This window comes from Lithobates pipiens, unplaced genomic scaffold (genome assembly GCF_037356315.1).
Source record: "Lithobates pipiens isolate NorthernLeopardFrog02 unplaced genomic scaffold, aLitPip1_a1.2 Scaffold_23, whole genome shotgun sequence".
NCBI lineage: Eukaryota > Metazoa > Chordata > Amphibia > Anura > Ranidae > Lithobates > Lithobates pipiens.
In genome coordinates this window covers 75,501,916-75,574,004 of record NW_027507785.1, presented here as the reverse complement: position 1 = coordinate 75,574,004, position 72,089 = coordinate 75,501,916, and positions in this window count along the sequence as shown.

Below are 72,089 nucleotides of genomic sequence, written 5' to 3'. Positions count from 1 at the left end.
ATTCCAGATGAGGTCTTACTAATGATCTGTACAGGGCAAAATGATATCTCTCTCTCTCTCTCTCTCTGGCAGTCCATATCTCTCTTGATGCAAGAAATGACTTTTCTCACTTTGGAAACTGCGGCTTGGCATTGCATGCTTTTATTGAGCTTATGATCTACCAAAACCCCAAGATCCTTCTCCACTATGGATTCCCCCAGTTTTACCCCCCCCCCCCCCCGTTATGTATGATGCATACATATACTTAGCCAAGAAGTACATGACTTTACATTTATCACCATTAAACCTCATTTGCCACTTAGTTTTCCAATTAGACAAGGCATTGAGGTTGGCTTGTAAATTGAAGACATCCTGTAAGGACTTTAATTCACTGCATAGCTTGGGGTCAACTGCAAAGACAGAAATGGTACTTTTAATCCCAGACCCAATATCATTTAAGAGTTAGTGGAGACAATGCAAGCACAATTGTGCAGTGAGCTGACCTGCAATTGAGACTTTCCCAATTATGTCAGTATGGTACTGACTGTGTTACTATGGCATGGTCCTGATTGTGTCAGTATGGTACTGATTGTGTTACTAATGCATGTTCCCGATTGTGTCAGTATGGTATCAGTTGTGTTACTACAGCATGTTTACCCATATTAGTGTATGATCTGTGTACTTACCAACACTTCCCAGGATCTTTTTCACCGCTATTGATAATATCTTCCATAACATCTTTGTCTTGTTAATCTGAAGCTCTGCTGTGCAGCTGATCAAAGAATGTATCTTCGGAGAGCTGTGTTGAAGAATAGTGCCTGGACCTATAGTAATCAAAAAAATGAATGGGATGAGATATGTTCCTTCTATAACACTTTGGAGCATATTTTGTAAAGCAGTGAAATGAATTTCACTAAACATTCACATCTAGTGAATCAATGACTTGTATTTAAAACACATGTACCAGGAAGATTCATCTGCAACAAAAGTTTGGTGAACATCAGACTCATTGTCCCCATCAGCGTGCCCCCATAGAGCAGGTCTGCCCAACCTTAAATTTCAGTTGTAAACCAACGGGACTGGAAGCTTGAGGAAGCGTACTGCAGGGGGCAAGAGCTGGGTGGAAAAGCTTGCTAAAGAGAGTGGATTGTTAGCATACCTGTGATCCTAGCAACCTATGATGGTAGTGCAGTTGGGATCCAAAGCTGCAGACTTGTTTACGGTCAGTACATGAGCATTACTCAGTCTGGGTCCAGACCGCAGTTCGCCATTTAAAGAAGGCTATGGTAGATCATAATCTTAGTCACACTATACAATACCCTTATGTTCCAAAAATACTTACTTAATAGTGTCAAGCTGCATTTTCTAAAGAAAGCAAAATACTTTCCTGTATTAATAAGTATAGACCCCAGACAGATAGAGACATAATTATACCCCTGTACAAAGCATTAGTAAAGCCTCACCTGAAATATGCACTCTTGTTTTGGGCAACAGTGGACAAAAGTATATTTGAGAACTGGAGAGGGTGTAGAGAAGGACAAACAAATAAAAAAAAAGCCTGGAGGATCTAAGCTATGAGAAAAGATTAGCTGACCTGAATGTATTCTCCCTTGAGAGAGGCATTTATGGGGATATGGTCACTTTGAATACCTGTAAATACATACATGGTCCATATAGTGAACATTTGGATGTCAATATACTAGCTAAAATGCTGTCCAGTGTCCACCAGACCGTTTAGCATACTTGTGACTACAATATACACACTTATATTAGGCTTCATGCATGATAAATTGACTGCCATTAACAATAAGAGTCTTCCTCAACCTTCAGCTCCCCATGGAGGAACCTACAGGTCAGGCTCTTTTATCATTAGATGCAGTCAATGCTTTTGGCAACATCACATGGCCATAGCTGTGTGAGGCTTTGAGTAGATTAATCTTCTGTTCCAGATTCATGAAATGGATACACATCATTTTTTTTTTTAAACCAGAATAAGGATCAATTATCACTGCCATACATTGCATAGGAGTGTAGAGCAGGGGGTCCTCATCCTCGATTGATTGTTCTTTATTGCAATTGCAGTGGAACAAATCCAGGGCTTCAGCATGGGGACCCACATGGAAACCCACTCTGAGAAAATTGCACTCTATATGGACAATGAACTAATTTATGTGGACTTCACTCAGATATTCTTGATGATGATAATGTCTAATGAGCGGGACCCTCTGATACCTCCTGTATCGAATTGTAATGTAACTGTACGGTTTGCTCTAACATTGTAAAGCGCTGCGCAAACTGTTGCTGTCCTGTATAATAATAATAATAATAATGTCTGTCATTACTGCTTTTGGTGGATTCTCCAGTCTACTAATTAACTGGGGCAGTTGGTATTGTTACCAAATGATTCCATGCAATTCTCAAGTCTCCAGTCCCAAACTGGAACCCTTCAAAAAACTAATATTGCCACCGCTCTTAGAATGTGCAGCTATTTTTTTTTCTTTTGATTATATGTGAGTGGGAGTGGGATGTTGAAGTTGGTGTTTGTGCTTTTGTATGCTTTTGTATACATAGTTGAAAAAAAAAGATAAAGTATTGATTGAATACAAAGGCAAGTCACATTGACAAGTGTTAAAGATTGCTGAAGATTAAAAAAAAATCATGACTCCACTTCATCTTTACTATTTTATGAGTTGTCAACAGAGAATAACCGGTAAACTAATTATGGAAAATAAAGGGGCTTGCAGTGCTTAAATAGTTATTTAGCTTTTAGTATTAAAAAAAAAAGCCCAGTAACAATCGCCTACCGAAGAAGTATTTTATACGTATTTTATTTATTTTTTATATGTGATACAGTACTGTGTTAGAGTGTTAGAATTTCTTTCATCAATCTTGCCAAAAAATCTAAAGCATGGGTCAACTTTATATTCAACATGGACAATCCTTTTAAGAAAAATCTATTTTTTATAATTATATACTTTTTATACTTATACTTTTTACCTAATCATATCATTTAATACCTAATCATTTTTTTATACTACAGCCATAAATACTAAAAACTTTAATATATTTTGGAAACTTCATTTTTCTTACATTATATGTTTTTCTATCCTGTTACAAGCTCCCTATGATATTAACATAATAACCTGTAATGCCATGTACACACGACCGGACTTTCTGGCAGAAAAGGTCAGACGGTCTTCCCGACGGACTTTTGACGGAGTTACAATGGACTTCTGAACAAACGGACTTGCCCACACATGAACGGACTAAAATCTGTTCGAAAGTCTGTTCGTTTTGAACATGATGATGTACGATGGGACTAGAAAAGGAAGTTCAATAGCCAGTAGCCAATAGCTGCCCTTGAATAGTATTCGGTCTGTCGGACCAGCATACAGACTAACAGTTTTCCCGATAGGAATTGAGTCTGTTGGACAGATGTTCTATTTCTAGGTCCGTCAGAATTTTTTTAAGAGAAACGATCAGACTATCTCACACAGGATTGGACTATCCGATGGAATGATTCCGTCAGACCTATTCTGCCGGAAAGTCCGGTTGTGTGTACGCGGCATTACAATCACTTAAACATGAAATGTCTGATATATATATATTTTTTTGTATATATATATATATATTATTATACATATTAGACTTTTTTTTTTCTTTCTTACCAGTAGGTCTACAGCATGGGTCAACTTTTCATTCAACACGGAGAATTCCTTTAAGAAAAATAGCAAGTAGTAAATAGTTTTATATAAACCACTTGCTTATCGGGCACTTAAACCCCCCTCCTGCCCAGACCAGTTTTCAGTTTTCAGCGCTGACGCACTTTGAGTAACAATTTCGCGGTCATACAACACTGTACCCAAAATTACATTTTTATCATTTTTTTCACACAAATAGAGCTTTCTTTTGGTGGTATTTAATCACAGCTGGGATTTTTATTTTTTGCTAAACAAACAAAAAAAATGGAAAATTGCAAAAAAAAAAAAAAAATCATGTTTCATAGTTTGTTATAAAATTTTACAAACAAGTAATTTTTCTCCTTCATTGATATGCGCTGATGATGCACTGATGGGCACTGATAGGCTGCACTAGTGGGAACTGATAGGCTGCACTGATGGGCACTGTTGTGGACAGATAAGGCGGCACTGATGTGGACAGATAAGGCAGCACTGATGTGGACAGATAAGGCAGCACTGATGGGCACAGATAAGGCAGAACTGATGGCCACTGATAAAATGGCACTGGTGGGCCCTGATGGGTGGCACTGATGGGCACTGAAGGGCACTGATTGGTGTTACTGATAGGTACCACTGATAGATGGCACTGATGAGCACTGGTAGGTGACACTGATGGCCACTTGTAGGTAACACTGATGGGCACTGGTAGGTGACACTGATGGGCAGCATTGTTTATGAGGCACTGATTGGTGACACTGATGGGTGGCACTGTGGGCACTGATGGGTGGCACTGTGGGCACTGGTAAGTGGTGCTTGTGGGCACTGGTAGGCGGCACTGTTTTGCAATGGTAGGTGGCACAGGTGGGCACAGATGAGCTGGCAGGAGCTCTCCTTGATGGGGACTGATGTCCCTCTAAGAGTCGCCGGTGATCAGCTTTTTTTTTAAATAGTTGATTACCACTTCTGTTTATGTCACATGATCAGCTGTCATTGGCTGACAGCTGATCACATGGTAAAGGGTCAGGATCGACCTCTTATTCCGATCGGTGATCAGTCGAGTCTCACATACTCGCTGATCATAGAGAATGCCATGCACCCTACAGGGGGCGCACAGGCCGCTCGGGCACGGGAGGATATCTATTGACTTACTCCTGGCAAAGTAGGTCCACGCTGTAGCCGTTATTCGGCTAGCGCGTATCTGAAGCAGTTAAAAATATAATTTTCAGCCCAAACATATTAAAAATGTTAAAATATATGAGGAAATTCATTTTTATTGCATTGTATGTTTTACTACCCTGATAATAGCTCCTTATCAACACGGTAAAATGCTTGTGATACAATGAAGGACCTTATCATTGTTACAGGGGATTATCTTCTGCTTAGATACCTGACAATAATCATACCTACCCGATGCAGATTATTGATCGTGCAGCTCTACAATATTTTATTCAGTTTCTCTACATATCGATTTGGCCTTCTATTTTTCTAACTGTTCATTGTATCTTATGATAAATGTCCAATTTCCTTATAATACATATTGATAATTCCATTAAACCCACATGGCTTGCATGGTGATTTACATGCATAATTTTGAAAATGCCATGGAAGCCATTAGATTAAAATTTATGATGGATGAAGCATCGTTGAAAAAAAATTAAGCTGATGTTTTCAAAATTGGTATATAAACAGTTAAGACCACAATATTGCGTGAGCCAATGTTCCTTGAATCATGAACAAATTACATTTTTAACATACTTACTTGTTTTCACCTTTGTTTGCATTTGTGTTGCTGATATCAGTGTGTATCATAAAAAATATATATATATTTTCTAATAAAAATACTTTTAGTATTTATTTTTTTTCTTCTTTTTGCACTCAGAGCAGCTAATCTTTTTCAACCATTTCTCATCTATGTGCATTCACAGCAGCATTGGACTGTGGACCATATCTGCTTAATGTGTATCACTGCACCCTCTGGGAGTGTCCATCAGGAATGCATGTGATGGAATGACAATGCAGGAGCACAAATGGGGGAACGTTATCACCCTATAAGGGCTCTCACGGTGGAGTGTGGTGCTTCCTTAAGAGCAATTCACATTTACAATGCTTTTCAGAGGACATTTGACAGGCAATGAGGAGCATATCGCCTTCTCAACACTTGATTTAACCCTATAATGCTGCATTTGTGTACAATGAACATGGTTTCCGGTGCTGCCCTACTGAACGCAATAGGCGAGTTTGACAAGTGGTGGCGCTTGTCAAACTCAGCACCCCAATTTAAAAATGCAACGAACACAAAGCAAAGTGTTTTTACTGTCCCCCGACTACCCCTCTGAAAGAGACCTAACAGGAAGTGTAGTAACAAGGACCTTCATGGCAGGGTGTCCAGTTTTTCTTTTACTTAAGATAAAGAAGTATAGTTTAAAAAATGTAAACCAACTGTTGAATTTAATTTTAGTGCTTTATCTATTTTAACCCCTTCCTGCCACTGCCTCCTGGCCCTTTAAGTGCACTTTCACACTGGGGCGGTGCCGGCGTTAGCGGTAAAGTGTCGCTAGTTTTGGCGGCGCTTTACCGCTGTTATAGTGGGGATTTTCGCCCACTATCGGGACACTTTTAATCCCCGGCCGAGGAAAAGGTTAAAAGCACTCTTGATGCTTCGGCTATCTTGCCCATTCATTTTAATGGACAGGGGCGGTGTATACAGCGCTGTTTGCAAGACTTTCTTTCCTGTCCTGCAAGTGCACTGGTCCAGTGTGAAAGCACTCGGGCTTTCACACTGGGGGAGGCATGAGAAGCATTTTCAGGCACTTTACAGGTGCTATTTTTAGCGCTAAAATGCCTGAAAAGCACCCCAGTGTGAAAGGGGTCTAAATCCGCAAAGACATTTACAATAATACAAAGGCTTTGGTGATTGAGCAGGTGAAGGGGAGAGGCGGGCATAGCGCCTGCACTGACTGTTAAAGATGCTTAGACCTTAACCCCTTCATGCCTAAGCCTTTTTCTGACAAAAAATCTTTTTTTTTTGCTAGAACATTACTTAGAACCCCCAAAAATTATATATATTTTTTTTTAGCAGAGACCCTAGAAAATAAAATGGCTATTTTATGTCACACTGTATTTGCGCAGCACTATTTCAAATGCAATTTTGTTTGAAGAAATACACTTTCATATATTTAAAAAAAGAAAACAGTAAGGCTACTTTCACACTGGTGCAGAGGTACATTGGCAGTAAAGCGCTGCCGTTTTTAGCCGTGCTTTACCATTGTCTTAGCTGCACTTTTCGGGCCACTAGCAGAGCACTTTTAACCCCCGCTAGCAGCCAAAGAAAGGGTTAAAAAGTGCCTGTGTTGCGGCACTGCCCTTTTATTTCAACGGGCAGGGCGTTTTGGGAGTGGTGTATACACCGCATTGCCCCAAGGATGCTACTTACAGGACTTTTTTTCTTGTCCCAAAAGCGCACCACCCCAGCGTAAAAGCCCTCAGGCTGTTCAAGCGCTTTTCAATTGCTTTACAGGCTCTTTACAGGTGCTATTTTTAGCGCTAAAATGCCTGAAAGGCACCCCAGTGTGAAAGGGGTCTAAAGTTTGCCAAAATTTTGGTATTGAAAGATAATGTTAATCTGAGTAGATACCTAACATGTCATGCTTTAAAATTGTGCAAGCTCGTGGAATGGCAACAAACTATGACAGATAAAAATCTCCATAGGCGGAGCTTTAAGTATTTTTAACGATTACTAGTTTAGAGTTACAGAGGAGTTCCTGTGCTATAATTATTGCTCTCACTCTAATGATCATGGCAATATCTCACATGTGTAGTTTGAACACTGTTTACATTTGCTGAGGTGCTTTCAATTTATTTTTTCTTAGTTAAAAAAAAAAATGTGATCACTTTTATTGCTGTCACAAGGAATGTAAACATGCCTTTTGACAGTAATAGTCAGTGACAGGTACTCTATATGGAGGTATCTGGGTTCTGTAAGGCCGCGTACACACGCGCGGACTGTTCGCCCAACTTTGTCCGTCCAACAGTTTCGGCAAACAGTCCGCTCAAAATTAGCATGGACGGACATGCCCACACACGACGAACGAACAGTTTGCTGAAACCGTGCGCGATGACGTGAACGGCACGTACGACGGGACGAAAAATACGACGTCCTATACACTGCATTATAGCTTTCGGCGTGAAAATCCTTTCTGAGCATACGCGCAACTTTGTTTGACGAACAAGCCTACACGCGAGCGGACTGTTCGCTGAAACAAGGTTTCAGCGGACAGTTTTTCGGAAATTCCGAAAAACCTTGTCCGTCAAACTGTCCGCTGAAAGCCCACACACGAGCGGACTGTCCGCCCAAACACTGTTCAGCGGACAAAGTTGGGCGAACAGTCCGCCCGTGTGTACGCGGCCTAAGACAACAAATCCCTCCTTTGTACTAAAAAGCATTCAAAACGCCAAGTTTGGCTGTTTTCAATACTGTAATGTTTTTTAATTTGGCGCCTTTAAGTCTTTAGTAAACCAGAAGTTATGTTATGACATCGCTTCCGGGTTACTAGATCCGATCAAAACCAATTGTTAGAGTCTCTGGTCAGCCGGCAGACATGCCGGCTGGTCGCACGGGCCTCCCGGTGGAAAGGCGGCAGGAGAGGGGGGGTCATCTCCTCCAACTTCTTGTGATAATGATTGAGCGGCTGCTAAGCTGCATCAATTGTTATCATAAGAAAGCCAACCGTTGGCTCTAAAGAACAGTACCGGGGTGATGCCGTCATCACCCCGATGCAACCTCTTGAAGCCAAAGACGAAGGCCACATATTTGCATTATATCAGCGTGAAAGGATTGAGCATCAATGTTGGGCTCCCGGAAATATAATGATAGGCATCTTTAGGGAGTGCTAGAAATTTTGTCAGATGTAAATAATAGAGATAAGCCCAGGAGATGTCATGCAGCTCCTTGGACTTAACTCATAGTGTGCCTTCACTTTTTACAAAGGAGTTGAATTCAGCTTTAAGGTATCTTTTAATTGTGCATCCAGCATGTGCCATAAAAGGTAATCGAAGGGAGGCCAGTAAAGTAGCTGCTAGCATGACAATCTATACTTTGTTACCCTGCAAAAACAAGCAGATATAGTTTTTTATTCATTGTAAATGCAAATCAGAAATATTTTTTTAAGCCATGAAATTTGTCTACATCCCACACATCTGGCCTGTTACCCTCGTACACCTCTACAATTAGTGATAGCCCTGGTGCCTTTTTCCTGGAAAAAAATTTGCGTTGTTAATTTTATTTGTTGAACAGAACATGCTTTTTTACGTGGAAGACTAGTAAAGTTATTAACTTATAATCTTTACAACCTTGAGTGCTTGACCTTATCTCTCCTACACAATTTCTTCCATAACATTTAATGTAATTAGCTAAGAAACAGGCAGCTAAGAAAGAGTCCGTATTGCAAAGTGCTAATCCTTAAAAATCTATTTGTACTGGTCAACTTTCCACAGAGTAATTACCGATTGGTTGATTTGGACCATTTAGAAATGTCAACCTTGGGACCTACAATAAAAAGGAAGGTGTAAGTAAGTTGTTTTAAGAGCAAGGCTTATTCAAGATGTTTTTTTTTTTTTGTGCAGTTAACTTACAAGCTGAATAAGTACACATGCCAAGAATCACTTTTGAGACACAAGAAAACTGTTAAATGTCTAATATACCAGTGCAAACTCATTATCTTCCTGCACAATAGTTCTAGGCAGAGCACCACACTCCGTAATCTATTACCTTATGTTGTATCCAACAATGGTTACATGCTACTATACCCAGTGTTAATTTTCCTACTGAAAAGCATATTTGATGGTCAACATACTCTACTATTGTCCTGGACGGGTTGTTACAGTTACAATAACATAGTTAGGTGTAAGTATTTGATCTCAAGTCTTTTTATCTCCTCCCCATTGTAGAACATTATAGAAATTTCTTAAACTGTAATTGTGTGGCGCTGTAGCTTCATTTACAGAAGATGTCTGCATGGCTTTTATCTTCACTGCTTTGGTATTAGTGGATGTTACATTTGTAATCATTATTTGCCAACTACTTTCATTTATCAACAAAAAGTACTTGCTTTTCTGAAAGTCACAGCATGGAACTATTTTTATGAAAAAAATAAAAGGTAGTTTCAAAAAAGGAGAACATAGAAGAATAATTGCAGAAAAAAGACCCAGTGATCTATCGGGTCTGCCCCATAATTTTGTGTGTATATATATATATATATATATATATATATATATATATATATATATTATACACACACACACACACTGGGGAAAATAATTTTTTGATCCACTGCAGATTTTGTATGTTTGCCCACTTACAAAGAAATGGTCTGTACGTAATGTCGCTTTGCCCTGTGGCTACTAGTGGGCGCCCCCTGCTCACCCACAGAGCCGATGCGAGTGCCCGGAAGTCGCGATCCCTGCCGGGCTCCCACGATCGCTCAGGGCACACGGAGAACCGGAATCTGTGTCCACAGTTTCTGGTTCTCTGAGGGGAGAACAGACAGATAGTCTGTTCATACAGAGTATGAACAGTGATCTGTCAGCTCCCCTGCACAGTCGCATCCCCCCTTCAGTTAGAACACACAACTAGGGAACACATTAACCCCTTGATTGCCCCCTAGTGGTTAACCCCTTTCTCTACCAGTGAAATTTTTACAGTAATCAATGCATTTTCATAGCACTGAAAATGACAATGGTCCCAAAAATGTGTCCAAATTGTCTGACGTGTCCGCCATAATGTTGAAGTCCCGATAAAAATCGCAGATCGACACCATTACTAGTAAAAAAATAATAATAATAAAAATGCTACAACTATTTTGTAGACACTATAACTTTTGTGCACACCAATCAATATACGCTTATTGCGACTTTTGTTTACCAAAAATATGTAGAAGAATACATATCGGCCTAAACTGAGGAAAAAAATGTTTTTTATATATATTTTTGGGGATATTTATTATAGCCAAAAAGTAAAAAATATTGTGATTATTTCAAAATTGTTGCTTTTTTTTGTTTATAGCGCAAAAAAAAATGCAGAGGTGATCAAATACCGCCAAAAGAAATCTCTATTTGTGGGGGAAAAAAAACGTCAATTTTGTTTGGGTGCAACCTAGCACCACCGCGCAACTGTCAGTTAAAACGTCGCAATGCTGAATCGCAAAAAGTGCACTTGTCAGGAAGGGGGTAAAATCTTCCAGGGCCGAAGCGGTTAAATGACAGAATATCAACCAAAAATTCAGACAAAACACAATACAAATGCTATAAATTTAGGTTCAGTGAGTAAAATAAGTTTTTGATCCACAAGCAAAACATGACTTGGTGTAGAAACTCTTGTTGGCAAGCACAGAGGTAAGACTTTTCTTGTAGTTAGTGACCAGGTTTGAACACATCTAAGGAGGGATTTTGGTCCACTCTTCATAGCAGATCTTCTCTAAATCATTAAGGTTTCTTGGCTGTCGCTTGGCAACTCGAAGTTTCAGCTCCCTCCATAAATTTTCTATACGATTCCAGAGACTGGCTAGCACACTTCATGACCTTAATGTGCTTCTTCTTGAGCCACTCCTTTGTTGCCTTGGCGGTATGTTTTGGGTCATGGTCATGCTGGAAGACCCATCCATGACCCATCTTCAGTGTTCTGGCTCATCTAAGAAGATTTTTATCCAAGATTTTACAATACATGGCCCATCCATTGGCCCCTCAATGCGGCAAAGTCGGTCTGTATGTTTAGCAGAAAAACAGACCCAAAGCATCGTGTTTCCACCTCCGTGCTTAACTGTAGGAATGGTGTTCTTGGGGTCAAAGTCAGAATTGTTCTTCCTCTAAACACAGCGAGTCCCCCTCCTCAAGAAGGCATATGTACAGTCATGCCAATGAACATCTAAATGATTCAGAGAAGGATTGGGAAGTGCTGTGGTCAGATGAGCCAAAAATTTCCCTCATTTTCCAGCATGCACGTCTGACTGGCTTCTGTTGGACCGGCTGCCAGATAAACGGGCCAAATGTCAGCTAGTTTTTATTGAACCAGTCGACATCGGCCCATGTGTACTAGGCTTTAGTCTTTAAGCTTTCCTGATAGGTTAACAGGTACATAACATTCAAAGAAAGTTTCTTATTTTTGCTGTTTGATTTCTATGCTGACGACACACAAATCTATTTCTCTACTCCTCACCTCACTCCTTCAGTCTCCTCTCGCATTGCTAACTTACTAACTGACATATCAACATGGATGTCACACCATCTCCTCAAACCCAATCTATCTAAAACTGAGTTCATATTTTTTTCCTCCAGCCCATGCCCCCCCCCCCCCCCAACTTCTCAATCAAGATCAATGATACAACCATCAGTTCCTCCCCTCATGCCAAGGTATTTGGTGTAATCCTAGACTCTGACCTGTGCTTTCAGCCCCAAATCCAATCACTATCCAAATCGTCCAGACTTCACCTCCGAAACATCTCCACAATACATCCCTATCTAACCGTTGACACCACTAAGCAACTTATTCACTCCCTTGTTATCTCTCACCTTGACTGTTGTAACTCCCTTCTCATTGGCCTACCTCTACGCAAGCTGTCCTCTCTTCAGTCTATCACGAATGCCACTGCCAGGCTCATCCACCTTAACAACCGTTCAGTGTCCGCCACTCCTCTCTGCCAATCCATCCACTGGTTTCCCATTGCCCAACTAATAAAATTCAAAACACTAACAATAACGTACAAAGCCATTCACAATTCTACCTGAGCTACATCACCGATCTTATCTCTAAATATCATCCAAACTATCCTCTCCACTCCTCCCAAGACCTTCTGCCCTCGAGCTCCCTTGTCTCCTCCTCCCATGCTCATTTCCAGGAATTCTCCAGAGCCTCTCTCATCCTCTGGAACTCACTACCCCAATGTATCTGGTTATCTCCTACTCTGTCCACTTTTAGGCTATCCCTGAAAATTCATTTCTTCAGGGAGGCCTATCCTGCCTTCAGCTAACAACCAAATCTTCTACTCCCAACATCAGCCCCTACATTTTGTTTCATCAGCCCCTCCCTCTTAGATTGTAAGCTCGCAGGAGCAGGGCTCCTCTAACCCTCTTGTTTGGAATTGTACTGATGGTGTAGTGCCTCCTTTTACATTGTAAAGTGGTGAGCAAACTGTTGGCGCTAAATAAATCCTGTATAATAATAATATTAATATTCTCTAATTAGCTTCAAAATGGACTGTGCTTTCTCTATTGCTTCTGTCTGCCTACTCGACTTGGAACAATAAAGACATAAACGTATTCTCATTTTATCCTTTGTGTAGGACTAAATCTTGTATTTGTTGTTTACATAACAGAGCTGGAATGAACAAATCTCAGAGGCTATACACCACCCTCACACCTCAAGGTCTTAGCGCAACAATGCAATGTTATCTCCTGGCTTTTGTCTGCCTTATTGCTATACAATTCCTTTATGCCAATAACATCAGCTACATAATGGCTGCATTCAAAGCAAGACTTGCATCTTATTCATTGGAGACTTTTAGCAACTTTTATTTCTATAGAAAACCAATTGCACGGGAATAATAACTAAAAGGAGAATTTGCAACAACAATATTTCTTAAGCCGTTTCTGGCATAAAGTAAATTGGGCAGAGATAGCATCAAACTTCAGTGTCTACTTATAAAACTTAGAAAATGTGAAGTTTTTTATTTTATTTTTTTATTTCGACCTACTTGTTGTGGAGATGCAAAATGGCCACACTATAAATACTGTATATATATATATATATATATATATATATATATATATATGTGTGTACTGTATATATAAATGTATCCATTGTTTCTATTCTTTTTAGAAATGTGCAGTTTGTTTCATTGCGAATAAAAATTCGGACAAATTTTTTGTTATTTGGAGATTTGGCTAATACCCAAAGTTTACCGAATCCTCCGAATAAAGAAACAAAATTCGTCCCCATTTCCAAAATTCAAATTGAAATTCAAATTGAATTTTATATTGAATTGCATTCGAATTCGAATTGTAAACATATTTCTGAAAACAAAGACTGTGGGTGTTATTTACTAAAGGAAAATCCACTTTGCAATGCAAGTGCACTTGAAAGTAAAGTTGTTGTAAATCCGAGGGGACATGCAAGGAAAATGAAAAAAACTGCTTTTTAGCTTGCACATGATTGGATGATAAAATCAGCAGAGCTTCCACTCATTTCAAATCTACCCCTAAGATTTAGAGTGACTGCACTTTCAAGTGCACTTGCAGTGCAAAGTGGATTTGCCTTTCGTAAATAACCCTCTGTGTGTTATTAGAGTACTACTTCAAAATAATGCTGTTTTAGTTAAGCCAAAGTGATTCAAAGAGTCATTAAAGTGGTAGTATGATCATTTTTTTAATTTTTACCTACAGGAAAGCCTATAATAAGGCTTACCTGTAGGTAAAAAAAATATCTCCTAAACCTGTACGGTTTAGGAGATATTCCCCTCGGTATGCGCCGCTGACTGCAGCGGCGCATGCGCACAAGGGGGTTCTCTCCGTGAAAATCCGGCAGCGCTCGTGCGGCCGGACTGAAATCTCCCGCGCGCATGCGCGGGAGTGACGATATCGCGGCTCCGGCCACTCACAGCGCCGGAGCCGCGATACCCGGAAGAGACGCCGAGGGAGCATGTCGGCTCCCTCGGCGTGGATCAGGCCAGATGTCGGGGCCTCGTTCTAAGGTAAGTATTTCATAATGAGCTAGTATGCGGTGCATACTAGCTCATTATGCCTTTTGCTTTGCAGGTTTAAAAAAAAAAAAAAAAAACATTGCGGGTTTACTACCGCTTTAAGTAATCAAAATGCACTTTTAAATTGTAAACATTTTGGCTGCTGGATTCGATTTGAAAAAAATCTAAATTTATTTTAAAATGAATTTGAAATTTATCGATTCGAGTGCTTAGAATAAAAAAATAATACGAATTCCAAATTTGAACCCCGAATAAGAATTGAAACTATCAACCAAATTTAACAAAACGAATAACTGGATTAACAAATCTAAACGAAACTAAATACATTTTTTTGTCATGCTCATGTCTAATCCTTTTTTTTATGTCCTTTCCCACAGTCAATCTGATGCTCTTATCATTGCATGTATTTGACTGGGGCTGTGTTTCCTTCACTCATACAGCACAGCACATTTTTATGCCACTCTGTCTTGGTGGATATGTAGTAAAATGGCTGTAAATCTGTAAGGTAAGGGTAGGGCTTGGCTCCCCCTCCTTTAGTCCAAGCAGAGCGGTTTTACATTTTGCTTATTCCTTCCGTTTGCATGTGAGTACCTATTTTTTATGAAATAAAGTGAAGTTTTTAACCACTCAACCTCCGGACGATTTACCCCCCAGGCCATTTTTTTGCGACTTTAACTGACAATTGTGCGGTAGTGCGATGGTCTACCCAAATAAAATGTATGTCCTTTTTTTTCACAAATAGAGCTTTCTTTTGGTGGTATTTAAGCACCTCTGCGTTTTAAATTTTTTGTGCTATAAATAAAATAAAAACTATTTTGAAAAAAAAAAACAATAGTTTTTACTTTCTGCTATAAAACATATACAATAAAAAATAAAAAAATAAAAAAAAGTCTTCATAAATTTAGGCCAATATGTATTCTGCTACATATTTGTGGTGAAATATGATAATATAATATAATATTGATTGGTTTATGCAAACATTATAGCGTTTACAAATTATGGGATATTTTATTGTTATTGTTCAGGATTTATATAGCGCCAACAGTTTATGCAGCGCTTTACAATGTATAGGGGGGACAACACAATTACAGTACAGGAGGTACAGGAGAGCCCTGCTTGTAGAACTTACATTCTAAAGGGAGGGGGTGGTGGTACAAAAGGTAATAGCTGCAGGGAATGATTTGATGGGGGTGGAGATTTGTATTTATTTATTTTTTTACTAGTGATGTCAGTGATCAGCGACTTATCAGAGGACGGCGATATTATGGCAGACAAATTGGACATTAACTGACACCTTTAACACTTTTTGGGAGCCAGTGACACTAATACAGTAATTAGTGCTAAAAAATGCACTATCACTGTACTAATGACTGGGGAGGGGTTAACAATCAGGCGATTAAAGGGTTAACTCTGTACCTAACCAGTGTTTTACTACAATGTGGGAGGTGCTTTTACAAGGGGAACACATGGATCCTAGTCCCTGCTTTGCAGAGACACAGGATCCATGCCTTCCCTCCTGTCAAAACGATGATCTGCCTTGTTTATATAAGCAGACCGCCATCCTGTTTTTCTGCAGGCTGATCGTTGTGTGCTGGCAGACATTGAGTCTGCAAGTACCCGCCGATAGGCTCCTGCTGTGTGTAATCACAGCGGGCGCAAGTCACCACCAGTGCACATGCTCAAATTCTACCCGAAAATGTCAGATCATGTATATATAAGTGATCCAGCGCAGAGGTGCCACCCTGTTGCAGTGAAACTGCGATAGGGTGGACCTTTAAGCGGCTGTATACCCCTTTTTTACATTTTTACCTACAGGTAAGCCTATGATTAGGCTTTGGTAAAGGCTTTTATAGTGTCGCCTATGAAGATTTTTAGGTAACGTAGTTTGATACCATTCCACAAGAGTGTGCAATTTTATAGCATTGCATTTTAGGTATCAATTTACTGGTTGTAATATCATATTTTATACTTTACAATTAGTTTGGGTATTTTATTGTGTTTTGTGCACTAAAATGCACTAAAATTAATTTTTGTCCTCAAAAAATTGCATTTGAAAAATTGCTGCACCATTTCAGTGTGACATAAAATAATACAACACCCACCCTTTTATTCTCTAGAGCCTCTGCTAAAAAAATATATATAATGTTTTGGGGATCTAAGTAATTTTTTATAAAAAAAAAAAGGTTTTTATATATATACGTGAGAAGTGTCCGAATTGGCCCAGGAGTCAAGTGGTTAATGCAGAGAATGCATTATGGTAAAAAAACCTTTTAGCTTTTACAACCAATTTAATGATAATATACTATGTAGTCCATCTTTGTCCTCCTCATTCTTTGGCCTGTACTTCATGGCTGAGATCACTGTGGTCTCCTTTGAGATCAGCTTTAAAGGGATAGGTGATATTCAAGAGGCACTGTCATTATTTATAAAGCACTAAGGATATAGAAGGTCATATCCATTTGGTAAGCAGCTAGTATGCAATATGGCAGTGGAGCACTTAAGTACACATAACCTATTGGGTGAAGTGGCATTACGCTTTTTCACTGGAAATGTGAACTTACTTATACTCTTTGAAAGTTTGGTTTTAACCGAATCCCGACCACCTCACGCAGATATATTGCGGCAGAAGGGCATGTACAGGCAGAATCCCGTACCTGTATGTTGCCCTATAAGAAGCAGGTTACGGGCACGCGCGCGCCCGCGGGGAGCTTCGCGAGCGAGATGCGGGTCCCGCGGACTCGATGTCCGTGAGGATACCCGCGATCGTGTCACGGAGAGGACGAACGGGGAAATGCTAATGTTAACAAGCATTTCCCCATTCTGCCTAGTGACACTGTCACTGATCACCGCTCCCTGTAATCGGGAGCAGTGATCAGTGTTGGGTCACACACAGCCCCTCCCCTCACAGTTAGAATCACTCCCTAGGACACACTTAACCCCTACAGTGTCACCTAGTGGTTAACTCCTTCAATGCCAGTCACATTTACACAGTAATCGATGCATTTTTAATTGCACTGATTGCTGTATAAATGTGAATGGTCCTAAAATCGCACCAAAAGTGTCCGATCTGTCAGCCATAATGTCGCAGTCATGATAAAAATCGTTGATCGCCACCATTACTCATAAAAAAATTAATTAAAATGCCATGAAACTATCCTCTATTTTGTAAAAGCTATAACTTTTGCACAAACCAATCAATGAATGCTTATTGCGTTTTTTTGTTTTTTTTAACCAAAAATATATAGAAGAATACACATCGGCCTAAACTGAGGAAAAAAAAGTTTTTATATATATATATTTTTGGGGGATATTTATTATAGCAAAATGTAAAAAATGTGTTTTTTTAAAAATGATCGCTTTGTTTTGTTTATAGCGCAAAAAATAAAAACCGCAAAGGTGATTAAATACCACCAAAAGAAAGCTCTATTTGTGGAAAAAAAAGGATGTCAATTTTGTTTAGGAGCCACGTCGCACGACCGCAGTGCCGAATTGCCGAAAGCGCTCTGGTCTTTGGCCAGCCAAATGGTCCAGGGGCTTAAGTGGTTAAATGTACGCTGCTGGATATTTATCATATTTATCATCTTGATTGCACGTTTTATCTTTTATAAACTCTTATTTTCACTGATTCATAGAGACAGCACATTTTTTCCTTTAGTTCAGTATATGTTTTGTATTTAAATATTTTTGAGTGCAGCTTTTGACTTGTGTTGAGTGACTTTATCCTATGTTTAATTTTCTGTACATACTAAGCCCAGGGTATTTATATATTTTAAAATCTGTAAGGTAAGCAGCAATTACTTAATTACAATAAAGCTAAAAAAAAATCTAAATGAGAAAGATGCAGTTTGATAGTAACGGATAGTATAGGGGGATTCCTGTAGTCCAGCAGGCAGGGCTAACAATACACCAGCAAAGGCATTATGTTGTCAGTCCAAAGCAGGAATTGAAGAGTAGGGGAATCCCCCTGAGGAAGCCATGTGTCCCTGTGGCGTAACGCACATGGGAGGAGCAATAGGACGGCATGGTGCCTGTACCCTGTAGGAGAACTTATGTTTTAAAGCAGCATATGCGGTGTCACAGATACACAACAAATAAGGCTTTTTGAGCGGTATAAGTGGGGTGGACATACCCAAAAATTGTTGTTATCGTATTGGATTTAAATAAACTTTACTTGGTTTTACGATATAAACACTATTGGCGATTATTTCTTTTATACATGATTGAAGATGAGATTATCATGATGTGAGGCAGCGATATCAAGGAGGAGGAACTAGGAGATAAGGATATCCTACACTTTAGTCCAGATAGGAGTAGAATGCATTTTCACTTTTCATTTGCACTTTCATTCAGGTGAGAGTACATATATATATTCTCCACACAGCTATCTATTGGCACATTTACCTCCGTAACATCTCTAAAATTTGCCCCTCATTCACTCCCTTATCTCTCACCTTGACTATTACAACTCCCTTCTCATTGGCCTGCCTCTCCATAGGCTATCCCCTCTTCAGTCTATTATGAATGCTGCTGCCAGACTTATCCACCTTACCAACCGCTCATTGTCTGCCAACCCTCTCTTTCCAATCCCCACACTGGCTCCCAATCATCCAGCGAATTAAATTCAAAATACTAACCACAACATACAAAGCCATTCACAACTCTGCCCCGAGCTACATCACCAACCTTGTCTCCAGATATTACCCAAATCGTCCTCTCCGCTCTTCTCAAGACCTCCTACTCTCAAGCTCTCTCGTCTCCTCCTCCCATGTTCATCTTCAGGATTTCTCCAGAGCCTCTCCCATCCTCTGGAACTCACTACCTCCACTGGTCCGGCTATCCCCTACTCTCGCTACCTTCAGGCGATTCCTAAAAACTCACCTACCATGTCTCCAACTTCCATCAGCTCATTCCCCACAGTTACAACCTTTTGTACCACCTGCCTCGTCCTATTAGATTGTAAACTCGCCTGAGCAGGGCCCTCTTAATCCTCTTTTATTTTATTGTATTGTAACTGTATTGTCTCCTTTTATATTGTAAAGTGCTGCGTAAATTTATTTTTCGATTTTAGTTACATATATGTGATTACTCTCGAAAATTAATTTTGGGATTGTTATTAAATGTCAGCTTTGTTTTGGCTTGGATTAGTCTATTCACATTCAGCATTTGACAAACGTAGCTCAGCACATTGATTTCTTTGATTTTACTAAGCACATTGTTTGGGAATGTGAGAAGTGCTTGTAGCTGTCACTGTAGACTTGTATAATATAGGGTTGCTCGCAAGGTTTTTGATTGATTTAAGGAATTTAAGATCCCACTGGATTTCTGTCAGATTAACCTGTTTTTGGTACTTGCAGCAGGTTTTAGAGATGAACCACAGAGAAATATATTGTATTGGAGAAATGTACTTATTGGTAGCTTTGTTTGATTTTTTAATTTTGTCCTGAAATAATAATAATACCCTTAATGTTTGTAATATGTTTGAAATGTCAGTTTTTATTTGTCGCTTTTTGCAGGGAGTAACAGGCAGTAACATTCAACCAGAAAAGTTGAAGAACATTTGACCAATAGAGAAAATAGCCTAAGGCAGGCCATACGCGGTTCAAATCTCAGCCGGTTCAGCAGGAACCAGACAAGATTCAAACAGTTTATGGGCAGGCTGAAACCAGACCTTTCATCTTTCCATATATTAAATCTTCTGCCCTTGTTTTAACTTTGGATAGTAAAACATTTTTTTTCTGCCAGTAAATACCTGGTAAAAGCCTAGGTTTATGGCACCATGCACAGCTCTCTCTCATATTCTCATGAGAATTTGGCAGGAAGGAAGGAAGGAAGGAAGGAAGGAAGGAAGGGGGGAATGAGTCATAAGAGGCCCAATGAGAGCTGCAGGGCTACAACATCTCCCTCTACTGAGTCTGGCTGCAACCATTTCCAGGAAGTGAACAAGCAGTAGCTTCAGCTGCCAACAGTTAAAATGACTGCAGACAGACTCAGTGGAGGGAGATTTCTGCAGCATGTTTGGCAGGTGCAGAATCACAGTATATATAAAATAATATGAAAAGTGGTTGGAGGGAAGCTTGAGAATGGCAAAGATGTTTTTATTACAAATCATGAGAGCAGATTGCAGTTCTTCTTGAATGTACCACACTATGTACCACCCTTCTCCCACCATATTGCCCCAAGAGAAGACAATGGCCTGGCAGGAGGGAATCCCACCTCAACACCGTCTGTGTTGATGGGGGAATTGAGTGATTTTCTATCCTGCAACCCATAATTGCAGGAAAGACATTTGCTCCGTATATGGCCGGCTCAACATTATAGGCAAAATTATAGGCACATTCAACCAGAAGGAGGAGTATTATGCGGTAAACCACTACACTGCATACAAAGTGTATGGAGACTTCAGAGTAAATAGTCAGCTACTACTTTGAGTGAATTGCTATACAACATGGAAACTATGTTTCAAAGATCAAACTTCACAGTTTGACAAGTTTAAAGAAGAGTTACCCCCCCCCCCCCCCACCAAAAAATAGAATGGCAAAGTCAGCAGCTACAAATACTGTGGCTGCTGAATTTTAATATTAGAACACTTACAGTACCTGTCCAGAGATCCCACAATGTCGGCACCCCAGCCGATTTTACGATTCACACAGAACGCACAGCTGGCGGAGAGGTAAACCACAGTATTTCTTCTCCGCCAGCTGTCCATTCCAGCTGCAATAGGGAGTGGCATGTCTGCATTGCAGTGTTAATAGGACTGACAGAAAACAATTATTTTCTGTGTCTGTGCCATGACTGGTATTTTACAATGCAGTAAAATGCAGTAGACTGAAACCTTTGGCACACGAGCAACAGATTATCTACAGAGTTCCATCTCTGTATCATTGTATCAATTCTGCCACCCCTCCACCCAAAACTTAACATACAGTCAGAGGGTCCGTTTACATGCTGTGGCTGTGCACCAAACATTTGCTGTGTGGTCAGGGCCATCTTTAGCGCAGGGCAAACGGGGCACCTGCCCTGGGCCCAATGTTTGTAGGGGGGCCCGCACTGCTACCCGCGAATTGGGGCCCCGATGAAGGTTTTGCAGAGTGCGCAAAGGACACGGGATGGGAGGCTGTATTCCCGTGCTAGCCAGCTGAGAGGGGGCGGGGCCGGGAGCTCCACTGATGCTCTGACCCCGCCCCCGTACAGCCTGTATGCTCAGAACAGAGCTGCTGTAGTTAGAGCAGTGATCGGAGTGGCAGTGTCAGTGGAGCTCCCGGCCCCGCCCCTGGACCTCTGTATTCCCCAGCCAGTATAGAGGGGGTGGCTCCACTGACGCTCCCACTCCGATCACTGGCTCTCACTACAGCCGCTCTGTTCCGAGCATACAGGCTGCACGGGGCGGGTCAGAGCGTCAGTGGAGCTCCCGGCCCTGCCCCCTCTCAGCTGGCTAGCGCGGGAATATAGCCTCCCGTGTCCTCTGTGCACTCTGAAACACCTTCATTTGGGAGTAACGGGGCCCCCCTACAAAGCATCAGTGGAGCTCCCGGCTGTTGTAGTGAGATCTGAGAATGGAAGCCCCGCCCACATACCTCTAAATGTATGTAGTGTGTTTGGCTGCCCAGGTATGTCCTTGCACCCATAAAATGCCTGACTGCTTAAACCCTGTGCTGTGTTATTCAACTGTCAAGCTGTGCGTTGCTAAAGGTTCTCTGACCACCACCTGTAGCATGTACGCAGTCTCTGATTGTCTTCTGCAGTATGTCCGCAGTCTCTTATTGTCTCCTGCAGTATGTACGCAGTCTCTGATTGTCTCCTGCAGTATGTCTGCAGTCTCTGATTGTCTCCTGCAGTATGTCCGCAGTCTTTGATTGTCTCCTGCAGTATGTCCACAGTGTCTGATTGTCTCCTGCAGTATGTCCGCAGTGTCTGATTGTCTCCTGCAGTATGTCCGCAGTCTCTGAACCTCTCCTGTAGTATGTCCGCAGTCTCTGATTGTCCCCTGCAGTATGTCTGCAGTCTCTGAACCTCTCCTGTAGTATGTCTGCACTCTCTGACACTCTCCTGTAATATGTGTATTAATGTGCCCATTTACTTGCTCAATTATTTAGGATTGCTCCACTGCTCAGTGAGAGGTAATGATGTGTATTAGCCTGTAGCGACCAATCAGCAAACAGTAGTGATCTGCTTTAATCTCTAGCAGCCAATCAGTAAGTGGTAATGATGTGCATTAACCTTTAGCAACCAATCGGCAAGAAGAAATTATGTGTTGTAACCTCTAGCAACCAGCCAGCGAGCAGTAAGCATAGGCTGTAACCTCTGGCAAACAATTGCAATCACTGCGTGATCTGCTGCAGTAAACTGATTTTGAGTCTACCTGCCATTTTTTGTATGTCTCAAAATGGAGGGGGGCCCCAAGAAAATGTTTGCCCAGGGCCCAATCAAAATTAAAGACGGCCATGTGCGTGGTTGCTGAAAGCTGGTTACGTTTTAAATTGCTGCTCAGCAAATAATAAAGAGCAGGCAGGAGGTGTCAGGATCACCTTCTGAATGCTTGGCTGCCGTGCTTAGCTCCCGCTGAAAAACGATCCACTGCAGACAATACTTTTCATGTAATTACATATACAGCATCCCACAAAAGTGAGTACACCCCTCACATTTTTCTAAATATTTTATTCTATCTTTTCATGTGACAACACTGAAGAAGTGACACCTTGCTACAATGTAAAGTAGTACAAAAGTATACAGCTTGTATAACAGTGTAAATTTGCTGTCCCCTCAAAATAACTCAACACACAGCCATTAATGTCTAAACCGCTGGCAACAAAAGTGAGTACACCGCTAAGTGAAAATGTACAAATTGGGCCCAATTAGCCATTTTCCATCCCCACTGTCATGTGACTCATTAGTGTTAGTCTCAGGTGTGAATGGGAAGCAGCTGTGTTAAATTTGATGTTATCGCTCTCACTCTCTCATACTGGTCACTGGAAGTTCAACATGGCACCTCATGGCAAAAAACTCTCTGAGGAGCTGAAAAAAATAATGTTGCTCTACATAAAGATGGCCTAGGCTATAAGAAGATTGCCAAGACCCTGAAACTGAGCTGCAGCATGGTGGCCAAGACCATACAGCGGTTTAATAGGACGGGCCTCGCCATGGTCGACCAAAGAAGTTGAGTGCACCTTCTCAGCGTCATATCCAGAGGTTGTCCTTGGGAAATAGACATATGAGTGCTGCCAGCATTGCTGCAGAGATTGAAGGGGTGGGGGGGGGGGGGGGGTTAGCCTGTCAGTGCTCAGACCATACGATGCACACTGCATCAAATTGCTCTGTATTGCTGTTGTCCCAGAGCCATCTAAAGATGATGCACAAGAAAGCCTGCAAACAGTTTGCTGAAGACAAGCAGACTAAGGGCATGAATTACTGGAACCATGCCCTGTGGTCTGATGAGAACAAGGTAAACTTATTTGGTTCAGATGGTGTCAAGCGTGTGTGGCAGCAACCAAGCGAGGAGTACAAAGTACAGTCAAGCATGGTGGTGGGAGTGTCATGGTCTGGGGCTGCATGAGTGCTGCCAGCACTGGGGAGCTACAGCAAAGAACAAAGAGAAGCACACCGCTCCAGGCAAAATCAGGTGTAAGATGGATTACAGGTGCAGACCTCGGCTCACCACCGTTATTGTCAAAAGGGTCAGACAGATACAAGCAATGGTTACCTCTCAATGAGATAAATTGGAGATCCGGTGTGCAACCAATTCCTTGTCTCACTGGGGAGCTACAGTTCGTTGAGGGACTGGCCAAACATGTCCCTAGACCTAAACCGTACTGAGCATCTCTGGGCCATCCTCAAATGGAAGGTGGAGGAGCGCAAGGTCTCTAACATCCACCAGCTCCCTGATGTTGTCATGGAGGAGTGGAAGAGGACACCAGTGGCAACCTGTGAAGCTCTAGTGAACTCCATGCCCAAGAGGGTTAAAGCAGCGATAGAAAATAATGGTGGCCACACAATAAATTGACACTTTGGGCCCAGTCTGGACATTTTCTCTTAGGGATGTGCTCACTTTTGTTTCCAGGCGTTTAGACATTAATGGCTGTGTGTTGAGTTATTTTGAGGGGACAGCAAATTGACACTGTTATACAAGCCGTTCACTCACTATTTTACATTGTAACAAAGTGTAATTTCTTCAGTGTTGTCACAGATATATAATAACATATTTACAAAACTGTGAGGGTGTACTCACTTTTGTGAGATACTGTATACAAGCTGACCTGCTATGCTACTCTGTCAGTGTTAAGTTGTTTGTTGCAAAGCTGTAACTGCCGTTTTGACACAACAGCTTGGCCCATTAAAGGAAGTGGTAAATTATGAATCTACTGGCAGGATCAACAGGTAATAGAATTGTTTACTGAGGGCCCTCATGAAAACAAAAGCGGCTGTGTTAATGTTACTGGTAGACTGTGTCATATGAAAATAAAATCATTTTCTATCGCTGTGTGTTGCTGCACCCCACTGTACATTATTATTGCACTCTGAACTACCTTGTGTAATAAGCTTCACTGTATATACTTCAGCTAGCTCATTAGCATCTACTGTAAATCCAAAACTGTACTTTTCTACTTTATTAAATGTACACATTTCTCTTAGGGTTAATAGGTCTCTCATTATATGATTTATTCAAACAGTCTCTTAGGAAACCTAGAAGATACACTATATTACCAAAAGTATTGGAAAGCCTGCCTTTACTCACCCAGAAACTATTAAGCCCCGTACACACGAGAGGGATTAAGTCTGACAGACCTCCAAAGGAGTTCCGCCGGAGTTCAGACGGAGTTCCGACGGAGTTCTGGCGGACTTTTCGGCCGAACGGACTTGGCCACACACGATCACACTAAACTCCGACGGATTCGAACGTGATGACGTAAGACCCGACTATAAGGAAGTTCATAGCCAGTAGCCAATAGCTGCCCTAGCGTCGGTTTTAGTCCGTTGGAGTAGCATACACACGAGCGGATTTTTCGAAGGGGACCGGGTCCGGCGGAGTTCCGTCGGGAAAATTTGAAGCATGCTTCATTTCTAAAGTCCGTCAGACTTTTGCGAAGCTAAAGTCCGTTGCAGCCCACACACGATCGGATAGTCTGACGGACTCGGTCTGACGGACTTTGGATGTTGAAAAGTCCGCTCGTGTGTACGGGGCTTTACAGAACCATCAGTGTGACCGCCCCCCTAAGGTCCTATTACTGGCATCCTGCCCCCCTTTTATTATGGTCTCAGGGGTGCTACCTCCTAACCACGTCTCTTTTTGAGTGACAGTGCCCCTCATTCCTTGTTGTGGAAGGTTGAAGATCTGCCGTTATCCCACCTGTCCTATAGTGTTAAATGCACTAATGCTTCCTAATCATAACCTACCACAAGGCCTTTAATGCCCCCCCCCCCCCCCCCAAATGGTAGTTGAAGCACCCTGCTCAGTCTGTAATTGCAGAGCTATTGTATATCTATGTTATTGAGTGTAATTTTTAGTTTTGATTGTTTTTTGTATTTTTTTTGTCTGTCAGTGGTTTCCAACACTTCCTTTGGTTGTAACTTGAATATTCAATAAAAATAGAATGTATTAAAAAATAACACATGACCAAGTACATTCACGCGTTACTGCACCCTGAAAGGTTGAGCTCCCTTTTTAAGCACAAATGAATGCATGAACAAACTTGGTTCCATGGTCAGTATAGAAATGTGCTACCATGCGCCTAAAATATACTCACCATCTCTAGGATCCATAGGTTTAAACATGTATCTAGTTTTGAAAATCCAATGATTGTACTGTGCTTCAAATTGACCTTTGATGCTAACCTTATAAATACGCTACTTGCCCGATTTCTGATGTGTCTTCTGACCTTGTCTTTTCCACTTATTTCAGTTCTGCAATTTTCCAATGGTTATCTCTGACAACAAACTCTACCTCTACGCCCCCATCGGGGAAATCTTTTCTTTTTTGGTATAACTTGCATTCAGGGGTGTGCAGCGCTTTTCATCTTCCCTTTAGGTGTCTCCTTTTTTCTGTTTTTGGTATTCCAATTTTGGGTGGTTAAACACCCCTTCCCCATTATGACACCTTTTAAGAGAAGACAAGGGCTATATGTCTCTCCGTCACCACCCGACCTCCACATTTTCCAATTTTCAACAGTAAATTCCACAAAGGGGGATTGGATTGAGATCCAATCTTTTCCCTCTCCATGTACCAGGATGTATCCACTATGGATCCCTGCATGGTATGATGTCCGAATATCTTAAATGATTTCTGTGGATACACTATAATTGGAACTCATGCAGATAACCAGGGTGGATATGGTAGTAGACAGCTCTTGTGCAATAGTCAAACATAAACCGTCCTTATTGGATTTTTTATGATTTTATGATTTTACAAATGTAATGTTTAAATGTCCATTTGTTACGATTTAGGTTTTTATGCTATTTGATTTGGGGCCACTGTGAGTCATGATTGATTTCTGACAGTTCGCCCCCGGATCATTAGGGGTGGGGTTCGGCCCCCCGAGGACTTCCCAGCAAGGTGGGGCGGCCTGTGGACTTGTCCACATGTCCGCCCTTTTATGCTGTAACCGGCGGTTGGGGGTCAATCCGGCCGCCGGGTTTAGCCTATCCTTGCCGGCGGCGTCCCGTGTTTGTCTCCTGACTGTCTTCGGCGAAGTGCGCATGCGCGTGTGGCGTGCGTGCTGAGCCATGACGTCACGCGTGTTGCGGAGGAGATGACGACATAGGTCGGGGCTTTACAGCCTTCCGGAACGCCGAGGGAGCCACACGCGGGCGGCTTACCCAGCGGCCCTCATGCCATATCTTTTGGGAGGAGGGGGGACAGGCGCCTGCGCAGAATGACCCTACTTGTTTACAATTAGGTATAAAAGACTGGACGTCTCCCAGCAATCCAGAACCACATGTTTGCCTGGATGGACGGTATTGCACCTATTACTTTCTGGCATTTGAGTCCCTACCCTTCCTGCGTAATAGCAGGTCGGTCCTAATAACAAACAATCGTCACAAACTCTAATACTTCAAAAGCTCTTACGAACTCTCACTCCGCATAAGGTAAATTCTATTGCTATTATGATGGCACTTCACATCACCACACACACACCTTCACATTTGCGTTTTAGCATCCATCACCTTTTTATTTATTTTCAGCTTTTATTCACAGCATGCAAGTTTGTTTTTTTGTTTTGTTTCATTGTATCCATAGCATTCGCTGATGGTGCTTATTCACTCACACATATACACTTTTTTGCTATCCACACCTCACCATGCACTTCACTGCCATGCTAATCATTTGTATACTTTTTTACATTTATACTCTTTACACTATATCTTTCAACACTGATCAAATTATTATGTTTATGGGACATATACAATACAGTGCCAAATTATCAATTAATAATCCCCTTTTTTTCGTCAGTCCTTTTATTTATGTACTTATATACACTTAGAATCATTTATATTATAATGATACTCTGGTGAAACCGCTATGAGTTTACTAACTTTATATAATTACTTAATTTGATTACTATTGGGTATTGATTGCAGGCGCAGGTCCCTCCGTCCCTCCGGGGGCGTGAACAGTGTGGCTCCTTGTAAGTCCCTCGGGGTGTGCTTTCTTCCTTCCTGGGTAGACGGGGGCGAACATCGGAGACCTTTCAGATTCCGTAAATGGCTCTTAGAATCCTGGGTGATAGGAATACGTATTCCACCTCTGAGCGGTAAATATACCATCATTGGTTCACCCAATGGTATCTACATTGACATGTGTTTTTTAACTCTGAATTCATGTATATTTTTCCAGATCCACCTGTCCCCCTGAAGAGACCATATGTTGGTCGAAACGCGTCGGGCTCTACTACTATATAATACTATAACAATTTGTAACTATACATGTTTGTTTTTATTGGATTGTGGAATATGTAATATACAATCTCTGAATCAGATGATATACTGTACTGTATTGAACTACACCATGACATTGGACATTTTTTGAATAAATCAATTTCTTTCTATACAATTATGACAAAGATTTTTGACTTTGCTATTCCGCTGCTAAAAAGCCCCATCGGGGAAATCTTTTCTTTTTTGGTATAACTTGCATTCAGGGGTGTGCAGCGCTTTTCATCTTCCCTTTAGGTGTCTCCTTTTTTCTGTTTTTGGTCTACGCCCCAACTATCCTTCTGTCTTACTCTCATTGTCAGTGCCCAGCTGGTTATGACCTTTTTCCTGACCTATCTATAAATGTGCCCAATAATTGGTAACATCCTGACTGGCTGCTTGTTGCCATTAAAGGGACTATCCTTCGAGCTGCAGCCTGGGAGGGATTGTGGTACAGTTTACACATCTATTATCATTAAGGATTACCTTTCTGCAGACACTTCTTACCATAGGGTGGGAACACACAGCGTTGGTGAGTTAAAACAAGCTTGTATGGACACCCAAGTCTAAGGTCATGATCTCCAATGATGGAAGGGTGCAGGCACACAATCTCAGCAGTGGGATAGGCAAAACAAACCAGAAGCCAGGAGGCAACTACAATCTCCTTATCTTGTGTGGTATCCTTAAAGATTTTTCTCCAGCAATGGGTAAAGGATGATCATAAAAAACAAAAAGGAAAGCTTCCACATGGCGTAGATCAAACAATGTATGGATTTATTAATACAAAGGTACAAACATTGTTTAAGATGTGTGCTTTAAAAATGTGATCACAAAGAAATTCATAAAATTTGGCGCAATGTGCATAGCTAAGCAAACAGAGACAGGACACGTTTTGTCCTATGGGACTTCTAGTACATGGCTCAGGGGGCTAAGTCCATACCCCACACTATATAAGGCTGCTGCTTACATGACGGCTGTATATAGTGTAATGAATGAAGAGAGATTAGGCAGCTTAGTTAGCGGCGCACAGGCAATGTATTTGATATATATATTCTGCATTTAGTGTAGATTAGATATTCAGCATAGACTCTATATACCCTTATTTTGCTTCACAGTTCTTTATTTAAAAATGTAGTTTCTTTTCCTGAAATTTCCCTCTTAAAGTGAAGGTGCGTGTTATACACCAATACATATGGTATATCCAAATAACATGTCCAAGCTCATCTATTTACTCACACACAGCCACAAAGGCAAGATAATTCTTGTTGAGCAGTGTATTAGTGCTCGAGCAAAAACACTTATGCCCTGTACACACGACCGGTTTTCCCGTCAGAATAAACTCTGAAGGTTTTTCAGATGGATTTCTGCTGAAACTGTCTTGCGTACACATGATCACACCAATGTGTGATCGTCAAGTACGCGGTGATGTACAGCGCGTACAACGGGACTAGAAAAAGGAAGTCCAATACCCAGTGCGCCACCCTTTGGGCTCCTTCTGCTAATCTCGTGTTAGTCAAAGTTTGGTTAGAGAAGATTCGCGCTTTTCCGACTCCAGCTTTTTCAGATCGTTTTACTGCGGTTCAGTTTGTACTTGTGGGTTTGTATCTGGTCTTCAGTGCATGCAGTCAGTTTGCATCTGTTTGTCAGTGCATTGTTGTCCACTCGTTGCTGATTTGCAGCTCGCTCTTTACAGGCCTTACTGTACTGCAGTGTGTTCTGTTAAGTTCGTTCTGAGCAGCCAACTGTTTTGAAACCATGGTGCGGGTACATGCTCGTAGTACAGTTTGTGCTGTGTGGGGGCTTGGTGTTGGGGTTTATACTTTGATCCAAGCCTAGTCCATGAACAGGGCGAGAAGGAGTTCATGGACCAAGAATTGATTACTCCAGCATTGCCAATTCTTGCACATACCTTTGCTTTGTGAGATCCAGGAGAATATTCCTGATGATTTCAGGAATTATCTCAGGATGACGGACCCCGTTTTTCATCATCTGTTGGCTTTGCTGACCCTTTATACCAGCAGGACACCTGCATGCATCAAGCCATCACTCTGTAGCAGAGGCTAGTGGCCACTTTGCGGTACTTGGCGACTGGGAGAAGTCTGCAGGACCTCAAGTTCTAAACGGGCATCTCCCCCCAGGCTCTGGGGATCATTATTGCAGAGACCTGTTCTGCCATCATTCAGGTCCTGCAGAAGGACTATATTAGGGTAAGTTTTCTCCTTTAACATCACATTATATGTATTTAATGTTTGCTAATGTATTGTATTTATTTCATCATTCCCTAATTACTATGATTGGAATACTGTATGCTGTGAATGTCCCCTTTATCCTCATTCATGCTGGAAGCTTTTAATGCTGCTTTTTTGGCCTACATGCTTATTTGCCTTCTCTGACCTCCCCAGCATGCTATCCTGGGCCCATACACACCTATAGCCTAGTCACTTAACAATGTATTTTGTCAGCTCCATTGTAATTCTTTACCATAAACACTCCCTAAAATGTATCCAAATTTAATTTGTGTCCTTAAATTCATTTATAACCTCCCCCTAAAATGTGTAAAAATGTTATGGGTGTCCTTAAATTCAGGGAGAGTGCTGGAGGCTTTTTTTTGGCTCCCAAAGTCACTTCAAACCCCCCCCCCCCCCCCCCCATACAATTTTATCAATGGGCCATCAAAGGGGGTGAGGAATCTGATAAGTGGGCCTTATATTTTTTTATTTACATACTCCTTAAAATAAATGTTATACTGATGTTGTGCAAGATTTTGCACTTTCCAGCTTTAGTAAATAAACCCCATCGTGTACTTAAAAGTGGGGTATGCCTGTATATATATATTTTTTAATTAATTTTCTTCAAAATTTGGCTTTTAAAATGTACAAATAAAACAATTGGTTTAGCCCAACAAATGGGAAAATGGATGGGATTTATAAGAAATGTATATTCTCCCCAACACATCTATCATGTTCTTCATTTGTTGTTCCTTAACATTCAGTTTATTCCTAATAATGTTGATTTCTCCATTTCACATCGTGAGCCTTTGGGTGCTGTCACTAGTGAAAGGTTCAACTTGCTGTTCCACAACCAGCATATCACCTAAAAATTGGTTAAAAAACATGTATTAGAAATATGCAGGCATACATAGATTACCTGAAGCTGGGATGTCAGACACTCGCCTGTTTGGGTGTCAATCTCACCCACTTCCTCCCCCTCTCCAGATCCTCGGGGGGTTTTGGGCTGATTTCCCCTTCTTGTTGATGAGTGGTGTCCTCCGATTCTATTTTTTACCCTACCAAAGCTGGAATACTTACCTTTTTTCACACATGGAGACACCTCAAGTATCCCCTGGAGCCCCTGTGTGGGACACCTTAAAAAGTTTGTTCTTGTGTCCCACACTAGTGCTCCTGAGTCCAGATGTGTTAACAGCTGCTGAATGTCCTCTCCTTACATTCCACTGATTCAAGTTTGCAATTCATTCTAGTTTCAAAGACATCTAGACAACAATGTCCTAAACTTCTTTTAATACAAATTAGCATGACTAAATGTAGTTAACCCTGTATCAGCTAAAAACATCGTATTTAGTTGGCAATCGAACAATGTTTCCTACGAACGATTACTGTGTCCATGAACGTGAAAGTAGCCATTTAAAACTGTACAACAGTAAAGAAAAGCACATGGAACAGCATGCAAGTTAATAATCATAATAGGAACACACAACAAGTACTTACAGCACTTTTTGAAGCACTTTTTTCATCCTTCTGCACTGATCCGGCTCCCTTAATTTTAGGTCTGACCAGCGCTTTCTTAAATGCTCCTTTGATCATCATATCCAAAATTTGTGCCGCAGACTCTTCACCACTTTCATCATCATGGCATCATGCACAGTGTATATAAAGCTAACACGCATGTGTCGTACGTACGATCTGTGTGTGGAGGAAAGACGAACGGAAGTGGCAAGTGTCCAAAACGAAGGTCAAATTTGATCTTGGCCCATCACAGTGGCCTATACTGCTTCAAGATTGAGGCCTATATCGGGATATGATAATGCGAGTTTAGGCTGACATTAGTGTTTTTGTCTTGTGTATTGTCTTACAGCAAAGATTAATCACTTTAAGGACCCAGAATTCATGGCCAGTTTCATAGACAGAAACAGGAAGATGAGGAATTTGTGGGAGGTAAAACGCAGCTTATATTATAATAAACAAGCTAGGAGGTCATCGCTGGAGAAACTTCTGGAATTTGTGAAGACTCGGGTCCCCGATGCAAACAGGAAGTTTTTGGAAAATATAATTGGGATCTTGAAGAACATGTATAAGAAGGAGTATAATAAGATCCAGAAATCACTCCGATCAGGAGCATCAGCAGAGAATGTTTATGTCCCCAGGCTGTGGTACTTCAACAAACTGAGGTTTCTAGACAACCAGATTGAAGCCAGGGAATCTCTTTCGACCCTTCCCTGCAGCCTTCCCTCCTCCGTTCCCTCAACCCCAGCAGAGGTTGATGAGGAACAACCTGGGCTTTCCATCCTGGAAGAAGTGGATATGCCCAGCTGGAGTCAGGTATATTATTTTTTGACATATTTATTGTCCTAATATTAATATTAACTGGATGCTATAATTTATTACAAATCAATGATTTTATCCAAAACATGATGTAGACATATCACTAGACAGTAGTGGCCAAAAATGTTTGGGACCAGCTTGAAAATGCTGGGGTCGGAAGGATAGTCGTTTCTATTTATTAACATTCAATTTGCAAGTCATGAGCTGAAAATTGTGTGTGATTGATGAAGCAAAAACTAAAACTATGTCCCATTTTTATACACAGGATGAGCTCAGCCAGGAGGAGGGTCGGAAAAGCATCAGCCAGGAGGAGGCCATGCCCAGTGGCAGCCAGGAGGAGGCCATGCCCAGTGGCAGCCAGGTGGTGTCTGGGCCCAGTAGGAACCTCACCCAATCCCAGGTGCCTCCCCTCTGCCCTACTACTAAAAGGCCCAGGAAGGGGACAATGATGAAGGAGGCAGCACTGGGCCTCATTAGGGAAGCCAGCAATTTCCTCAGGAGCCCCCCAACACTGAAAAGGCCTATGGCTGCTATTTAGCCACCAGCTTGCTAGAATTGGAGAATGGCCAACCACCAAAGCCAGAGCCTCCAAGGAAGGCTGCAGGGAAGGCTGCAGGGAAGACAAGAAAGTGATGGCCTGGGTTCAGTCTGGTCTGACAGAAGATGCAGGCTGGTGTAATACCACAGCCTGGGGACAGATATGTCATCTACTGCTGGTCCTGATCTCTGGGATTCCTGGACCAGATTCTGCTCCCTATTATATGGACTCCTCAAGCTTCCAATTTTTTTCCCCATAGACTTGATGTGTGCCCTGGGGGCCAAAAGGCTTCGCAATTTCTAAAAGTTTCTCCAGCGTTGACTTCTTCTTTATTTTGTTACCCAGAATAAATGGATATTGTATTTACAGAAAATACTTTCCTATGTGTTTTTATTTAAAAAGGACAGTTTGTTTGTGAGTAGGCAGGTACATTTAAAAAAGACTGTCAAATTAACAAGGGACAAAAACCTCCTCGAGGTTAAGTACAAGTACAAGATAATAATGTTACTGTGGTAACTTGAAACTCAAAAAAGCTAATTATATGGAGATCGCTAGAAAATAATTAAGTAATCCTAAAATAAATCTTGATGAAATAAAAAATTATAAAAGATGACTGTTAAAAATAATTGTAAACCTTATTATGGAGATCGGGCTTTTAAAAGATAGAATATTATTCATGAGATCAGGATAAATAATGAAGAAATACATTTGTGAGAACTCTGTGTGAATATGAGCAGCAAAACAACTTCATTCTTCTAGCATTATAAAGAAGAAAATAATGCGCTGCATTAAAAGATAACAGAATTAGCAGAATGTGCTAGCTCCAATACGAACGCTAGTTTTACCACACCAAGCGCCTCTGTCTCATACTTGCTTCAGAGCATGCGTCGGTTTTGGTCCTTTGGAACAGCATACAGACGAGTGGTTTTCCCGATAGGAATTGGTTCTGACAGAAATAATTAGAACATGTTCTATTTCTAGGTCCATCAGAATTTTCGGAAAAAAAAAGTCAGATGAGGCATACACACAATCATGTGCGAGAATTGGTCACGCTGGAGTAATCAATTCTTGGTCCATGAATTCTTTCTCGCCCTGTTCATGGACTGGGCTTGGTCAAAGTATAAACCCCAACACCAAGCCCCCACACAGCACAAACTGTACGACGAGTACATATCCACACCATGGTTTCAAAACAGTTGGCTGGTCAGTACGAACTTAACAGAACACATGATCGGAATATATGATGAAAAGCTTCCGTCTGACTTTTTTCTGTCAGACATTCCGCTCGTGTGTACGCGGCATTCGATTTAATGGTTCAAAGAATGTCAGGCAAATTGGTCGGCCCTCATGCATGTTCCCTTCATCAAATCTGGCCCTCTTTGAAATAAGTTTGGACACCCCTGTCCTAACAACAAGTGTCCCTTGTTCCCATCTAAAAAAGTTGGTAGATATGCTACGGTCTTTTTTTTTTGCATCCTATCGAGATTTCTCTTGGCTTCCTGGTCTTTAGACAAAAGAAGTGAGAAAATTCTTCCAATAGTGAGTAAATGCCCCTTAGATAGTTATCAAAAAAGTATTCCAATTAGAAGATTAACATTCTATTATTGTTTTGGTGTCAATTCAGTTTTTAATTTTCCATAACTTTTAATCCTTCATAATGCAAATGGAAGAAGTAGATCTCTCTAATGGAGATAGGGACACTGCAAGCACAACAGACACTCCAGAACACCGTTAACGTGTCCACCACCAACAGATCCACCACTATCATAACACATACCTTGGGAGTGTCATTAAGTCATTAAGTATATTTTCACTTCACTTTTATGATTTAGGAGCTTATAGGTTGTAATATTGAGATATTGAGGTAATCAGGTAATTTCACTCAATATTATTTAATGTTATCTTAACCCTAATGATGGGGAGCCCCAATCTTCTGAAATGTGGTGGCTATGCTTTATGCCATTGTTCTCCAACCAAATGGATTTTCTAAGACTATTCATGCATGGTGCTGCCCAACCACCTTCACAATTTTCACATAATGTGAGGACCCTCCATGACTCCAGCCACCACAGACCACCACAGACCTACCCACCATCAACAGGGTCCCTAAAAATAAATTAAGGCCCCCCTCACTAGACTATGCAAAACTTAAAAAGAAAATGGGGCTTTAGATATACAGTAACATGAACATGGCTTATCATCTTCTCTGTTTTATAAAGATGTTTGAGTTATGCTGATGCATCATCCCGATTATGATACAGTAAAGTACTTATCCTTCTAATGATATTCGATAGAATCCTCTTTCATGACCTGGCTATAATGATGAGGCATTCAAGCATGTCTTATGTCTTTGGCAATAAGTATCACCTTTGCTCTAAAGGGATTGTAATATCACAGGGCACTTTATCCATGGGGAGCATACATTTCATACACACTATATGCACAACTTAGATATTTGAATTAAATTGTAATAGAACATTCAGTTTAAAGTAGCAAAATATATTCCAAGTTCCAATCTTCTCACTCAGTATCTTCCTCAAGCGTCACCCCCGCATCCCTGCTGGGTCCCTAGCTTGGCACTCACAGATACTCCTAAAGCTTCACCCCACTAGCCTGCTTGGTCCCTGGCTTGGCACACAATAATGCTCCACAAGCGTCACCTCCACTGGCTGGGTCTCTGGCTTGGCACCTGCTGAAGTTTTCCCAATTTGTCACCCTCCACAGCTGGTGAGAATACTGCTCAGGTACTTGCTTCAGCTACTCACAGGGGTCTCTGGTAGCAAGGTGAATGGTCCCTTAGGGGTGACAGCTTACCCTCTACCTCCGATCACAGCTGGTTCCCCAGCCGTCACAACCGTTGCTTCTGGTTGGATTGCAAGCCGCAGTCCCAACCATACGCTGCTCTCTAGCTTCTGGATAAGCCTTTAGACAGCCTAGGAGCCAGATGTCCCTGGGATAGGCCCTAGGCTTATTACCTAGCAGCCTGGGGCATTACTTCCACCCAGACAGCCATCCAGGTGGCACAGAACCCCCGGTCACCTGGCTCCACCCAAATAAATAGGTTCTTCCAGCAGGCCAAAGGATCCAAGAAAATCACTGCCCATTGGCTGAGACAGCCCATTCATTCCTAGTCTGTCCTTTCAATGCCCTTGTCTTGTCTGATGTCACCAGGTACCCGGCCACCTACCGACAGTAGAGAGAAGTGCAGCGGTTTCAGATTTAGGGTGAAATCAATTGACCTCCTGACAATTATCTAAGGCAACTACCACTTGGCAGATAAATTTAATAGCAACCCTGCCTAACGTAGGGGGGTGCTACATCTGTATGTCACAATATAAAATGTTTATATAGGCAAGCGCTGTTTACACACATGTTTAATTATTGTATTACCTAATTTGGTTGGGCACAGCGGCTGCATTTATTTACAGAGTGTTCCTCAACCACCGAACCAAGAATCTGAGAGAGTAAACTGAGGATCGCAGGTGATTAAGTCTATTATTTTTTTACAATATGTTTTTATACATTGACAGAGCCCCCCTCTGCCCATGGGTCCCATAGCATCCCCATGGGCTGTTGTAGTAGTACTTATACCCTTGGTTGTGGAGTGAGCACTCTCCTATTAAAGTGAGTGTCTGAGTAAGAACTTTTTTTGCATGCCAATACTGACTCATCACTATGTTTCTTCCACCTGGAAATCAGCAAATATTTTCATTGAGGAGAAAAAATTGTTAATCACCATATAATCTACAACTGATCAAGATAAATAGCATAAATTGATAAAATCTGAAGAAATGGTGCGTGTCAATACAAGGAAACCTGCGGGAAAGATAAATAATTTGGAAACCGCCAAGATTTTAATAATCAGTTTTATAATGATGGATGGAGGATGACTTAATGAAAAAAGTGAGATCTCATTATCGTTTACCTTATCTTAGTGAACTGTAATTATGTTATGACCACTTTTCTGCCTGTTCAGCCAAGTGAAAGTTACGGGGAGCCGCTGAGGAATTTTTAGCCTTCAGGAAAATATTTCCACACTTGATCAAATATGAAGATTTGCTCAGTTTTAATAAGTGTATAGCAGCATTTAATTGTACAGCTTGTCACATGGTGTGTTAGACTTTTAAAGCAACCTGTCAAAATGGTTTCCAAATAAAAATGAAAGCTGCACTTCAAGATACAATCCTGCAACAAACTGTATTGTGCTTGTAAGCAGGTTGAGTTCTGATCAAGCCTCTGGCAGAGCGCTTCTGCTCTGATCTGCGGGTGCCAGGCAATGGATGTCCGCCAGATCCCACCGATCATCAGGCAGAGACACAGAATGGAGCTCTGCCTATGTAAACAAGGCAGAACTCTAAATGAGCGTGACCTGACACACACACACAGACACACACACAAGCACATGGTGGCCGCCATCCCTGATTTGGTTGGCAAAAAGGAAGAGTTTGTGGAACTTTAAATGAGGGAACACCATGTTAGGAGAAAATAACAGCATAAAAATGAATTTATAATACATGATTTATTTATTACAATCTAGAATATATATCAGATAATTTTTTATCAAATAGATAGGTAGTCCCCAGACTTACATTAAATATGCTGCTACATAGCATGCAATACAGATAACAAATAGACATGGCAAATATACATGGTAAAATAAATCAATTGAAAAACATATATAATAGAACCAAGTAACTGTTGGCATCTAGTGGCACTCTGCGCATTTCCTGGCATTACAGCCATTCATCAGGAGTGTTATGAAGTATATATTAGGAAGGCAATGAACAGGGGTTAAGGATAATGGCCTTAGAATAAGGGAGGACAGATGGATTATATCCCAACAAGGTGGAGATAAATTGGGATACTTGCTACACAACCTCAAGGCCAGGTTCAGTATCTGCCAAGGAAGATGGGGGTAAGAGGCATGATGTCTCCCCCGAGGTTGAGACGGGGGAACCCTCCGAAGACAGAGACCAGTGCCGGAGCCCAACACAGTGGTCACAGCATGATACAAAAGATTATGTGTACACAAAGTGCATAGTGTTCCTAGAAAAAATGTGTCAAAGAGGCATAAATTAAGTGTGTAAGAATGTAAAGGTAATGTGGCAAAAATATCTATGTGTTCCCACAAAGGGACTTCATGAGGGGGTGTAGGTGAAATTAATGTTTTTGTGTTTTGTTTTTTTCATTTTATTTCACTTACACCCCCTCATGTAGTCCCTTTTTGGGAACACATAGACATTTTTGCCGCACACCCACATATAAATACACACACACACACACGTAAACGTACACACACAGACAAACCTGTTAAACGGTAGCTGTCTGATAAGGGGGACCTGCAGTTACACATGGCAGAGGTCATGAGGCTAGATTTACATAGCAGCTGACAACTTTTTTTTTGAAACAGGGGGACAAAAATGAAAGATTTCTGGCCATGCTTTCTCAACAGAATAGGCCACTCACTTCTACTGTATATCCAAAATCGGTGCATTTGAAGGGATCTATGGTCTCCTCTCCTGAGGGGATACTGTGGGAATTTATCATCTACTATAGTCAGTTATATGCCTCTTCCCAATTCCTGATTTTGAACACATGCATACAACATATATAGACAGCATTTTTTTTAAATCGACAGCAGCACTGTACCTTCACTCTCCATGCCGGGTACTGCACTGTAGGGGGAGGCAGAGAGCACAGCACGCACTACAAGACACCTCTCCTTTAGCTTTCACTTTCAGTGTAAACAGTGAGCTCAAGCTCCTGCACTGCCGATTTACACATCAGCTGAGAATCGGGCAGCCACCTCGCTAACAATTGGGGGGGTCACATGGGCCCCCTGCAGCATGGCGACTTCTGTGACCCCCTATACGTCTGCCCTTGTCATAAGCGGAGGGAGATGAATCCCTCTGCCAGGGAAGGGAATATGCAGGCAGGACTTGAGCCAGAATGCAGAGATGGCGTGGAAGTGAAATGCACCCGAAATAGAGAAAAATAGTCCCTCCCACACATCCACAAGAACATCATTACAGAGGTACCCAGGAAGTAGAAAAAACCCTCAGATAAGTCAGAGTAGAGTGGGACGGGGGGTGCTGGCTGGAGAAAGGCTTTTTTTTTTTTACTCTGCATTCTTATATTCTGATTGCCCAGGCCCCCGTGAACTACAGGGCCAATTGTACTGGTTTATCAGTGGCCCTGCCCATGTGTAAGGTAGTGACCCTGTTCAAGATGCCTAGCATAGCTATGAAGAACCTGGGGTAGGCATCCTATGTGACCATTCTTGGTGCCCAACAGTAGTGGAACATGGAGGAAGTGTCAGCCATCTACTACCCCTACATGATACTTAATAGGCATGTGCCAATAGGTGGCAGCACCAAAAAGGGGTCTTTTTTAGTATTGTTATTCATCATGTTTTTTTTTCCTTCTTTGAGGAATATTTTATGACTTCTGTAATACAGGTATTTACAGTACATGACAATTTACACACTCTACATTCATGCACTCAAGGAGCTTACAAATCTAAGGTCCCTATGTAACATGTATAGATATCAGGGCCAGTGTAGACATAAGCTAATGAACCTACTAGCACAGGAAGAATGTGTAAAATTCATGCAGTGTCCTGGCTGAGATTTGAATCAATAAGACCAGTACTGCAAGGTAGAAATGCTAACAACTAAGCCACTATACTGCCCCTAAATTGTCATAATATTTTTAAACTACGGTAGGTTAGGAGCAGTAAAGCAAGAAAATGGCCTATGTAAAAGAGGTGAACCTAGCAAAGGGACTTTACTTTGTAGCCAAAGATTGTGTGACTTCAGGTTCTAGTGATGGAAAGCCATACTCATGGAGGTGTCAAGTGGTCTATAGGTGTATGGATTTCCCATAGGGAGGAATAGGGCCACACAATTAAGTTCACTGGATCAAGGCTTGAGGTAGTATAAAACCAGGTGATAAACACTCAAGGGAAAGGAGGTAACCTAATTAAACTGATGCTAAAGGTTTGTTTCTTCTTTTTTTTTTTAAATAACAAACGTGTCATACTTACCTCCACTGTGCACCTCGTTTTGCACAGAGTGGTCCCATGCCTCATCTTCTGGGGTCCATCGTGGCTCTCTCGGCTCCTTTCCACATCTGATAACCCCCTGGGAGAAGCGCTCTCCCGGGGGTCACCTTGCGGCCATGCTCCCGAGTCCAGCATTCACTGTCCATAGAGGCCAAATGCAGGACTCGGCCCCGCCCCCAGCGCCTGCGTCATTGGGTTTGATTGACAGCAGCGGGAGCCAATGGCTGTGCTGCTATCAATTTATCCAATCAAGACTCGAGAACCTCCTGCAAAGAGAGAGCACTTCCCCGTGGGACAAGTTTGAGGGTTCAGGTAAGTAAAACGGGGGGTCACTGACAGGTGTTTTTTTTACCTTAATGAATAGGATGCATTAAGGTGACAAAACACTAACCTTTACAACCCCTTTAAAGCCAAAAGCAGAAAATGGACACATAAGGTACAGTTGTCGCTTAAGTAATGATTCTAGCTTACATAGGGTTTACTCTTGTTTCTTCTGGCAGGTGGACATAGTGGCAGAAAAGCAAAATGAAGGTGAGTATGCTGAAGTGGGATGGGCAGCAATAAACTTTTAACTGTTGCTTTGGCCTCTGCATGCCCAAAGGTTAAATTTCCCAATAAAGAAAAATGTGTACTTGTGTGTGACTTTGTTCAACACTGGCCCTTTATATTTAGGAAAAAAGACAAAACTGATACAAAATGTTATATTTGAATTCAGTGAATGTCGTGAACAAATACTTTAGAAACATGGAGCGATTACAAGGTTCTAATTTATAGCAAAAAAAGCTATTATACGCCAGTTTTAAAGTGAAGATAAATTTCTGTGCAGTTTTGCTTCAAAACTCGCCATGAATAAAGACCTTGGACCTTCAAAAATGAGGTGCAGAGAGCTACACCTGCACAGAATCACTAAAACATTTGAAACTATAAATGTTTTAGAATTTAAATAACAGAAAAGAAGTTTTCTTAGCAAATGTTAAAAAGTTATAAATGTGTTGAGAATAGAGTTAAAAATTGAGTAAATAGCTGCACACATATTGCTGTTGTTCTCAATTTGACATTTGTGTGGGTGTGGGTGCATGGCACCAAACACAAGACAGTTTGAGCTCAGGGACAAGCATCGGGACCTACATGGATGTAAAATTGCGAGCAGCGGCTGTGCCTGTGCAGTTGCTAAATTCCAACTGACATCAATGAACTGCTTGCACAGGGATGCACGGAACACCTGTTCATCATTGTGAAGATAAACATGGGGGGTTATTTACTAAAGGCAAATCCACTTTGCACTGCAAGTGCACTTGGAAGTAAAGTCGCTGTAGATCTGAGGGGGACATGCAAGGAAAATAAAAAACAGGAACAAAGGAACATGCAGAGCTGTACTCTGAATAGATAAGTTCTCTGCTAATCTACCTCTAAGCTCCCTCCCCAACACAAATTTTCAGATGCTGTTATCTTGTGTGTTGAGAAGTGACTGCTGATAACAGAGGAATGAAGCAGCAGAAAAACACGGCACTTAGAGCTTTGGAGAGAGATAAGTAAACTATATGTGACCAGGTCAGATTTCACAAATGGGGTTTACGACCTCTTTAACCACTTAAGGACCGCCTCACGCCGATATACATTGGCAGAATGGCACGGCTTGGCACAATCGCATACCTGTACATGGCTCTTTAAGTGCCCAGCCCCCAGCGGGACCAGCAGACGCGATCGCCACTGGTGTCCCGCAATCGAGTCACAGAGCTGAAGAACGAGGAGAGGTCTATGTAAACAAACCTCTCCCCATGCTTCCTAGTGTGGCTGACACTGATCGTCTGTTCCCTTTTATAGGGAAAGACTATCAGCGACGTCACATGCCAGTCCATGCCCCCCTTCAATAAAAAAAACACATAACGTCACACATAAGCCCTGCACTGCCCCCTAGTGGTTAACTCCTTCACTGCCAGTGTCATTTACACTGAAATCACTGCATTTAAATAGCACTGATTGCTGCATAAATGACAATGGTCCCAAAAATGTGTCAAAAATGTCCGATGTGTCCGTCATAATGTTGCAGTCACAATAAAAATCGCTGATTGCCACCATTACTAGTAATAAAAAAAAAATATATTAATAAAAATGCTATAAAGCTATCTCCTATTTTGTAAACGCTATAACTTTTGCGCAAACCAATCAATAATCACTTATTGCGATTTTTTTACCAAAAATATGTAGAGTACGTATCGGCATAAACAGTTTTTTATATATTTTTTGGGGATATTTATTATAGCAAAAAGTAAAAAATATTGCATTTTTTCAAAATTGTCACTCTATTTTTGTTTATAGCGCAAAAAATAAAAACCGCAGAGGTGATCAAATACCACCAAAAGAAAGCTCTATTTGTGGAAAAAAAAGGGCGCCAATTTTGTTTGGGAGCCATGTTGCACGACTTTGCAATTGGCAGTTAAAGCGACGCAGTGCCGAATCACAAAAATGGGCCTGGTCCTTTGGCTGCAAATTGGTTCGGGGCTTAAGTGGTTAAGCGGAACCCACAGTAAATTCTCAGGCCGCGTACACACGGGCGGACTGTTCGCCCAACTTTGTCCGTCAAACAGTTTCGGCAAACAGTCTCAAAATTAGCATGGACGGACATGGCCACACACGACGAACGAACAGTTTGCTGAAACCGTGCGCGATGGCGTGAACGGCACGTACGACGGGACGAAAAATACGACGTCCTATACACTGCATTATAACTTTCGGCGTGAAAATCCTTTCTGAGCATGCGCGCAACTTTGTTTGACGAACAAGCCTACACACGAGCGGACTGTTCGCTGAAACAAGGTTTCAGCGGACAGTTTTACGGAATTTCCGAAAAACCTTGTTCGTCAAACTGTCCGCTGAAACTGTCCGCTGAAAGCCCACACACGAGCGGACTGTCCGCCCAAACACTGTTCAGCGGACAAAGTTGGGCGAACAGTCCGCCCGTGTGTACGCGGCTTCAGACTCACGTGAGCTACTATGAGTCAACATAAATTTACCTAACCTAACCTAAATTTACCTAACCTAACTAGAGGGTGCTACCTGTTTTAAATCTTCTATTTTTACTAAAAGAATGGTGAGCCTCATAGAAAAGAAGTCATTTTTCATTGTAGGGTGACAATTGTCTCTCAATAGTGCTCTTGTATTTTTATTGCTCCATGGGACGTCATGTGTTGCTCTGCATTGCAGCAAACATTCATTTTGGAGGTGTGTTGGGGCGCCATTCACAATAAATAAACCACAGAGCACCAATGCATGTAACGTAATGGTGTGAATGATCCCTAAATGCGGTTGTGCTGACACACATTGTGCAGGCATGGTGTATCATTGTCGCAATCAGGAAGCTAGTCCAGAACAAAGGTGTTCAGCTGAAGCTAGAGTATGTGCAAAGGAAATGGCTAAAACAGGTTGGTGGAGATTAGAAGAAGGTTAAAAAAAAGTGAAAACTGTATTAAAAAAAATTAAATAATTACTTGTGATACACAAAATGTTAGCAGACTAAACGGCATCCACTTAGGATTTAGATGTACTTAAAGTTCCTGGCTCTGTTTGACACATATTTGCAAATGTCTGACAGAGCGTGGCTCCTTTTAGTGAATACGGACCATTGACTTTCTTATAAAATTGACCCATTCAAGTCATTTGCCAAGCATTTTAACATATATATTTCTTTTACTTTATGACCCAGAAAAACAGGAAGAAATCAAATCACACATTTTTATCAGATAAAGATGATTTTAAAGTTTTTTATTTTTGCATTTCATAAATGATTTCTCACTTCAATAGCTCTGAGTAAAATGAATTGAAACTCTGAGTGTTGCTCACTTTGCTATATTACTGAACCATTCTCTTATTCTATTCTTTACTCTAAAAGCATATAGTATGTAGCCTTTTTCCAAATAAAAGTATACCATAACAGATCAATAAATTATATTATTCTACTCCCACTGGCTCTTAATGTAAAAGGGCATTTTACCACCAGAATAAAGGGGCACTGATCCCCAAAAGTAAGGGGCGCACATCGTTTAATGATCAAGAACGCAGGGCCGGGATAAGGGGTGGGCAGGAGGGGTGGCTGCCCTGGGCACTGTGGTATAATGTGAGGTAGGGGGGCACCGTGAGGAGATGGGGGGGGGATTGTGTTGGGAAGGGGAATTTGGGGGCAGCAGGGGTAAGAATTGTTCTAGGAGGTGAAATTTGGGGCTGTGTGCTAAGAGTGGGGATTTTTGGGGGATTTGTGTTGGGAGGAGGGATAGGAGAAGAGGATTTGTGCTAAGGGGGGGGGGGGGGGGGGGTTGTGCTAGAAGAGTTGATATGGTAAGCCCCCCTCTACCATATCGGGGGAATTGAGCCAGGAGGGGAAATCGTTTATTTATTTTTTTGGAGTAGGGGGGATTTGAGCTGGGGGGTGGGGGAAATTTGAGATAGGAGGGGGGAGTTGGAGTTGGAGTGGGGGGGGGGGAGGATGTGTGCTGGGAGAGGGAATTTGAGGAATTTAAAGGGTAGAGTATTTGTGCTTGAAGGGGTGATTTTTTTTTTGGGGGGGGGCTTTTGTGCAGGGGAAGCGGATTTGTACTGGGAGGAGGGGGGTTTATGCTTAGAGGATAAGCAAGCAGATTAGTGCTACATTGTTTTTAGGGGGGAGGGTTTGCTGACACATAATGCTCTTACATCTTGGGGGGTACAGTTTGGCATGTTCCTCCTGGACTCTAGAAGACCATGTCCCTGCACTGCACCAACATAAGGGTGCACTTCTCTACTGTGTAATGTGTAACGAATCGCCTAACTACTGTCCACAAATGTAAGAAGTTGCTTAACCACTGTCCACCAATGTAAGTGTGCAGTACAGCAATGCCTGTAAGTGTTTAGGGACACTTCTCCACTGACAACCAATGTAATGATCACTTCACCACTTCCACCAATGTAAGCAAACATATTCTACCAATCACCAATATAAGAGGAGGCTTCATAATTTACCACCATATGTAAGAGGGCACTTTACTTACCACCAATGTAAGGGGGCATTTACCTGCTGTCCATCAATGTAGTCAAGGAGTCAGTTAACCACTGACCACCAATGTAAGGAGACGCTTAACCACTGCCCACCAATGTTAGGGTGCACTACACCAATGCCTGCCAATGTTTAGAAGCAATTATCCACTGACAGCCAATGTAAGAGCTACTTCACCACTTTTACCAATGTAAGCAAATATATTCTACTGATCACCAATGTAAGAGAGGACTTCATAATTTACCACTATACAGTATGTAAGAGGGCACTTTACTTACCAAAAATGTAGGGGAACACTTACCTGCTGTCCATCACTACACCATTCACCACCAAGGTTAAGGAACACTTCTTTACCGATGACATGTGTAATGGGTCACTTAACCACTATCCATTAATGTAAGTGAACCCATTCAACTGACCAGGAATGCAAGAGGAGACTTCGCAATTAATCATAAAATGTAAAAGGGCACTTTACTCACCACCATAGTGGACAAAGGGGCACTTCATCATTTACTACCAATATAAGGGGATACTTCTCCACTAATCATCAATGTAATAGGACAATATTATTTCTACCATCTGCAATTCTTTTCTAGCCATCATTATTATTTATTTCATATCATAATTGTGACTGAAAATACATTTGCCATATAGAGGATATGTGTTAAAATAATCTGCTGCAGGAGATAAATACACTAGATAAGCCACTAAAATATATTGTTACATTGCCTAACCATGGAAACATAGAGGAACCTTAAAGCAGTTGTAAACCTTCATATTTTTTTCACCTAAATTCATCCTATGCATTAAGGCAGTGATGGCGAACCTTGGCACTCCAGATGTTTTGGAACTACATTTCCCATGATGCTCAACTCCACTGCTGAGAGCATGAGCATCATGGGACATGTAGTTCCAAAACATCTGGGGTGCCAAGGTTGGCCATCACTGCATTAAGGTGATAAAACACCTGGCAGTGACCTGCACCCCCCCCCCCCACTAGCGTTTTACTCACCTGGCCCTGGAACTTGCGCTGTCTCTCTGCCTGGGGTTTTTGATTGGATAGATTGATAGCAGCGCAGCCATTGGCTCCCGCTGCTGTCAATCAAATCCAATGATGCGGGCACTGGACGCCAGGGCCGAGTCATGCATTAGGCGGCTATGGACGCCGAATGCTGGACTCGGGAGCGCATCTGCAAGGTAACCCCCTCAGGAGAGAGCTTCTTCTAGAGGGTTGTTTGATGTGTGGAGGAGCCGCGAGATCCCCCAGAAGAGGACGATCAGGGCCATTCTGTGCAAAACAAGCTGCAAAGTGGAGGTAAGTATGATATGTTTGTTATTAAAAAAAAAAACGAACCCTTACAATCACTTTAATAATCTACTCCATCAGTTGTCTCAAATATACATTGAGCAAAATAAGCAGACTAAACAGTGTTATATTTCCCTCCTCATTGACATCCCTCTACACAGATCTCCCCTTCACTCTGTCAGGAATGTTGCTGCCAGACTTGTCCATGATATTAACTGCTCAGTGTCAGCCACGCCCCTCTACCAATCCCTCCACTGACTTGCCCTTGACCAATCAATGCAATTCAAACTACTAACAGCATATAAATTCATCCACACCGCCCCAGCTTCATCACTAACCTTGTCTTAAAATATCACCCAATTCATCTTCTTTGCTCTTCCCCCGATCTCCTGCTCTGTTACTCCCATACTTATTTTCAGGACTTCTCCAGAGCCTCTCCCACCCTCTATGATTCCCTACCTCAATCTGTATGGCTGTCTCCTACTCTTCCTTTAGGCAGTCCCTGGATCCCTTTAGGGAAGCCAATCCTGCCTCTACCCAACAACTGAAATTTCAGTGTCTCCAACAGTTCATCCCCCCACATTTACTACCTGTATCACTTTCCTATCCCTTTTAGATTACAAACTGCCATGAGCAGTGCCTTCCTAAACCCCCTTGTCAAAGACAGGACAGAAGTCCTGATGAAAAAGGTTTAATTCACAGGGTTATCGTCTCTATGCTGTAGACGAGGCAAACTAGCAGCATCCAATGTGGGAATAACTGAGTAACAGATGACGGACCAGAGTAGGGTTTATAAACTACAGTAAACCCTTGGATTGCAAGCATAATTAGTTCCGCAAACATGCTTGTAATCCACAGCACTCATATCAAAGCAAATTTCCTTATCAGAAACAATGAAAATTCAGATGATTTGTTCCGCAACCGTTTATTTGTAGGTCTTTCAGTTTCTAAGTCCATATAAAAAGATTATAGCAATGTGATAGGTTGTGTAACCATAACATGTCCATCCACAAACGGAAGCCTCCACAAGGGGATTAGAAGCAAAATCCAACAGGAACAACAGAGTATAAAAGAGAAGAGAAGCGCCTCTATGTGTAGCAATATGGTTACATTTATTGAAGGAGGATGGTCTATATGTAGTCTATGTTTACCCCAGATGCCTGCATACTAAGGCTGGATTGACACCTATGCATTTTTAGTGATTTTTACATTTTGCAGATTTGCACTACAGAATGTGTTCCATAGGAAACCATGTTAAATGGACTGTAGTGCAAATCTGCAAAATGCAAAAAGCCCTAAAAATGCATAGGTGTGAATCCAGCCTAAGATTTGCCTGTTTATATTATCAATCATGTGAGTTGCTAAATGTTGTACCTTCATTAAATGTAACCATATTGCACTATTAAATTACTATTAAATTAGGCGCCTCGCTTCTCTTTTATACTCAGTTGTGATGTGACACTATTTGTATATAAATAAATCGCTTGTTTATCAAGTCAAAATGTAAAACCTTTTCCTGTCTTGCAAAAGGCTCTCAAACCAAGGTTTTACTTTAGTTCATATTTGGCAGCAGCTACTGTACACATTGGTAAAACAAAGGGTTGCTTTAAAGGAAGCATTCTGAGTAGGAATATGGAAGCCATTACTGACGATTATTTGAAGGCACATGTGCCAGTTTTATCCTTTCTTCACAACATAGTGGGTCATTGACCTAGAACAAGCATTGTCAGGTTTTGGGATACCTGACACATAAAGCAAGGAAAATAAAGAGAGACACAGAGATTATAGATTCAAAAGAAAACCATTGGTGGCAAATCTTATATATATAACTTTCTAAGTTGCTACCCTTACCTCAAATGAACACAGTTTTATACATTGCTTTATTAATTGTTGGTATTACTATTTTATAGATTTTTTTTTTTTTTTTTAATTTGTATGATGGTAATGTACTTAAATAGTGAAATCTGCAATTCCATTTGTATGTTTAGTATATATGACTCATAGGGCTTTCTATTGTCTTTAGCCATTAATGGCTTAAGTATCATAGAGGTTCACTGTGATTATTAACTACTATCACGGAGACCTGGAGAAAGCACACAACTGCACTAAAAGGATTAATTATTTGCTGTCCTTGGAGCTAAAGTGTTATTCAGAATATTGACCTGTTGCTCTATATTATGGATGTTGACGGCAGAAACTACCTATGAAACAAGAATACATGAAGGAAGAATTATCTTGTACATGATGAGTGTTAAAGATCATGGTGTGCTGCTGACACCTTCTGTTCTACAGGAAGGTAACTATAATTGAAAAGTACATCTTTCATAATAAACACAAAGTTGGGAGAGATTTTTACCAAGGTGGTACACCATGAGCTCCCAGCAACCCAAAGCAATACTTGACATATAATAATAATAAAAATCAGCGCTAACTATTAAATGTCCTCATACCCCTGTCCATATAAATAAATCTTTCCAAAAATTCTCAGTATTTCCAAGTCCAGTGTAGACCAAAGACTTCAACAACGTCCTCTCTGGTTATGAATCCCTTGTAGTACTTCACTTAGGAAGTGAATCATCTCAAAAAAAGAAAATTCCACATAGTGTAGTATGCCTAACCCAATTGGTGTAATAACAATAGGTTGATAATGTGCTTACATTAAAATCATAAAAAATATATCTCCACTGGATCACAAGATGTGTTCTTATACATGTACCCTTACCTTCCTATTTTTCAAACAAAGCCTTCTGTAAAACCCCAATGCAGCTTTTCCCCCGTGTCTTTATCTCCCCTCCAGAAGAATTGTTCCTCCCCCTTCTCCAACTGGGTGTCAGAAGCTCCCAAAAAAGGAAGTATAAGCACATAGGGGGTTATTTACAAAAGGCAAATCCACTTTGCACTGCAAGTGTACTTTGACGTGCAGTCGCTCCAAATCTGAGGGGTAGATCTGAAATGAGGGGAAGCTCTGCTGATTTTATCATCAAATCATGTGCAAGCTAAAATGCTGTCTTTTTATTTTCCTTGCATGTACCCCCATAGTGTAATACTGCAAATAACGTAATCACCACAAATTATAATCCATGCTACTCCACTAGACATGTACAGAATGGAAAAATGTGTTTTGTTTCGTTCCGGATAGATTTGTTATGTTACTAATTTCATTTAGTTGATTTGATTGGGAATTTGTTTAATTTCGTTTCATTTAAGTTTGTTTCGCGTATAAATTTTCCAAGCGATTCAAACTTGGAAAGGTCGAAAAGTTATCAACTGATTTAAATTCTGTGTGAAGAAAAGCAGGTTGTTAAGGAGCAGCCCAGCAAGGAGTCACCCAATGACATTAGTGGAATGGCCCCACCCCCTTGTGACATGAATGACCCAGCATGCCCTGGTTGGTGAAGTCACAAGGGGGCAGGGTTGCCTGCTGATGTCATTGGGTGACTCCGCCCCTTACCTATTTAAGAAATATCAGATGGAGGAGTAGGCAGTTGGCAGGGAACCTTCCATGAGGCTGTTTTTTTTTTGGTTGACGGCATGATTGATGGATCTACATCAGGGAATATTGTATTTTTTTTTATTAAAGAAATTGTCAAAAACTCATGTACTGTCTTCATTCGCTTTTTACACTTTTTTGGTGAATGGGTAGAGGTATTATGTACCCCATACTCATTCACATGGGGGGGTGGGATCTGGGGGGCCCCCTTGTTAAAGGGGGCTTTCAAATACTAATAAGACCCCCACCCGCAGACCCCTACAACCACCGCCCAGGGTTGTAGAGAAGAGGCCCTTGTCACCATCATCATGGGGACCAGGTGCTTTGTTGAAGGCATGTGGCCTGATATGGTTTGGGAAGGGCATTCACTCATCCCCCGCCCTGTATTTCCTTATCTGCCAGGCCACTGCCAGGGACCCCACGCCATTTAAAAAAAGAAAATTGGTGTGGGGTTCCCCTTAGAATCCATACCAGACCCAAATGGCCTAGTATGGATTGGGGGGAACCCCACGCAGTGTTTTTCTGACTTTTCTATTCTTCTGTTTATATTTCAGCTCTCAGTGGGGAATCCCGCTGACAGCTGATGACTCCTCAGTTGTTAAGGACACAGCTGCTGGCTTCCTGGCCTGCTCCTTAACAACCAGCTTTTCTTCACACAGAATTCAAATCGGTCGATAATTTTTCTACCGATCTAAATTCAAATCATTCCGAAAATGTGGAATTCTGTAGAAAACGAATAAATTAAACAAATTTCAGCAAATATGTCACAATAAGTACTTACCGAAGCCGAGATGTAGAGTGGTTTGCCCTTGCGACTACGCATTCCCCGTTCCCCAGAGGTGGTACAGGGAGCAGGTGGCATGCAGAGGCATGGACCACCAGCAGGTGTAGTTCCTGAAGAAGTCTGTAGAACTGTACAGGAGGTGAGCTGAGGTTCAGGAACTGGCTCAGGGTCCGGTGCAAGGTTTAGCGGACAATCTGGAGCACAGCAAGGGATCAGGCACAGAAGACAGTAAACAAGTCCATGAAACAAGCCAGAGGTCAAATCCGTGTAAACAAGTAAGCAAGTCCGTGAAGCAGACCAGGGGACAAATCCGTATGAGCAGGTAAGCAAGTCCGCTGGGCAGACCAAGGGTCAAACACATGTAGGCAGATCAAGCAAAGGCTGTTGAGCAAGTTGAGGGTCAGATCGAGGAGAACAGCAGCATAGAACAGTCCAGGTCATGGCAGGTAATCAGATATAGTAAAAACAGGAAGCAGGTACAAACAGGAAGCTGACAACAAACCAGCAACCCGTTCGGACGTGAGAGCCGCCTGAAATAGCCACGCCTTAGCATGTGCACCGCTGGGTATACCTGTGCGCGTGCGCCAGAGCGCAAATCCGCCGTGCATGCATGCAATAGCATTGCGAGCATGGGTGGAAAAAGTCCTTCTCTGACAGAATATCAACGCAATTTGCTACTATTTCATTCAGAGATTCGGATACATTTGCATCTCTGAATAACCAAAAATTTGTCCAAATTGACATTCGGACCAAAACGAATTGCACATGTCTAGACTCCACTGTGCAAGTATTGGTGCATCAGTCACTTTATATACCTTATCAAATGTAATTATATTAATGTGCCATCAATCCTCTCTGATGGGAATTCCTCCCTCTTGTATATCTCCCTCTTGCAGATTTATGCATGAAAGCCCCTAAAAAGTGAAAATAAAATATATAGTGTAATACCACTTTAAATTATAAAATGTGTATCCAGGGAAGAAGTCCATTGGATAAAATGCATCAGTGGTGATGTCCTTACACACCAGAATTGCCATGGCGGCCATCTTAACTGAGGTTTACAGGCATTTTTAACAAGCATTTTTTGTAAGTGGACTTAAATATATTGGATTTTAAATATACTGCTGCACTATGGGCCCTACATGTCTTACATGGGTGAGTCCTAGTATTGAAGAATGGAAGACTGGGAGAAGTTCTGATGTTACAATTTTACGTATGAAAGGAGCTCTTACTGAATAGCATTTTGGTAAGGTGCATGGTGTGACTACAAGGTGATAAGTTGGTTGGAGACACTGTTTTCACAATGGTTATGGCACTTGATTATGTGTGTTAATATGAGTGGTATGACACTACTGTACAGTTTATCATTTAAAGTGGTGTTATACTATATTTTTTATTTTCACTTTTTGGAGGATTTAATGTGTAATTCTGGATACAAGAGGGAGGAATCCCCATCAGAGAGGATTGATTGATGCCGAAATGATAATGTTACATTTGGTAAAGTATATAGAGTGATTGATGCACCAATGCCTGCACAGAGGAGTCAGTACTGAGCTTAAAAGGATATACACATATATGAACACACTTTTGTGATAACATGGATTATTATTTGTAGTGATTAAGTTATTTGCAGTATTACACTGTTTGCTTATATTTACTTTTTGGGGCTTCTGACACCTAGTTGGAGAAAGGGGAGGAAGAATTCTTCAGGAGGGGAGATAAAGACACAGAGGACACCCTGCATTGGAGTAATTAGGAAGACTTTGTTTGAAAAATAGGAGGGTAAGGGTACTGTGAGGGGTTAGCTCGGCAGCGGGTGTGTGTGACCCCCTGGATGGGTTCACAACACAAAAATCAGGCACAGCAGACAGCGTTGTAGGTGCAAAAAACAAAAGATGCGGTTTATTTATGCCACATGCAGTGCAACATATAACAGCCAAAGAAAAATAAAACATGAAAATAAATCCTGGTCAGCTTGACCTCTAATTACACACTTAGATTCCCTGTCTAACAACTGAGTGCAGCCTTGTGCTGCACCAGTCCCTGTCTCTGTTGTAGAGGTTTGCCACACAGGCGTTAACTCACCGCACAGAACAGGTGTCACACTCCCCAGTCTATACAAACACAGAACTGGTTCCAGGATGGAGCATCTCCCTAAGCATGCTGGGGTTTTTTGTAGAGGTCTTAATGAGCCCACTTACTTCAGCTGGGCTCATTAACTCTTCCCCTCTAGTTGTACAAGTCTGCATAAAGCCTGAATCTAGGGCACACATATTTCCCATCCTGGATACAACCAGGTGACTTTACCTGCCTGCTGCCACAGTACATATATAAGAACACATTTTGTGATCCAGTGGAGATAATTTTTTTATGATTTTGATGTAAGCACATTATCAATGCATTGTTAATACACCAATTGGGTTAGACATACAACATTATATGGTATTTTTATTTTTCAAGATTATTTACCTCCTGAGTGAAATACTACAAGGGATTCATAACCAGAGAGGATGGAGTTGAAGTCTTTGGTCTACATTGGACTTGGAAAGAGAACTTTTGGAAATATATTTATATGGATTGGGTTATTGAGGACTTTTAATAGCTAGTGCTTATTTTTATGTTTATTGTATTCCCCCACTGGACCTGTGGGGTCCACTCAGCTGTTTCTAATTAAAGAATATATTGGGATAGTCCCTAGTGGGCTAAATTGTGTGTGTGTGTGTGTGTGTGTGTATATATATATATATATATATATATATATATATATATATATATATATATATATATATATATATATATATATATATAATATGTGTAGCGCACTACTACCTTGGGAGCTGCAAGGTGTGTTCTTTACCTTTGTGTTAACTTGTTCCGTTCCTCCCATGCAAGAATTCACAAGCAGCAGACAGACTTTTGCAAAACATTATGAGGCTTTATTACTTGAACTTTAGTAAAGATCCGATGAAATTGAGGATATGAGTTGCCTCTAATAATCTGGTTCCTAGTTCTGATGCCCTATACTTTCCTTTGATGAACCAACCAGCACCCCTCTGAAAGATGCTGCGGGTTATGGATATTAAAAGACCCAGGCCTCACCTCCTACCTTGACTCCTGCAATCCGCCCAGTGTCAGTTCTGGAAAGTGTCCTTGACGGATAAGCAGCGCTGGGTTGCACTACCTTTGCTCTCTCCCATCGACAGTCCATGATTGCCACAGAAGATCGATCCCAGTTTTCTCCATCTGTTTTTCATCTACTTCCTCCTCTGCATGGTCTGGTACATCCCAGGCTGGGATGCCCAGTTTTCTCCTCCAGATTACATGATGACTGTGGGGGTTATCCAGCACTGAGGTCTCTGAACCCTCAGGCCTTCAAACCTGCTCCCACTGCACACTACATCTCTCCTGCTTCAGCTCCTCCTCCTCCCAGGAACTGAAGCACGTGACCTCCAGCTTATATGCGAGTCCTGCCCCTGCCAACACAAATTAATGATTGGTCCAGAGCTCTCCATACAAGCTGCCTGCCACTCCACTCCCAAGTTCAGCCTCCCTTCCAGAACATTTCCTCTCGAAGGAAAGGGGGATATCTCTGAGCCAGAGTGTAGGTGGCCACACCTCCCTCTATTCTATCACTCCCACCTCCCAAAACAAAGAACCAGGCCTAAAAAGTGTAAGGCCCTGGCCAAATTTACCTATCACTATGTACAGAAAACCTATTTAGCACCCACCAAAGTGGGTGAGCGCTATATATATATATATATATATATATATATATATATATATATATGTATACAGTATATATATTTCAAATATGGTCCCCAATCCTACACTCCTGTTGCTAAATCTCCACCATATTAATCTGAACACTCAACACAGCTGCAATTGCATATTCTGCATAATCAGTTACCATGAGGTCAAAATGCATCTGAAGACCAAGAGATGAAGGAACACAAATCCTAATATAAAGCTGATTGACAACATTGATGCAGAGACACAAGAATCAAACAATATGTGGATAACAACACTTTTACCAGTGCATGGCAACTTTAAATTAATTAATTAACTCCAGCTTTCCTTCAGGACTGAAGCATCCTCAATGATGCTGTGAACATCGAGCCATGAGCTTAGGGCAATGTGATGATGGACCCAAGGTGTGTGTCTATGATTGTAATGCTATGACAACACAAGATTTGAATGCTGACAGCACCATCAAATGTAAGTGAATATTCTGCAGGTTTATAATAGGTGAATACAAATGCCTCCCAGCTTCCATTTAAGCTTCTTGATAGGATAGTGGTAATTAATAACACATTCACACACAAATTAAAACTGAAGGAAAAATAACATTGTTACTTAACTTTATTACAGATAATGGTTTACAGAGATATATGTCATCGCATCGTTCTAGTTCAATCCTCAGCAGGACCTTATGGCCTACAGCCATGTTGCACTTCAGGCCACTAAGTTCGAAGGTCAAAATGATGGCTTATTTTCCATCTCTGTGCCTTCTAGAACCAAAACAATTGAGCTGTTTATATGCTGTACAAACTAATGACACAGCAGTTTGTCGGTGCACTGTAACTTTACAAATTTGCAAGGTACTTCAGAGGCTTAATATATCACAGAGCTGAGTGGTTAGCTCTAAATCATAAATAATGGCTGTATGTGTAATCATGAATGTGTCTCTGTCCCTATATGTATGCTGAAATTCAGTCCAAGAATGCTCACGTGACTTTAAGAGACACAAACCATATATTTTTAAAAAAAAGTATATTTTTAATTCAAAATCAATGAATAAAAAAAGAGTTAGGACACCTTTTCCAGACATATACACATAAGATATCCATAATTACATGAATCATAACATAACTGTTGATCCAGAAAACAGATGTCTATATATTGAATCTCAACGCGGTTCACGTGATAGCACTCTTTTCCTCAGAAGAGATAAATCAAAATATCTGATAGCAGAGACCAGGTTGTTAGAAGAAAAAAACAAAGAAAACAAAAAAAAAACAACCACACTTGGTTGGACAGGCAACGTGCAAAAATACTTAAAATTCTGATAAAATATTCAATTCTGACCCATGCTTGGTCAAATATTTCTTTCTGTCTGTGGTTATTTTGTAGCATAAACCTCACAAGTGTAGGAAATCGAAAAAACAGGGGAAATTGCCCAATGGTCCGCAATGTCCGCTTCGGGAGTTGTTGTGACTGGGGGGGGGGGTTACAGGGGGAGTGGTTAGCTGTTGCTAATTTTGTAAGCATTTCATCTGCAAAGTTTATAGCTGATTTTCTGGGCTTGCAGAAATATGCAGAATCATTCAATTTATATATAAAGAAAATAAAAATAAAAAAAACCAATGGGCCAGAGTGGGGAGTTTTGTGGGAAACAGCACTGGAGAGAAGGTGAGATTAAGGCGAAAGCTGCATGCTTATTGTAAAAATAGCTGGGCTGCTTATTACAAAAAATACTGCGGTAGGGCTTTAACGTGTCCAAAATCATTTTTTAAACCATTTGAGTGGACAACAATTTTTAAATCTCAGATATGTTCACAGTCTCTAACCAACCAAATGGGGTCAATCCATTTTGATGCATATTTGCTGGCTTGGTGGCATGAACTCTACAATGTTTAGGGGCTTTAATGAAATTCAATAAGTGGAACTTATCTAGCAGTAGTAGAGATCAACATTTATTTAATACAGCAAAGATGAGTAAGAAGTGTTTGGAGATCATGTGTACAGAAGTACTTTAGGGATAGGGCGCCATTGTTTGGAGTTATTGCTTTACTTCCTGCCTCATTAAAAAAACACTGCATTTTTCTTCCAAGATTCAAATCTTACAAGCTTGCCATTTTGCGGCAGTCTGGGGTCCCAGCGGAGCCTCATCAGTGATGTAAGTCAGGAACATTCATTCCACTTGCTGGATCACAGCCCCCCAGAGGGGAGACACAAATTAGCAAGTGGCAGGATGCATTTAAGCAATGATCATCTGTAAGTTATTTGTTTATGGAGATAGATGCCTTACTGGTGCAATGTGCCAGAATAGTACTTAGCAAAGAAGCAGAGGACAGTAGGAAGCCTTTTTATTTAATGGTGTTAAGGAATGATAATCCAAACTGATACTGTCTGAATACTAGAGTAATAAATCTAAGGTTCTAGAAGCTTGGGGCTTAAATTGAACACAAAATACATTTCGAAGCCAAGACCAAATCTTGGCTCCAACATGGGCACAAATAGGATCATATCTTAGAAGTACACTTTATGAGATGAGGGAACCAATCAAAGTGTGTATATGATTCATGTGAAACTTGATTCACCAGAAAATATTTGTCCAGTAAACTGGATGTTAAGAAAATATTGTTTTTCATCTATCTCTTCTTTTTTCGGTGGTGGTGTTAGGTGGTGGTTTCTCTTCCATTTTAGCCCCATCTTTGACATTGGAAATGTAACCAGAAAATGCTAATAATGAAGGTAATCAAAACAGTGGTGCAAAGTCTATATCACTGTAATGGGAGATTTTTGTTTTGCTTCTTTAGGAAATTTTAAAACTTTTTTTATTTTTTTATTTTGGATAGAGTGGAGGTGGTATACAATACCTGTCACAGTTTGACACAGTTTGATTTACTTTTTGTGACCTGGGGGCCCCAGGGGATTCCCTTAATTTGCAGAGATTTTCCCTCACTTCCCATTTTGGCTATGGGTCAGGAAGTGAAGGTAAATCTCCTCAATTGGACACAGATAGAAAAAAGGTGACATGGGTTATAACATCCCCTTACTTTATCTAAAATGAAAAAAAGGTAGTCCAAGCAGGTTTGTCCTGCACATTTGTATCCCGTAAGGAAGCAAACAGTTTCAGTATAGGAGGACTATGTAAAGCAAGTCTCTAGCATAAAACAAAGCATATGCTTGTCTGAGGAACTAACTAAACTCATGTCAGATGTTGATTTAATGGAGACCCCCTAATAGGTGCACCAAATAAAACAGGAGCTCTTTTTTAATGTTCTGTTAACAGTCAGCCTGGTGGTGGTTGATATCTACACCTTGAAAGCTTGAGAGCTTTGCAAAAACTGTCCCTGGAAGATGTTAAAGTCTACCTTGGCATTGTTGAGAGAGCTTGAGAAGCTACCCAAAGATAAGTGAGATGATCAGAACAGGAGAGCCCCATAAGGCTTACTTTGACTTGCAAACTTGAATGCCCACTAGTATCTTAAACTCAGCAGAGAAATCCTAATCAGACTCATAGTTACAATGTCCATGTGAATGCAGCATGTGTTCCAATGAGAATATGACCCCGGAAATCCTGCCAGGTGTCAGATGTATAATTTGTTTAACTTTACAAATAAGTGGTGGCAACCAGAGGTGCTTAAACCTGCCTAAATTGGGGAGTGAGTTGTCTACAACCATAACAACATCTGAACCTTGTCTGTTAAGATACAGCCGTGCACTAGGCATAGAGACCCGAAAAATGTGAATGATGGTGAAATGGTGTCCCATTTGGAGCAACATACTGAAACCAAGTATCTTTAATGGATCAGCCCATGAAGTCTGTAACAGTGGCGGCAGGTGGTAGTGTTTTTGGGGGGATGGCAAACAGTGCACCTACAGCCAGCCCCTGTGGCCCAGTTGGTCAGTTGCTCGGGTCTGGAGCACTTACCCCACCTATGGTGGGCAGCCCTTAACCCGGGCGGCGGGCATCATGGGTGGTGGGCATTACGGGCAGCTTCCCCTTCCCCTGCTCTCCTCCACGGGCATCAAGGTAGCTTCCGTCTCCTCCCTCCAGTGCTCCTCCTCGGTACACAGTGCTCTGCAAACCGAGCCCACACTTCTTTAAAGCCTTTTAGAGCCTCTGGCTCTAATTGAGTGCTTAAAAAAACACCTCCCCCATTGAAATCCACACATCCAGTGTCTTGCATGGGGGCCAGACACATTGATGGGGTGGGGGGCGCCCAGGCGCCCTTAATGGACCGGCGCCTCTGGTCTGGAAACAGGAAAACATTGACATTGAGTTCTTTTTTATGCAAGTTGTAAACAGGCTCCTAAGGAGTGAGGAAGGACACTAGTGGCTTCTAGATATGAATAGCCTTCTAATCCTAAGGAAATTGCTTCTTTGAGAGAGATGCAGCATATTAGGTGCTGGCGGTGCCTACGACTGGGACATGTAATTGCCAATTGCTCCATATTCATGAGCAATGGACTGTAAACAAGGGAAGGCATACAGTATGTCTTTATTTGCCAAGCCGGTTCTTGCCACACACCTACAAACTGAGACTGAGAGCCAGATATGTCCTATTGACATAGACGAACAACTGGTGGTTGGATTATTAGTCTCTGGAAGCCTTGTCAGGTTGGTCCATGCTAAACTGATGGACTCTGCCAAGCATGGCTCAAGCTGAATAGGAGTACTTTGTATACATGGTGATCACTGATCTTATCACAGCAGTAACATGCACTTTATCACTGTGATGGGAATCACTTTAATAAAAAGTTTGCAAGTTATCTTGAAAATCCATAGTGTGTTGGTGATATACTGTATGCTTTTACCTATGGCGTTACTTGTCTCCAGTTGGTGGTTCCTAAGGCACCCATTTACGTCTTGCCTTTTTCATAAACATGTGCAAATGGAATATTACATATTATTATATTCAATCTGTCAAGAGACCCTTTCCTTTGCCTTTTCGGCATTTAGACTGTCCCGGTCTGTGTCCAAAGGATGACTTAATGTGGGGGGTTAGGCCAAAAGCTAGTTAGCAATTATCTCAACAGGCAGTTGAGATAATTGCTAACTAGCTTTTGGCCTAACCCCCCACTCTAACAAGCCCTCTGCTTTTTCTGCTATTAAAAACTTTGACATGGAGAGAAATATTGGATGCAAAACTAAACACAGATGAATTTATAGAAAAGGTTCTTTAAAAAATGGTGCTTGTTACTTTCCAAAATATTCCCCTCCTCACCCTCCACATGCTGGAGGTGTAATACCCATACTGGCAATTGAATACATATACTATGGGATTGTAAAGCTTTATCTAGTTTCTGGAAGACAGTTCCCTCCTTTATCGCATCCCTTACAGGAAATCTAACTACACTCACACCAGCAATGGCCTTATTAGGTTTAAACCTAGACCTGTACCCACTACATTATAAAACAATTGTTGTTAAAATTCTAATAGCTGCAAGGCTCGCCATAACTAAATGATGGTACATCTAGTTCAATAGCAATAACAGAGAGATAAAAAAAATCAAACAATCCCATATACACACTCCTATACCCACAGTTGATCCAGAGGAAAGCAAAAAACCCCAGTAAAACATAATCATGTTTCATCAGCAGGGGGAAAAAATCCTTCCTGATCCCTTGAGAGGCAATCGAATATTCCCTGGATCAACTGTACCTATAAATGTAAGTACCCCGTTATATTATGTACATTTAGGAAAGAATCCAGGGCTTATTTTAAAGCAATCTGCTGAGCTGGCCAGAACCATCTATTGAGGGAGTCTTCCACATTTTCACAGCTCTTACTGTGAAGAAACCTTTCCATATTTGGAGTGGAAATCTCCTGTCTGCTTTTTTTTAAAGAGACTTAACACATAAAGAACGACATGCTGTCCCCCTTAAAATGCTGGAGGGAACCTATAGGAATCTGGAAGCCTCTTTATAATAAGGAGCTCCCCGCCATATACCTCTTCCAAGGGGTGTGTCCAATTAAAACATGGCTGGTAAGTAACTTTAGTAGGCGTCAAAGTGCCTTCACTTTTCTAAGAGTTCTTTTTTACTAATGTTTAATACCTTGTATATAACTGTAAGACCATTTCTGAGTTTTCTCTACACTGGAGGCTGTTTGTAAAAAAAGAGCTATAAAACAGAAATCATGCATTGATTTTTTCATGTCTGCGTGCATGAAGATGATTAAGCTTTTAATACTGAGTTACTAGGCAGGACACAAGATAACTTTAGATGGTATAAGAAAATGGCATTGATTTCACTATCTTTCTTAGGATGAATAAAAAAGTAGCTTCACTGAATGGGAGTAAAAATGGACACTCATCGTAACCTATCAGTTGCTAGGACAATCTATTATTGCTGATAGCTTGAGTCTTATCCAGTCTTCTTTAGGAGATGTATCAGGCAAAAGTCAGTTACATTCCAAATGAGAGAACTCATTTTAAATCGACCATCTTCTGCAGAATCTCTTAATTTTCAATTGTTGTTGAAGACGGAGCTGTAAGAAGTAAACCGAAAAGCCATAATCTGGAGTAGAAAGTATAGTTAGCAGTCCAAGACAATCGACTCCACACCACAGTAAATGATAGCATTGATTACAACGTATCATTTAGTGGGCTGTATATTTTATTTCAGATGGTATATTGATTGCAGATCTCTCTTTTTATCTGTCTCCTTACAAGTCGTACTTGTAGTCATTGAGGTACTTAGATAAATAATTGCCCCTCTGGTTCAGTTTTCTGTTTGGCTGGTTGACAAGATTAATGTTGTGCTTGATGCTAATGTCTTATTATCCAAATGAGGCTGGCAGCTTGAAGCCAGTACTTTATTATTACTATCTATTATTATTTTGCACTGCTTACGGGACACAGAATGACTGCAATTTTATATATTACTAATACTATCTCATTTTTCGTATTTTTCAGAATTCTTTCTGCAAGCTCAGAATTCTATCATGCAAATTCATTTACCTCCTAAACATTTCGAGATGGGCAATACTTGCTACAACCTCCCAATCTGGTGAACCATAGTAAATTAAATTGCAAGAATGATTACATAAAGTAAATGTTCAGCCAAAACTTTTTATCTTAAAATTGGAAAGAACGGGGAAGTAAACTAGTAGAACCCTGGTTGGGGCTTTACTAACCTGGTTAGTGGGTAAAACCAAAAGGGGTTCTAATTCTCTCTATCCAAAACAAAACAAAATATGTTGGCTAGATTTACATTTTACAGCTAAACGTCAGACTATACAAAAATTGTCTTAAATACAAGAACCCCCTCTTTGACAGTTGACTCTGGAACGGGTATCTGGCTGCTTTCCCCTCACTTCTGGTTCTGGTAACAGCTTTAGAATGTTGGATTCTCTATCGCTTTTTATCTCAATTACCAGGATGACTAAGACAAACTGAAAGGCTAATGCCGCATACACAGGACCGCATTACGCCGGACAATTCGATCGTGTGTGGGCTCCAGTGGACTTTTTCATCGTAAAGTCCGGCAGACTTAGAAAGTAGTTTTGACTCAAAATTTGTCCGCCGGACTTGGCTTTCAGCGGACAATCCATTCGTCAGTGTGCTATTCCTGCGGACTAAGAATGACGCATGCTCAGAAGCAAGTACGAGAAGGAAGCTATTGGCTACTGGCTAACTTCCTTTTTCTAGTCCCATCGTACGTGCTGTACGTCATCGCGTTAGAAAACGTCGGACTTTCGGAGTGTCCGTGTGTGTCCAAGTCTGTTCGTTAGAAAATCCAGTGGATTGTTTGCTAGACAATTCGATTGTGTGTACGTGGCATAAGTGTTCCTAGTTGGAACACACACCTTTTTCCTCCAAAATAAAAAATTTTTGGATTTACATACACTTACCAATGCACTGTTGCCTTGGTAAAGTATCTTCTTACCTGCTATTTTTTTTTCTCTCACCCCTTTCCTTGCCTTTGTCTCTACCCGGTTTACCCTTTTTCTTTTCTTCTTGGTCCCTTTATCTTATCCCTTTTATTTTTGCTCTTTATTACCCTCTTCTTATTTGTGACACAGAAATAGTGCTTCCCTTCCCGAGAACATTGTCTTCACGTGCTTTTTAATTGCTGGTTCCTATTTAACAGGCCATTAATGCAACCTGAACACTTGTCAGACATATTTGCTTCTTGAGGTTCACATTCCATTGGCCTCCTCCATATTTGAATTCTGTTTTCCTATTTTTCGAAATGCTTGTTCTTGATACGTGTAGCTTTGCATGACCACTTTTGTGCCACATTGGGGCAAATTTCTGTTTCTCTATTTACAGTTCCTTGCGTCATCAAAGCTCTTGTTTGTTTTGTTTTACTTAAAGTGGAAGTAAAGTTCTACACATTACTTTTACCTATAGGTAAGCCTAAAATAAGCCTAAAATAAGGCTTACCTATAGGTTGTGTAAATATCTCCTACACAGGCAACGTTTAGAAGATATATACTTTACATGTAGCCAGTGATGTCACTGGCGCATGCACTCTGAAGGAACGGCCAGCTGTGCCGTTCCTTCCGAGCCCTGTGCCGTAATTGGCGGCCCCCGCGCATATGAGCGGGAGTGACCTGATCGCAGTTCCAGCCAATCACAGAGTCAGAGTCCGCGATCCTAGAAGCAAGATGGGTGAAGATGGGAGCCTGCTGCAGCTCTGAGATCTTGGCGTGGGTGCAATAATGTTAAAGTAGAACTACAGGCAAAACTATTTATATCATTTTGGATATAGTAAGGGAGGGTTATAATGCATATATATATATATTTTTACTACTTATGTCCCATTGAGGAGATTTACCTTCACTTCCTGTCCCATAGATAAAACAGGAAGTGAGAGGAAATCTCTGCAAATTAAGGGAATCTCTTAGGGACCCCAGGCCATCAGAACTAGTGTCTCCATTGGAAGATTTCCCCTATAGTACTTTTATTGGGTCAACCTAAAATTTGGGGTTTTCTTTACCTTCACTTTTAATGAAAATAGAAAACATGACAAATGGGGAAGGTGAATCTCCCTAACGGGGACACATGCAGCGATAAAGACCTGACAGTATTCCAATCCCTCTCTATTTTATCCAAAACGAAAAAATAAAAAAAAATACATTTAGTTTTACTTTAAAGGATATAGGGCTTTAATGGATTTCCAGGTAGGGGTGTTGGTACTTAGGGCTTAATCCCCGAGTTTTGTATTGTGTACTATGGATCTGTTTTGCAATATTTGCTGCTGCCCAGGTATGACTTTCCAAGTATGACAAGCAACAATATCTTTTAATAAAATGTAATTCTGACATTTTATTTTGCATCTTGCACATTTATTTTAACACCTCTAATAGAAAGCCCATTTTTGCCTCACAGTTCCTTAGAGTTATTTTAGGTAAGTCATTTATTGAACTGGCATAGCTGTCATTTTTCAACAAAATAATCAAGTTTCTATGTCTACCTGTACTTTAAAATTCATATTTCTATTTCACTTAATGGATTAATGCTTTTAGACTAACAATATGTCTGTACATTCTAAGCACCATATACTTCTGCAACATTATGTACTTTTGCATTATTGTGTTAGGGCTTTTGCACACAGGCCGCCTGAGCCCATTTGATGTAACAGCCGCTGTATTTCCACCATTCAGACAGTCCATGAAAATGTTCTGTTTTCTCTCAGACCCTCATACGCTGTACTTTTACTTTGTTTACAATAGCACTAAATTTATCACGAGTACAGCGGCACACAGCCATTCAGGCTAATGAGAGGCTGTGCGATGCACCTTGGTTGCTAGAACAGAGAAGATGCGGCTGCAGTTACACCAGACTAACTCAGGCAGCTCATGTGCAAAAGCCCTTATTGTTTTTGTTTTTGTTTTTTTTAAGTTAAAGCATTACCTTTCATTTTTAAGACTCATTCACATCAGCACATTCCGGTAACATCTGGCAACAGGTCTACAATACACTAACACATGGTAGATCACTATTCTGGTGTGATGGGTTGCAGTGACTTGTTTTGAATGGCACCACAACACAACTACAGACCTCATCCGAGCGAAAGAGTAACTCTTGAGGTATACACAATATAGAGCAGAAGCTGTTTTTTTCTGCATAGGGCCTATTCAAAATGACACACCATACTGTAATGTATGATAGCATGTTGCAGCACATGCATTACTGCATGGTGTAAATGGGCCCTCATTTTCAGCCCCTTCATTATACTAATGAAATTACAGTGATTATTGTTTAAAGGACCCTAAACCCTATCTAATAAACATGTCATCTTCTACAGACCCTCCAACTAAAATCTTATGTGCAGTCAATTCCTAAAAGCCTCCCCTGACCATCTCTTAAGAGTCTTAACAGGAGATGGTCCTATGAAAGTCTATGGACATCAACTCTGTGGCCAAAGGATCTGTTGAGGGACATGGCTTACGGATTTGGGGGGGGGGGGTCATTTAACTTAAGGGGAGGGGGAGCTTTAAGGAACACTGTTCTTCAACCACTTGCCTACTGGGCACTTTTACTCCCTTATTGCCCAGGGCCAATTTTCAGTCACACTTTGAATGGCAGTTGCATGCTCATGCAAAGCTGTACCTATCTAATTTGTTCACACAAATAGTGCTTTCTTTTGGTAGTATTTAATCGAGATGTTTTATTTTTATTTTTTGCTAAACAAATGAAAAAAGACCAACATTTTGAATAAAAAACAACATTTTTCATAGTTTGTTATAAAAGTTTGCAAACAGGTAATTTTTCTCCTTCGCTGATGTGTGCTGATGAGGCTGCGCTGATAGGCGGCACTGATGGCCACTGGTAGGCGACACTGATAGGGAGCACTGATACGTGACACTGATCAGGAGGCACTGATGGGCACTCATTAGCAGCACTGATGGGCACTGATAGGTGGCACCGATGAGCACTGATTGGCAAAACTGGTGGGCACTGATTGGCAGCAATGGTGGGCACTAGTGGGACTGCATTGATAATCAGGGCACTGAAAACTCATGCCCTTATTATCAGTGCCGATATCCCTTTAACATAAGCCAGTTATCAGCTTTCTTCTTTTCGCTATTAGCGCGAGGAAAGAAAAGCCAATAACCGGCTTGTGCTTACATCTTTTCATTGGACACAGATAATCACATGATAAAGGGCTGCTGTAATTGGCCATTTACCTCAATCTGTGATCAGTCTGAAGGGGAGGATGTCCATGGATGCCCTTCTGGAAATCTAAGCTCTTGCAGCTATAGCACGGGCAGGAAGTAGTTAAAGCAGAACTTGCATTACAAGCAAGGTCCGCTTACTTACTTAGGGCCCCTTCTCCCATGTCATAACTATATTCTACATTTGGAAACAAAAAAACCTGTGTGCAAAAAAAGTTAGTTAATATAAGTACCTTACCCCACTTTCATACAGCGCTGGTGAAGGGGTCACCATCCTTCCCACAACATAATGATCCAGTACAGTGCAAAATTCTTGCAAAATTTTGGCTACTCTGTATTCCCTGTGGCTCCATCTGAAGGATAGTATTGCCACCCTCACCTAAATACTGTGGGCAAAAAGGGTAAGGTAAATATATTACCTCACTCTAACTTTTTTCACTCTCCATTTATTTTATTTTTAATTGTATTACATCAATGTGGCATATTGGAGGAGGTTCTAGGTAAATAAGAGGACCTTGCTTTTAAGTTTGCTCAAGCTCAGAACTCCTGATTATCTGCTACTTGGGTTAGGCTGGCGATACATGGTCGAATTTCGAACACATTTTCTTTTCAAAATAAGAAAGTTTTTTGGGTTTTTTAGTGAGCCCGATGGTGCCACCATTGATTTTCGAAATTCAGCTGACCAAGCCTTCAATTTCACCTCATATTGCTACAGAAAATAATTTTCGTGGCCGGGAATCTTCTTTTCTCTCAGTAAATTTTGTTTTCTTATTACATTTCTCGCACAATTCTCCCATCATTGATTAGAAAATCGTTAGTTTTTCAAAAAATTTCCAACATGTTCGATTCCTCAAATTTGATTTCCGCACAAAAATCGGCTGTTGCTGCAGCCCACTAATCTTATATATGATCTTCGAAAGAAAATTCTTTTGAAATTCGAAGCGTGTATGGCCGGCATGAGCTGAACTAATTTCTTGCAAATTTACACATAAATGGCAGATTTCAATGGGGGATAAGAAATTTCTCTTCTTTATAATGACCAATCGTTACCTTCTGCAAGCTGATATTTAATTGTCCTGTCACAGACTAGGCGGGGCCTGGACCAGGCCATGTTGCATATTATCATGATAATCTACAGGGTGGTACATAGCATGCGCTGTCTGACAGACGTACCTGCATCACTGGCTGAGCAGATTTGTTTATTCTTTTGCAGGTGGAAAAAAATCCCATATATTTATTCCAAACGTGTAGTTAACTGCTTGCATTGAATTAAGCTTTAAGATCGTGTTGTAGACCTTTAAAAGCTGCAATGCAGCTATATCATGCATTTCGTTTGCATGCAAATTGTGTCTACCAGAGTTTTTCACAGTGGTGTGGTTGTGAAACCTTATTTGCAGCCTTTGCTGATATAAGTAAACACTATATGAATGTATTTTTTTTTTTTGGTTGTTTTTTTGTAACAATAGCCGGAGGACAGAAAATAACCACAGTCAGCTGTTTGTTTCATTTCAATGCACTTAATAAGTGCGCTATAAAGATCAGATCCTAGGAGATTGTTATTAAACAAATTTATCTGTGGTCTGAGAGCGTGATGACTGGCACACATAATTTTACACAAGACTTGCTTTGCTTTCAAGCCTTAGCTGCTTTGCTTCTTGTGAGCCTTTTGCGGCTTGGAGTGATAAAGGATTGATGCTTCTCAAATTACTTTGTCTTGCTGGAGGCCTAAATACGGGCTTGGAGAAGGAAAAAAACAATACTTATTTTGTTTACTTCAAATGAATATCTTTGTGGGAATAATAAGTTTCATTCAATTTTGGGGAAATGGGATTGGGAAAAAATACCTGTTCCAACTAAAATGCTGTTGCAGTTGAATGACGATGGGAGAAAAATAATGCTCCCAACAATTGGCAATAGCTCTTTTATTGACTGTGCGTACTAGATGTTTCAAATGTATCTTTGTTTCATAAATGTGTTGCGCCTTTGGACAGTTGCCAATATTAGAATAGAAAATGAACATAAAACAAAACAAGTAATGTTACAGCAACTATGCTCTTTTAAATGATAATAGGGTGAAAGGAATAGGATTGTAGCGATAGCCAGTCCCACCAGTGAAACCAACTTTACTGTTTTTTTAAGATTTCCACTTCTTTTTTTGACTCGCCAATATTATTTGGTTGTGCAGGTATTCCTTTTGTTCTTAAATGGGGGTCAGATTCAACCTCATTTTTTGCTCCTTTTTTATATAATTTCCATGTCTGTGGGCCATTCTGATCATCTATATCAGCCTTTCTCAACCAGGGTTCTGTGGAACCCTATGATTTCTCTAGAGCAGTCTTTCCCAACCAGGGTTATGTGAAACCCTAGGGTTCCTTCGGACATTGCTATGGATTCCTTGAAAACAATGATCTCATTGGCTATCTGTAAGGAGGGATTCTTCCCACTGACCACAAATGTTAGGATCGTTATTGCCAGTCACCATTAAATGAAAGTAGCATATTTAACCACTTGAGACCCGCGCTATAGCCGAATGACGGCTACAGCGCGGACCTTCTTTGCCGGGACTACGTCTATTGATGTCGTCCCGTGCACGAGCGGTCTGCGCGCCCCCTGATGGGCGGGCGGCGCGCTCTGTGTTTGGCGAGTCTATGAGACTCGCCTGATCACCGATCCGAGCAAGGGGTCGATCCCGACCCCTTATCACGTGATCAACTGTCAGCCAATGACAGCTGATCATGTGATACAACGGAGCCGGTAATCGGCTATTATCACCGGCGGTCCCGATCACGGCCAGCCCTGCCAGTGCCCACCTGCCCTGTGCCAGTGCCCTCCTGCCCTCTGCCAGTGCCACCTCAATAAAAAATAAGTGCCCCCCGTCAGTGCCACCCAGCAGTGCCCATAGTGCCACCCAGCAGTGCCCACAGTGCCACCCAGCAGTGCCACCCAGCAGTGCCCACAGTGCCACCCAGCAGTGCCCACAATCTGCCTCAACAAAGGTGCTGCACCCCAGTGCCACATATCCGTGCCCATCAGTGTCATCTACCAATGCCCATCAGTGCCCATCAGTGCCGCCCATCAGTGCCCAGCAGTGCCACCTATCAGAGCCACCTATCAGTGCCACCTATCAGTGCCCATCAGTCCCATCTATCAGTGGTACCTATCAGTGCCCCTTAGTGCCACCCATCCGTGCCACCCATCCGTGCCATCTTATCGGTGCCCATCTTTGCCCATCAGTGCCGCCTTATCTGTGACCATCGGTGTCGCCTTATCTGTGCCTATTAGTGCCGCCTTAACTATGCCTATCAGTGCCCACCAGTGCAGCCTATCAGTGCCCACCAATGCAGCCTATCAGTGCCCACCAGTGCAGCGTATCAGTGCCGCCTCATCAGCGCACTTCAATGAAGGAGAAAAATGACCTGTTTGCAAAATTTTATAACAAACTATTAAACATGATTTTTTTTTGCATCTTTTTTTGTTTGTTTAGCAAAAAATAAAACTCCCAGCTGTAATTAAATACCACCAAAAGAAAGCTCTATTTGTGGGGAAAAAAAATGATAAAAATTTCATTTGGGTACAGTGTTGTATGCGCACGCAATTGTCATTCAAAGTGCATCAGCGCTGAAAGCTGAAAATTGGTCTGGGCAGGAGGGGGGTTTAAGTGCCCAGTAAGCAAGTGGTTAAAAAGACTAGCTCTACATTAAAGAAGAATTCCAGTTTTATTTGCACTTTAAATAGTTTGTGTGTGCCAAGCTGACCCATCAAAACGATTTCCTTTACAGGACAATGTGGCCACTGTGTTTGCTGTAATGGACTGTTGTAGTACTAGTTACATTCAGTAAGTGGCGCTGTGGTCCAGCAGCAGTATGGGTGACCTCCTGCCTGCTGCCAAATATAAAGAGAATTGGGCTGGGTGTTTCTCCATCATCCACGAGAAGCTTTGTGCATGAATACAAGGCTTCCCTTGATTGGCCGAGATTCAGGAGAAGTTTTGTATTTGTATCCATGAATACAAGGCTTACACTGACTTGTCAAGGTGGAAATTGTGACATCATCCATCAACTTCTTCACCTCAGACAATATCTTTACCTTTGACATGAAATATATATAGTAGGTATTCCCGCGCTGTGTGGGGTGATGACTCAAAAGTGATGGCCTCTTCCGTGCAGTGCACTATGAAAATGGATGGCCTCTTACCTCACAGCTGTAAGGTAACAGCGTGTATATAATAGTCACTGGTAATTCCTCTATAAATCCTGAGGGTGACCGAGCTCCTATATATATGTGCTGTCAATATGAAGATGGAAGTCTGCTCTTTTACGACCAAATACCGATATCATGACCTTAATTTCACTTGTAACTCCCACAGTGAAAATGATGATATAGGGAAGAAGGGGATTCCAAAATAGTGTAGCATGCCTACACTGTACGTATACAACTTGATTTATTAAATGGAACAAATGAGTCAAAGTACTCGCATTTCAAAAATAACATTCCGTTTAAAAAAAACTCAAGCGTCGAGCTCGCCAGCGTCACTTCCGGTGTCTCTGTGTCCCTGTGCGTGTCACGTGACTTCATCCGGTTGGGCTGGGTGCTTCTCCATCATCCAGGAGAAGTTTTATGCATGAATACAAGGCTTCCCCTGATTGGCCGAGATTCAGGAGAAGCCTTGTATTTTTATCCATGAATACAAGGCTTCTTCTGACTAGTCAAGGTGGAAATTGTGACATCATCCATCAACTTCTCTTTACCTTTGACAATTGTATTCACTGATAAAAATACAAGGATTCTCCTGGGTGGCAGAAAAGCACTAAGGCAGGCCATAGATGATGCAATTGTCTTCACTTGCAACACTGGGTTACAGGAAAGAAAATAGCTTGATTCCCTCATCAACAAAGTCAATGTTGATCCCTCCCACAGCGCTATTGTGTTCTTCCAGTAAGGATCCTTCCTTGCCGGCAGAACTCAATAATTACTTCTGGTGGTTATAGCAATCACATCCAAAAACTCAGACAGGCTGGTTTTACTGAAATCAATTGATAGATCGACTTCAGTACAACCAGGCTGCCAATAGATTGATTGAATCTTGGCCGGTCGCTGCTGAGTTGACCAAGATTCAATCCATCTATGGCCGGCTTAGCTCAAACAAGAAGTCACCCATACTGCTGCTGGAACACATCACTACTTACTGTATGTAGCTAATACTACTATTAGCTACACACAGTGGTCAGATCATTCTGTAGCAAAAAAAAGGTTTGGGCAAGCTTGGACCAAAAAAAGTATTTAAATTTAAATTAAACCTGAAATTTTTCATCAACTGAAACATTTTGATCCTTATGTCAGCCTTGTATTAAATACCAACTCATCACCCAGTTGTTTTGATTCATCTCTGGCACCCAAGCTTCTTAGAGTTCACAATAATTTGTCTTTATTCACTGTCGTTTGAAGGTTTCTCCATAATACTGTACAAAATAGAAAAAACAAATTTCCTGTCTGTGCTGTCATATCACAGATTGTACTTTTACTGACCCACTCACAAAGCTAACAGACAAAACTCTGAGTTTTTTTTAATAGTTTAATAGTTAAAGGGAATTTCTTTTACACGAGCCTCCTGGGTGTTACAACCAATGAGATGCAAAATGTCTAATCAACGTATAAAACGGGAGAGCGCTATTAATCTGACAGTTTTAAAGCTGCTAACCGATTAAATGGAAACAGATGTGAATATGGCTATATAATAAAATCAGTCTGACATTATAACTAACAAGCACAAATGAGCTTGTTTTGAACCAGCATTTATTAGGAGTATGTGAATAAAGTTAGTCATTTGCTGAATGAAAGATATTTACGGCATCCTTTATTATTCCTTTAAAGACTAAAGTAACTATTATATAAGTGGGCAAATAAGCCAGGGGTGCTGTCACCTGTAGAAACCAACTAGCTGTCAGCTTAAAATAGGTAAGTTATATTAATGGAATTATGAATGCAACAATATTGTGGTTTAAAATAAATACATACATAAATAAAGAAAGAAGACTTGCCGCATCAATAGACTATAAGGTACACTGGAACATTTAGTATTTTTTACACAGTGCTACTTCATGTAGTTCCAGCCTTTTGAAACATAACTATTTTGCAACCTCCCTTTCATGTGGGTGA